This window comes from Lampetra planeri, chromosome 31, assembly GCF_965212315.1.
Source record: "Lampetra planeri chromosome 31, kcLamPlan1.2.h2, whole genome shotgun sequence".
Classification (NCBI taxonomy): Eukaryota; Metazoa; Chordata; class Hyperoartia; order Petromyzontiformes; family Petromyzontidae; genus Lampetra; species Lampetra planeri.
The window spans coordinates 1,441,908-1,513,996 of record NC_136137.1 but is presented as its reverse complement, the minus strand read 5'-3'; the positions used below and the strand labels follow the sequence as shown (position 1 = coordinate 1,513,996).

The 72,089-nt window shown below is 47.0% G+C and overlaps 2 protein-coding genes across 2 annotated transcripts; both read left to right on the top strand.

The window, feature by feature from the left end:
- Positions 1 to 15,209: 15,209 nt before the first annotated feature.
- Positions 15,210 to 24,848, top strand: ZNF830 (zinc finger protein 830). Its single transcript, XM_078608927.1, has 10 exons — positions 15,210 to 15,512; positions 16,760 to 16,859; positions 17,438 to 17,513; positions 18,189 to 18,231; positions 18,414 to 18,625; positions 20,177 to 20,273; positions 21,528 to 21,591; positions 22,895 to 22,975; positions 23,624 to 23,700; positions 24,520 to 24,848. The coding sequence occupies exons 1-10, from the start codon at positions 15,262 to 15,264 to the stop codon at positions 24,686 to 24,688; spliced, it is 1,170 nt and encodes a 389-aa protein (XP_078465053.1). The 5' UTR covers positions 15,210 to 15,261; the 3' UTR covers positions 24,689 to 24,848.
- An 8,402-nt stretch (positions 24,849 to 33,250) lies between these two features.
- LOC144729060 (uncharacterized) lies at positions 33,251 to 69,663 on the top strand. Its single transcript, XM_078608925.1, has 9 exons — positions 33,251 to 33,356; positions 44,820 to 45,248; positions 49,137 to 49,347; positions 52,595 to 52,823; positions 54,515 to 54,562; positions 55,237 to 55,337; positions 56,853 to 57,830; positions 60,549 to 60,701; positions 67,046 to 69,663. The coding sequence occupies exons 2-9, from the start codon at positions 44,827 to 44,829 to the stop codon at positions 67,070 to 67,072; spliced, it is 2,169 nt and encodes a 722-aa protein (XP_078465051.1). The 5' UTR covers positions 33,251 to 33,356; positions 44,820 to 44,826; the 3' UTR covers positions 67,073 to 69,663.
- Positions 69,664 to 72,089: the final 2,426 nt, after the last annotated feature.

Below are 72,089 nucleotides of genomic sequence, written 5' to 3'. Positions count from 1 at the left end.
GGCGCGCAGACGCCTGAGCCCGGACCGCGGCTCCCGGCGGCAACCCAAACAACTCGCGGCTAAGTGGCCGTGTTCTTGAGCAGTGGTAGTTCACCTTGACTGCAGCCTTGCACCCCTTCTGGTTCTCGATCGTAATTTTTCTAAATAATGTTAATGAACGCAATGTGTTTGATTAAACACAGTAGTTGTGCTGAACGTGGCCGTGCCTAATTTGTGTTTCGATGATTTACCTTCTAAAAACATCTGGCCATGTGTCGCACCCCCAGAAAGGGCATCTCGCACGCCCAGGAGGTGCAGCGTGCACCGCAAAGTAAAGAACCACTGCTCCAGAGAGTTTGTTGGGAGAGCGGTCTACTTCAGTCTCTCACTCGAGACCGTTGAACAACGTGCCATGTGTGCGGTGCATTCACCCGGCACACTTAAAGAGAAGGCTCGCAATCAATGTGTGGTCATGACAATCCCATTGGCAATTCAATTGAACGTGAATCTTATATGACCCTAAAAATTCACCTACATTTGCGAATTCCTCGAACCACCAATTGTGCTTTCATTTCATAACATTTCCAGAGTTATTTACATTTGCTCATTAAAAAAAACATGTTTTATTGTTTATAAAGGCGATCCTCTCAAAATCGGCCCTTTCACCTCCCCACTTACATCATCATCTAAGATATTCTATAACATTCACATTTGTCGACAGCTTTAATTATTCATTTTGTTTAGTTTGTTTGCATCGTGTATTGAACAGGGGAAAGGGGGGTGAAGTTGGTAAAGGGCATTCAAAACAAGAGGCCCCACAAAACGACTCGATCTCATGAAGATAAACCACCTAACAACGAGCGTAGTCATCACACATCCCCCAGAGCTCTCGGATGTGGCTTCAGGTTGCACCGCATGTTACGTTCCATTATGTCCGACGTTTCGCTGCACCTGTTGGGATCGAAACGTCGGACATCGTGCCGAACGACATGCGGCACAACCCGAAAACGCATCGGAGAGGGACGCTGCCACGTGACCATCTTATTACAAACGGCTGTTTCTCCTTCAGACAAATTTACAGAACAAATGAAAGAGATAAACTTAACCTGAACCAGAGCTTTTAAATTAGTGGGCTTACTTCAAACATTGTAACTGGTTAATGTCTAAAGTAAACTTTTATTGCCATCTTAATCCTCCTATCTTGCTCCAGCAATTTTTTTTATTTTGCTTTGAAAAACCCGGTGAGGAATACGATTTGATCACCAATCCGAGGCGCCGGCCAAACAGCGGTGTGGTCAAATGCGTCCGATGCACAAATGACATTGAATGTGGTACGTCGACGTATCGAAATACACGTGTTAAAGCAATACGATATCTAGTGAGCAGCTATACGTACGCGCACCGGAGGCTCTGCTATCCACAGTGGTTCGGGCGGGTGAACACGTTGTGAATTGTGCTGGGCTGCGGGTGTACGTGCGCGTGTGGGGAGAGGGGTTGGTTGTGCTTGTGCAGTGGTTTCGCACACTGCGCTCCGAGCCTGCGTTGGATTCCTGGCCATGGTTAACATCGGTGGCAACTGGTATCTGAATCTGTTGGGGCCTTCCCTGAAGTTGAGTGGGTCTTACACGCGAGCAGCTCGTGGAATATGAAAACATCCGAATTGGAGAGAGGCGAATGCAAACTGGGCGTATCGCTGCCCGCACCGCCCCATCGTGGTTCACGTTAACGTGCGCTCGTTAAGAAACAGCACTTGCCCTTGCGGTGCGTGAGGCTGTTCGGGGGATCTTTGTGTCTGCGCGGGTCACGCGATCAGATTGAGCCGCAGCATTTAGGCAAAATAGCAGCGGCGATTGAGAGGGTGGTGAACTAGGGAATGCGGCTAACCCACCGTGCGGATATCAGAGTCTCCTGTAACACTGTCCCTTGTTTCTTTTTCTTGCAAATCCAATTGTCAAAAGAAAATCCCGAGAATCTCTCCGGAGAATTTTCACAAATTAACTTTTATTACCAGTGTTTTTTTTTTCTCAATTCTAACATTGTGACTTGTCTCCCTCTCTTGCTCCCAAATCACATTTTCCCCGTACCCTGACCCTACCCTTATGTGTCAGCACTCCCCTGAACCCTTGCCAAAAACACTATCCCTTGTCAACATTTGCCACCCCACACTTTCCTTTATTGTTTCTACTACAACTTTAATTTCGTGTTATTTGTATCATTTCATCCTTTTACCTTCAATTCCATTGTTATCGTCCCCCCCCCCCCCCTTTGCCCACTGTGCCCCCTCTGCCGTGCTCCCTGTGCCCCCTGCCCGCTGGTTCTGTCCGCAGTGTAGACATGTCTAAAGCCCCCGATCCGTCTGTGACGTTCTCAGCGGGCTTTGATTCGGCCGCCACCTCCGTTAGCTCCGCCGGACTCCCCCTAGCCGCCATGCCGCTGGCGACCGTGCCCCTGCCTCCGATGCCCTTCTCCCCGGCAGCGATGCCCCCTTACCCTCCGTACCCGTGCCACATCCCCACCCTGCACCCGCTGAGCCTGCCGGGCCTCAAGCCGTTCCCCTTCGCCCCATCCTCGGCCGCTGCCGCTCACGCAGTGGCGGCGGGTTTTACCGTTGAGCGTGGCGGGCCCGAGAGCCATCACCACGTGGCCTACAGCCCACAATTCTCCCCGGCAGCCGAAGCGGCGTCGGGAATGCCCTCCTCGTCCGCCGCCCTGTGCGCCGCTCGGAAAGTTGAGCGGCCCAAGTTTTGCCCGTACTGAGACCGGACCCCGGGGCAGCAGCCAGAGTTACTGCCTTCACGGTGGTCGATGTTGTTGTTGTTTAAAAACAAGCAGAAAAACACACCACCCAAATGCCACCTTCGATCAAGAAATATTATTCGCGATATGTTTTGAGTGAAGAAAAAAACCCAGTGCAATCTAAATATCCATTTGTAAATACAGTGTTTTTCACTGATGCTGAACACATCTTGCATGTGGCCTTAATGAGGCCTGTTTGTTTTGCAAAATATATTAAGGAACAACATTTTTGAAATGTCTCACATTTCTCTGGCTACGCGTACCCATTCGATGTGGTTCGATCGAATTATAAAGAAAAACATTCCGACAGATTTGCAATTTAAAAAACAAATGACTACCCGACGAAGACTTAGAAACTCTGGTGTCCACGTAGGTCTCGTGGTCGCGTCGCTTCTCTTGACGCTCACACTTTTCTTGGCATCAACAAACCCAAGTTGTCTGCCCACCCGCGGACATCCCATGGGCACAGCGTATTGCTGCACACTCCTCTTTCTCAGATCACGTTGACGATCTGTACTCTACCAGATCACCATCCTATGCAAACTAAAGAAATCCTACAGTATTTACAGTGGTTATAGAGAATATGCAATGCGACACGTTTACTGAAAACTGTGAAAAAAACATGTTTATGGTAATTTGGCCCGTTATCTGAGAGGGTTGTGATGATTGCAAATATTCATTGAAAGAGATTTAAACATTCAGTTAAAAACGCTACGATTAGAACGTACTTACAAAAAACACGTGTTATTTATGTTTAACTTCTTTCGCACCGTACGTAGCCATATGTTGCATTAATTAATCTCTTATAGTCATAAAAGCTTCATAAAAAAAATATCGTGCTTATACATATTGGCTGATGACATACATTTTCCTCTTTCAGTTTTACACATTTAATGTTAGTGTTGACCTCAAGAAAAGTGTCAGCATCTCTCATGAACCTCATTCAAACCCAATTGTTTTATCGGCTGCGAATCGCCGCACCTTCGATTTCATAACCCCACATAGGACAAGATCATCGCGTAAAACTCAACACACCTCGTGTGGCAGACTGGGTCACAGCGAGGCACTTTACAAGTGACAACGACGATATGAACCATGGGGGTTGTTGATATCGGAGCAAGGTGTTGCAGCCCATGCTCGCGATGGAGGGCAAAGTGATGTGGCTTCACTTGGCACACTCTTGTCCCACGTGGTCAATGCCCTCGCGGTGCGCGCAATCCCAACGTGTGATGTTTCAGTCGCTGCGAAACTCAATACGCAGTGTCGATGTTCAGCGTCAGTCAGATAACCGATCTGCCTGCCGGAGATGGTGCACATTGAGACGCTTCTCTGAGCAAAATAACAAAACAAAAATTCGCGGTCAAAAGAGCAGATGATGCAACGAGAGAGGTCCAGGTTAGTGCGTTGAATAAGCATTAAATATTAAAATTCTCCAATTACATGAATGCTAAATAAATAATAACAATTAAAATAAGTCCATAATTTGAAAAGGGAAAAAAGTATTAGGTGCATTTTTTATTGTGACGTGGGTTAAATATATCTTAAATCAGTAAGTAATAACATTGAGTGTTTTTCGTTTATTGTTGAAAATTCTGATCATCCACACGTTTAATTGCTTTGTTATACATTAATGAACTGCAGCTACTGATTTCGTTTCTGTTAAGCTGGATGGTTGTAAAGCCTGAGGCTGTTAGCATAATTCAGATCACGTCAAATTGTAAACAATTATACAAGCTTACTAAAATGTTACAAAATAAAATTGTGTTTTTAAGTACATTACTTAATTATTGTTTTTTCATACTATTAATATACAATACTTTCATTGTCAAGTTTTGTAAAAGCAACTTTTAATCAATGTGACGGCTTTCTCAGCTAATGAAACAGAATAATACATGTTAAATACAAACGTATAATATTTTGGTAAATTACGGTCCGGAGATAAAATACAAATTAGATTTCATTAATGCAGTAACAAGTCTGGAAAAAAATCACTTCAGCAAAGTTAATTTCTCAAAAATACAGTAAATAAGTAACACAAATAATTGAGTACACTAACGATCAAAAGTAGTGCTTGTTAAATAGCGACTTATTGAACTATCCACTGCAGTGGTGGATAGTAAATCTGAACTACTGTAAGCGGTGATGGAAAATATTGCTGCTGCTGCTGCATGAATCCCGAGTGTCTTGTCTGCTGCCTTTAGCTAAAGGTGAGGGCGCCAATGCCCACAAATCCAGAACTGAGAGTGTGTGGGCACAAGTGACTTCTTTGCAGCCTCGCGCTACGGGCGAAAGGGGCAATGCGTGCTGCGTATTGCAAGAGCGATGATTTCAAAATCGCAGCACAAGGCTGGCAAACTCGTCCGACACCTACCCAACAAATTACGGCTCGCCAGCCACACTCGTAAGGTGCGTTCTGCCGACACTCGCGAGTATTCACCGATGCAAGGTTGTTGCAAGGTTGTTGCAAGGTTGTTGCAAGGTTGTTGCAAGGTTGTTGCAAGGTTGTTGCAAGGTTGTTGCAAGGTTGTTGCAAGGTTGTTGCAAGGTTGCATCGTCCGCGTGTCACGCCGGTGTGCTTCACGTACGGCCGGCCACACGTTCGGTCGTGACTCCTCGCTGGCTTCAGTAGTTGAAACAAAGCGTCTTTTGTCGTCGCTCTCGGAATGTACGAGTCTCTTCCCACTTCCCCCCCACCACCACCACCACCGCACGCTTTAGCCCTGCTCGTTGAAACTGCTGGGTTGGGGTCACTTTCCCGAAGACTGGCAGCCTTTCATAAAGCCCCTTTGGCGAGCGAGTTGGCAGTGTGGATCGCGGCTTGAGCACTTGGCACATGCCCTCCCTCAAACTGCGTTACATCGAGATTCTGGAGAAAGTGTAAAATCCAGAGCGCTCATTACCTACTGATGTTAGCTATGCTTTCGTCTTGTGGACTTGTGTGATTATTTTGGGGGATTTCTGTGTAAAAGGCTGGCTCTTTTTGTTTTATTTTCAGTTGGTGGTCTAGACAAGGCTGATAGCATTTTCCATGCAATGTCGCGGTCACATGACATGCGCACACGGCATGCTGGGAAGGCGTGCCTGCCTGCTGTTTGTGAGCAGCAGCAGCAGCAGCAGCACACCTTTGCGTGTTATTTCTGTTTGTTTCCAGCCTGCACGATGCTGCTGTGATGATGATGATGAGTTTTCTCATCATTTACAGGCAGTGTTGGATGTGAATCGTTGTTTTTTTGCCAGAGGACTGTCCAATATGCGCTTATGTGACCCGTTTTTTTTATTTTAAACAAACGCTACGTCACATTCTCCTAAATAAATAGTTTTTAACGGAGAATGTTAAGTTGGCACAGGTTGTCAGACTTCAACGCACAACAAGTGACTTTAAAACGTTGTTCTTCGATGCGTTTGAAGTGCTACTTTGTGAAATGTGTGTGGGGATTTTTTTTGTTAGCGTTTGTGGAACTTGCAAGTGTCAGAAGACGAGGAAAAGCACCTTTCGTTTCGAGCAGTTAAGTGAAGCGTGCCATAGGTTTATGCGCGGACTGCCGCTCTAACAAAACATCTTGTCCAAGTTGAGCAAAGCCCTGTGGGAACGTTGAGGAATTTGGAATTCCTCGGCGGCAATAGGATACCACATCCCATAAGTCCTCCCGATGGGCTTAGGGTTCTGGGTTTTGATTTATTAAAGGATCCTATATATTCACAAAAATAAATCATGCAGGAGTTTTGTTTCACGAGGGTTTATGAAATATAGTTTTACATCTGTAGACAATCTTGACTTAAAGCTTTCGTGACTGCAGGAATTCATATTCGTTGGGTCTTTTTGGTAAAGTCATGTAGATAGGTTCACAAATAATCATAATAAAATAAAAATAAAACTACGACGTTTCGACCGCAACACAAGTGATCGTCATCAGGAGCCCCCCCCCCTTTTTCCTGATGACGATCACTTGTGTTGCGGTCGAAACGTCGTAGTTTTTATTTTATTGTTTTAACCTGTGACTTTACCGAAAGACCCAAAGAATATCTGCAGGAAATTTATATTACTTAAGTATCCTGCAAGAATTTGAGTGCATAATTCTATTTGATTCGATTTCCTTCAGCATTCCAACAAGGGTGTGATTTTTGTTTCACTTACCCAAATGGAAGTGGCTCAATCTGGGTTTACAATTGTTTAGTTCCAATCAGGTGCGGTGACTTTCAATTATGACTCGAAGCACAGGCCAATGCTGTCACCGCCTGCACAAAGGTAACTCTATCATGGGAAATTTGACAAACTCTAACACAGATCTCTTTGCCATTCCAACCCATTGCCTGGTTTTAATTGATGTCCAAAAATGATGACCGCAGCACGGGGCTTGTGAAGAAGTGATTGCTTCAGGTCGTGTGCGGAGGAGGGATGGAAAGGGACAATTTGTGTTTCCCTGCTGGAAAAAACAATCTATCATCCCTCCATCTGCCCACACGATTTGCGAATCAAAGTGCAGTGTTTATCGGTTCTAGAGGGAGAGGTTTTGTCACCGATAAGATTGGCCTCATGCTCTTAGCCTACACCCAAAAGTGTATTTCTCTGAGCATGTCACAGGGGTACAAACGTTTATCAGCCACTGGCTCAAACGTCTTCGTGAATTAGACGACAGACCCGTTGACAGTTGCGTGAAGGTGACCCCATCCTTGTGACTTGTGGTTCCCTTGGGCATGTTTTACCGTCGATACGTTTTTGGATACTGGGCATTTTCTTTGCATGATGTCACGTCGCTTTTCCCCCCACTTATTTTACGTTTCGCTCAGTGGTTGTGTAAATCGTGCTGCATGGCAAAGCCGCTCGTTTTCTAAAGTAATGCCCGCCGACAAAGTTCAGGTAGATTACTTTAAGGCGACCAGACATTTTATGCCTGATTAATTTGTATTTTTTCTTTCTCTTGTCTGTGCAATGCTAATTAGTAGAAGCTAATGTTGCTCATAATTGTCGATGCATGCTTGGTCAACCGTGTGTGCTGTGTATAGGGGTTTCTAAAAGCGACGGGGTGCATTTGACCGTCAGTGTACTTTTTATTTAAACGGCCGGAATTGTTGTCTCTGAATTCGTTTCACTCGCGCACGTGTGCACTTCCGAGCGCGACGCGGCCCCACGCAATCTCATTACAAACTGCGGGCAACGGCCCGCACCAGAAACAACGCTCAAACAAGCCGGGCCTCATTGGGTCACGATGAAGAACTCCCTTACAGGACGCGGTGTAGGAATTCATCCATCCTATTTTCTTTTGTTCGTGGTTCTCCCGACTGAGGAAGGTTGCAATTGATTTAAGGGGGGGAAAACCACGTGGCCTTTCCCAATGGAGCACGAGGAGAAACAAAATGCAGAATGACGATCCGAGAGAATTTTCACGGCAAAAAGTGTGAACGTCGTTGAGAACGCACGTGCATTTTTAGTCGGCATTGATATATTTGATCCACATGCAATTTGTTGGGATTGTTCACATGTGTGGTTGTAGTTTCACTAATTCAGTTTTTGTTCACGTAGCATCACACGTGGAATTTCACGTGTGATGCTTTGTAAGGGGGAGCATTGCAGTTTTTACAACTTAAAACAAGACATTTTCTTCTTCTGGCTTTGTTTCATTGTAATGAGATTTTGCTGTGGCATCAATTGCACGAGTGTCCCGATGAAATGCTTGCACGTGAGTGTGCGTGAGTTTGCGTGAGTGTGAGTGTGCGTGAGTGTACGTGAGTGTGTGTGCGCGTGTTTGCGTCTGTGTCTGTTAATTTGCGTCTGTGTCTGTTAATTTTCAGCTGAGGTTCTATGTGTCATCGGTTTTGAATATCGTGTCGTTGTGGCGTGTGCTTGCAGAGGTTCGTTTGTAGGAGGAGCTCATTAATTTCTGATGCTTTACTTCATTAGTTGTATGGCATCCTTTTGTCTAATCAGACCTCGCGGATTCCGATTATACAATTGATTAAATCCTACATTCATTTTCTGTGAAGCCTCGAATCCCAAGGCAAATCCAGCCAAAGCACCGATCCATATTTGGCAGTACAGTGGTGTGAAAATGCCATTTGGTTGTGCTGTAAATTAATATAACTTACAGTGTGATTTCCACTTTTTAAAGTAAATACTTGAATTAAAATGTCACCATTTCGTATTCATATACAACAGAATGTGACCATTTTGTCGAAAATAATGCATGAGGCTTCACAAAATGGTTCGTAATTGTTCCCTCAGCAGTTCTTAAGAGGTCAATGCTCATGTGTAAAGGTGAAAACCTTTCTGCTCAGACTCTTTGCCCAACTAGAACTGCTCACTGAATCCAGGATCCTTGAAGGAAAATATAAAAAAAAACAATTCAGTTGAATATGAAACCAACTCCACATGTTGAGTGCAAGTGTCACTCACCATTGTGACAATTTGGTAAATAATCCCACGACATCCAACATGTAAATCCTATCATTTATACTTTAAAAGGATGTACAACCTCACACTTAGAATGATGAAATATAAATCTGTGCTTTGATGGTGCCCTTTTAAGTACTGATTGCCACTTTGTGGGGAAGTCAACAGTGGCTGTCCTGTAGATACTCGCCCCTGCCATAGGAATGTGGAATTTCCACCACTGGCTCAGGGCTGTAAACAGGAGACGACCACCGCCTAAATGCTCATTTGAGCAACAACTCACTGCTAACAATCATGTCTCCTGATGAAAAATGTAAATAACTTGCTCCAGAAAGGCTTACATGAAATAAACATTCCTCCAGTATGTTGTCTTACATTTTATGAAACGCATAAAATGTTCCTAAGAAATTAACGTGGGCTCCACCTGCAACACAACCACTATAAGTGCAATATTAACATGGCCTCTGTGTTGCCGAGGTCAATGGGAGTAAGGTTCGTTATGGTATTGACATTTAGTCGCCTAGGTGCTTCTTGTCTGCATCATTGTCTATCGTGTTCTTTGCTTGGATACGACATACTATTTACTCTGCGCTAACTTGATTGTGTACAAAGCAGCGCCAATAGTCAAGCCAAGAATACACGGCAAAAATCAGGTGATACGGTTATTTGCACATTACTCAGAATAAAAAAATGAACACACGCGACGCAGTGAATGCAGAAAAAAACAATTACTGCAATATATTATTGCATCACAGAGTCTTTATTTTGTCCTACAAGGTTTTGCCGACATTCAGCAACTGTTATCCCCAGATTCTCATCCTAAATTCACCACAATGGACCCACGTTTAGAAAATTCAACCACGCTCTGTGATGTAACAAGGACACGGGATTGTGACCCTCACTTAAAACAAATAATCCTACGGGACATACTTTTGCAAATATATACGCCGTAGATTCCTGTAGGAAACTCAAATACCTCCTATATGAATCCTTTAAAGTTTATAACAACTAATTTGCACAAATTTTCTAGTTAGTTATTTTTAAGGAATAATGTAAAGGTCCCGTATGATTGTTTTTATTATGTTGTAGGCGCAGTTCCGCTGCTTTTGCTAATACAGTGAGATCCGTATACAAGATCCCAAATGGGTTGTTTAACAGATAGGTCAGTCGTTAAAGACTTAGCCTTCAAATACAAAATTAATTTCACAAGAATACTCTGCTCTGAAACCCAAATGTAGGCACGTGGGGCAGTGAGCGAGAAGTCGTGGATTATATTGCCAATGTGCTCAAATTTGGATAAATCTGAGGGCCAGGGAAGTTCCCGATTGATGTAAAATATCAAATGTGATGGATCTGCAGCCTTCTCGTGAGCCAAGACGAGATCGTATGTCTCTGCTCACTGTGGACAACTTAATTTCCCAGGATTTTATTTAATGACAGAGTAATGACAAAGGACATCGGCATATATGAAATGTTTCCATCATATTTTTATAAATGCAATTTAAACACCATTACGTGTGAATTGAGATAATTCTGGAATAAAAGGTAATTAATTTGTCATTATAAGCAAGCGCCTTATTATTCCACCAACACGAAATACGATTACCCAGGGCTTCTAATACGGATTTCACTGTAATTGCTTCTGTTATAATGTTTTCACCACTTACAAAAAATGTACTTCATGTTAGTTTGCTTATCTATAAGATTGTATACAATATTGAAATGGGGTGGAACAATGCATCGTTCGATTAATATCGATTCTTAAGCTCACAACACGTACTTTGCATAATGTATGTGTAATAATTAATTTGTTAATCGGTCTATGTGGTGCCGCAATTGCATTTTCCCTGCAGCCACTAGTGGTGCTATACCATTCACCATAATGTAAATCAATCACATAATTTTTCATCATTCCAAAAATTACTGGAGGGTGATAATTCCATTTGTGAAACTAAAGTAAATTGTTAAAGTTTATTCAAATGTACCTTAATATTATTTCTACGCGTTATACAATCTTATAGAATCTTATTGTGCAACAAAGAAATGTTATGGGATCATGCATTACGTTACCGTAACTCAAAACCCTAGGTTACCGTACATGATTCTCTAAGTATTTTCTGAATTAATGTAGATTTTTTGTAATGACTTCAGAGGCATTAGCTCTAAAATGTCCTTTTTTTGCAAAATTTAACCCACAAAGTGGAATTTCTCACGTACTTTTGCAGGTAAAACAAACTTTTCCTTGAAATAATTGAAACAAAACTGACTTTGGTGGTTGCTCCTATATATTTATGCAGGCCTGCTTAATTATTTTAGCTGTTTATTCTATGCCATTTTTACCATTACTTAAATGTTCCTCATACGCATTTGTCTCCTTGTTATGAATTGACGTGATGCAAGTGTTTTATCCCTAAACGCACCAGTATAATCTATAATCTTCGCCTAACCCTCGTTTACCCTGGATTCCGTAATAGTCCTGTAAATGTGAAATGGAATGAAACAATAATAACAATGATAAAAAAAATAACAAAGAAAATTCTCCGTTTTGTCTCTTTTCTCGGCATAAATTGTAACCCTGACACAGATTTGTCATAATCAGTATCAATAGCCATGTTCTGTCTACTGGCCGATGAAGAACCTCCCCGCATTGTCACCACCCTTCATGGTCTTGCCATGACACAACTCCTGCTCCTGAACCGATATCATCGCTGCATCTCCTGAGTCAGACATGTTCTCTCCTTTGACTGCCAATGCGAGACCAGTCTCGTCTATCTAATATTCACCCCTTCGAGCAGTCTGAGCTTCCCAAGTCCACTTATCCAATAGTCAACATGTTTTCCTCTTTCTAACTTAAAGTGCAATTCCCAAAATGCATCTCTCCGTGTGTTTTTGCATTACTTTTCCGTTTAACTCCACCTTGTCAGTCCCATTCATATTCTGTCCACTATCATGGCAGGCACTATGATTTTCATTGTCAAATTACATTTTCCAAAAGCACTACACCCTGCTCTTGCTTGTTTTATCATTTAGACCCCAATCTGGCTTTCCCGCGATTGTCCTTTTGAGGTAGCTAGCCTGAAAAACGTCTATCTGGGACATAAAAGTCTCGTTCTTTGTCCGTTACATGTGCTGTAGTTTTTCTTTGTTACGTCTCAGTTATTTCTACCATAGAGGTGGCAACCCTAGCTGCATTCAGTTTCAAAACCTTGGTCACAAAAATCCATAGCAAAAATATTCCCACTCCAGGTATATTCATTGAATGTTTTTTTTCCCATAATGCCCTACAGTGGAACAATTCACAATATCATTTGTTGGTGGAATTGCTGTTTTATTTCGGCAACTTACATCTGCTGCATATCCAAATATTTATGATGTTGTATCAACCAAATGTGATCTTTAACATCCTAAGCCATGATATGTCCACTGCCGAAAGTCTCCACAAGCTTTCACCATTTCTCACGCTTTTGCAATTCAACAATTAGAATCGCTCCATTTCCGAGGCCGTCGTACGGTCGTGTGCCCTCATTTGGCTGCTAGCCATCGAACAAAGATTGCCACCGCATCGCGCACTTTCAGATGCGTTTCTGCGGCCATCTGGAACGCTCTTCCGGTATTAGGAAGCCACGCACTTTTAAGTTTAAATTGAAAACTCATTTCTGTAGAACTGATTTTTGTGTTTAGTTTGTTGTTTTCCCCCCGCACCTCCAATTAGCACGGTTGGCGAAGTACGGTGCGAAAGAAGTTCAACAAAGTCTCAACTATTGGCCATCATCGCTTCTGGCGACGTGTCCATTTTCTTTGCCAGTGGCCACGTTTCCGAGCCGTGTCACAGCAGCAATATGCACCCATTGAAATGTTTCCTCTGCTGGCACATTGCTCATCTGCTTCCACTGACTATAAACATCAGCCACGTGGCCTTTAAAGGAAAAGGTGCACAATAGGTGACATTCCGGGCAATGGTTCTTCTTCATAGCACGTAAATAACGAATGCGTCGAAATGAATGAATTTATTTTCAGCGACTCCGTCCCACCGCGCACATCAACGCCGCGACCCGCCTGACGCGGATCGTTCTGTGGTTGTGTCGTGTCCAAGGGGCCGTCCATTAACGACGTCACGCACCTAGGGGGTGGGGGGGGTCAGACATTTGTGACGATGTGTGACGAGGGGGGGGGGGTTGAGAAATGTGACGTCAAATCAAAATGCGTAAATAAATATAGACAACACGTTCTACTTAATTAGACGTTTTAATAAATGTTTTCTCCTACAACATCAGAGTGCAGCAGCACATTAAATACGCACTACAATGACAATAGTTTAAAGCGATTTGAAGCATGGTTTTTATATTTTTTGGGGCGGGGGGGGGGGCAGAGCTTTGTGACGTCATATTTGAGGGGGGGGGGGGTCTGACTTTTTGTGACGCCGTGTGACGAGGGTGGGGGGGTCAAAAATCGTCCAAAATCGCGTGACGTCATTTATGGACGGCCCCCGAAGCGCAGCAGCGAGGACGAACGCGCAGAATAAACGAAACTTTGATGAGCGCATCGCGTGGAGCTCGTCTCGAGGGGCAGGTCGTCGTGGGGCTTATGGGACCCCCCCCCCCCCCCCGAGGTTCACTTGACGCCTACGGCATCACAAACGTGTTGAATCAGCAGCAACATGGGCATGGCTTCCATCTGTCGTGTGGCTTGCGGAAGAGCTTCACAGCTCATCGGATTCTTCCTCGGAGGCTCGACGGAGATTGTGATTGGTCAGCGTGGCGAGACCTCTGAACCTTCGGCTCAGCCAATCAGCGGCGCGGGGCATCTCTTCCCCCCCCCCCCCCAAGTCGTCGTCATCGGACGGAGAGACGCGGCAGCCATCTTTGTCAGGGACGTGCACTCACTTCTCTGGCTTTCGCGACCGATGTCATCCACAATTCTAGTTGTTTTGTGGGTTAGATCGTTTAAATATAGGGGTCGTTAAACCGGCAGCCACTACTCGACACAGCCAATTAGTCGCCAGGTGTGTCACACCGGTGGTGCTGTACTAGTGACGAATTATATTATTGGATTTTTCGCTAAAGTCACGTAGAAGGGAAATAATAACAATAAAAAATTAGTGACGAATTGGCCACGTTCTGTTAACGTGACAACCCTTACTCGTTGGCTGTGTCGGGTGGTGGTGGGTTTAACGACACATGTTTTACGCGATCTAACCCAGAAAAACACCTCTATAATGGTCTGGTACACGTGGTGTAATGCTGGTAGGGACCACCTGGTTCCACCAGCCCACAGGGGATTATTGTGTCCGTCCGTCGTGCATCCAAAAATGGGAGGGGTGGGGCTGGGAGAGGTGGGGGGTGGGAGGGGCTGGGTGGGGAGGGGCTGGTCACCCCGTGGTGCCCTTATAAAACTCAACGTTTAACCTACTCACGCCGGCTTGTGCCCGCCCTCACAGTCGGGCATATTTGCGGAATACACCGACCCTGCAGGCCATTGACCGAGCAACCCAACAACGTTCCTACCAGCTCCCTCCGCAGCAGGACAATGTGTTGTAGTTGCCGCATTCCTTCAACTTGCGTTGTGAGTGGTGCGAAGGGAACGTTGTCCAATCCGCATCACGTTCGTCAGTAACACACCCCGTGCCGCTAAAGGGTAACACCAACAACAACACGACACGTGCGACGTCGCTTGCAGCTGCCCCTCTTGGCAGCACACAGGCAGAGTGGATGAGGGCTCGTGGTAGTTTTATGTCTTTATAGTTTTTTTTTATGTTTTGATGTCAACATCGACGCGGGACCATGCCGGACGTCCGCGTTCTTCCAACTTTGTTGGCCAGCTGCGATTTTCTACATCATCATCATCACGGTGGCTATGAGATGTTAACTCCTTCGCCTGGTCTACAGGTCTGTGTCTCTCTCATCATCATCACAGTGGCTAGGAGCTGTTAACTCCCTCGCCTGGTATACAGGAGTTCGCGGGTTCTATACCGACCCTGACGCCTGCTGCTGTGTATTTAGAGTGTTGAGTGTTTTAAAGCCACGTTCTTTAATTAGGGATAGGGGGCGGGGCAGACCCCGTCTAAATTCGCGTGACGTCATCGCCCGTCCCTGAGCAAGATGGCGGCGGCGGCGTCGTCGTCGTCACCGCGCGAGCGCCGAGGGCGCAGCGAGGAGGCGACGCGAGCGACGATGGCGCCTCCGGTGAAGACGAAGAAGGCGGCGGCGGCGGCGAAGACGACGGGGACGAAGCAGCCGATGAAGCAGCCGGTGAAGCAGGAGGACCTGAGGCGACTCATGCGGGAAAAGCAGCGGGAGAAGCAGCGCTCGGCGGCCGCCGTCACCAAGCGCATCGACTCCCCGCTCGCCAGATATCCTCCGCCTGTCGTTGTTGTCTTCACGGCGACGTTGAGGGCAGGACGTGGTCACCACTCCGCCTGTTGTTGTTGACTGTCTTGGCCATACTTTACCGCGCTGGTGCTAAGGGGCTGTTGGGAGGGTTGGAGGCAGTGATCGGTCAAGGTGACCACCGAGTCACGACAAAGATAGCACTGAATATAACACCGCCAGGAACCTCGTAATAGTCGTAATACAACGTGGATCGCCCTGGCAGCCGTGCGCATCGCGTACGACATGAAACGCGAAGTGTCACCACCGCAGGCGGTCGACTGCGCTGTGGCTTTATCCGCATTCTAAACACGCGTGACCATCGTATGTTAACTACATGTTTACTAATTTCACATGACACACAGGCGGGCAGGACATCACGTAGATGCATGACAGTACAGTTTATATGCCTTTAACGAGCTCACCGGACTATTGGCTTAATAACATTGCCATGGAAAGGCAATGAAACGTCTGCTGGACTGAAACACATTTGTATGTGGAGACAGAACAGAGTTATGCTTATATATATTTTGCATTATGAGTTTGCAAATATGAAACAATGCATCACTGCCATTTGAACTTCATTTGCCAGTAGCAAAATATGATAATTGGTTTTTTTACCGTTTTATCTGACAACAAAACTGACACCTTTTTTTTACAAGGAGTCATGTTTGCATTGACCACAATACCTGCAGTCGGAATGCAAACAAAAAACATAACTCTGATAATGTATGCACTGTCCTTGAAATTGATTGGTCCAATGGTGTAAATGCTTACCCCGAGCTCTCATACTCTGATGGTGCATTGTCATTGAGTTGTGCGCCTTTTGGCGTCATCTGGTCCAACCCATGTGAGACTAGGCTCTAAGGCAAGCTGTCTCGGGTGTGGACCAATCAATCTCAAGGACAGTGCATACATTATCAGAGTTGTGTTTTTTGTTTGCATTACGACTGGAGATATTGTGGTCTATGCAAACATGACTCCTTGTAAAAAAGGTGTCAGTTTTGTTGCCAGATAAAAGGGTAAAAAACCAATTATTATAATGCATCACTGTATTACGAAGGTAGCTGTGCGTTAAGAATGATGCACTATTGAAATGTTTCATAACAGGAAGTGATGTGCATGAACAAAGTGTAGGTCTCTGTATCCGTGTGCATACAGCGCATGGTTTTGCTGCGATGTTCTGTGTTGAGTCGATGAAATGTGATTCCTTGACGTGGACGCTAATCACGTACAACAGCCTGGGCCACCTTTACTGCGTCGTTTGCAACATTCCAATCAAGAGCGAGCTACTCTGGCAGACGCACATTTTGGGAAAGTTGCACAAGGAGGTGAGGAGTCCATTGATCATCTCTTTGGTTTATCGTTAGCTTCATGTCACTTGGAGGTGCCAATCTTCGACTGTTTGTATTGTTTATTTGCATTAAAAAAGAAGCGAAAGACTGTGCAAATAAAAAAAGGCGTGCAGGCGAGGTTGTGGAAACCCAAGAGGGCTTCTATGAAAACCACGACAAAAAAATAACAATGGAAATACAAAACTGAGTGATCAATCAGTTAAATAAAGCATAATAATTACAATTAAACATGTTAAACTCATTGTTCAGTAAACATACGCGTGCAAAGATGAAACCATAACTGTTTTCACAGATCAGTGCCAGATTAAACATCCACGTACATGCGTCGGACTATTTGTTGACTAAGGTGATGTAAAGTGTAGAGGTTTTTTCTGTTGACTTTTTGAAAAGTAAGGCGTTGTTGACCAGTATAGGAAATTAATGGTTTGCTCTTACAAGACCTTTATAATGCAGATATAATTTGATGTACCGGGTGATCTTGGCACACATAAAATATCGCTTTGTGTTATCACAAGTGTTCTATTTGAGTGGTGACATTTCTGGCACTCGTTTAGAACATTGCCGATGCAAAGAAGAATTCAACGACACCTACAGTCGCCCAGCTCCCACAGAAAAGGAAGCATCCCAGTGGTAAGGAATACTTTACAACGAATGTTTTATTACTCATTCACAACCCTCACATAGTTCTACTACAATATATGGCTGCCTGAAGTAAACTTGCATTTACAAATGATGTGCAACACGTGTGCCCCAAATTTGAATGCTCTACTCTTAGCCGGGCGGTGGTGGCGCATGCTTGCTGTGATCCAGCACTGGAGGCGAGGGTTGGTGGTTCACACGAATGTTGTGAAACTACCTCCCCGCGAGTGTCGAGGTGCCATCATCCCTGGCTTGCCGCAAGGCAGTACAGCAAAATACTTGAACATCTGTTCCGCCTGTGTGGGATATAGTGTTCCCTCCACGCATGCGTGGCTTATCTCCCAATGTGTTCTGATTTCCTCCCACGTATAAGTGTTCATTCATTAGCCGATAAATAATGTATAGAGGACCACAGTGTTTGGACAATTGTTGGTGCCGGCTTATCGAATGGCATCCATCCTGTTGGTCTGTGGTACCTCGTGCTCTCCAAATTATTCTTCGTCTTCCAAGAGTGAATTCATACTGTGCACATTACATGTTGAAATTATTATTCATGTGATGCAGTGTATAATTTGTTGTACCAAATGGCTTATTGGCTGCTGCTAGATGTGTCGCGCTGGCTTCCAGTATGTTCAACTTGAATTGTTATTTTCTTGTTTCTTTTAGTCAATGATAATGTTGGTCAGACTTCTTCTTCACAAGCTGCTGGGTATGTTCCAAAAGTAGAATTTTGTGTTGTTGTTGTTTTTGAAATTACCTGCAAATATGAAATCACATTTGAAATGCGCATTTGTTACATTTAATTGCAATTCAAGCAATTCCTACTTTAATTTAAAAAAGGTTTCTCATTGATACAAATTCACGTGTTTAGATTACCAATTTTGCTTTCAGGCTTTCGGGAAAATCTTTTGACAAGTCAGCGGCAGCTCCACCACTGTCAAAGAAGTCTTCGCTCATAGGAGGGTATGATGATGAAGACGATGATGATGACGATGATGACGACGACGATGATGAAGATGCAGTCAAAGAAGAATGCAAAGGGGAGGAAGATGGCAAACCCACCAGCAACAACACAAACTCTGCAGCCAGCAGCCTTCCAGGTGGTAAGTACCGTATTCCATCACACATTTAAATAGTACACGTACAGCCCGTTGTTAATATACTGTTGGATGAGGCCCTTCTCATACCATGCTTCCAGTTGTAGCTGTTTGATACTGGTAGGAACCTCCTGGTTACACCAGCCCATAGTGGATTATTGTGTCCGTCCGTCGTGCAGGGAGGGGCTGGGAGGGAGGGTGGGGAGGGGAGGGTGGGGATGGGCTGGGTGGCGAGGGAAAGGTTGGGGAGGGGCTAAGTGGGGAGGGTGGGACTAGGTGGGGGGTGGGAGGGGTGGGGAGGGGCTGGTCACCCCGTGGTGCCCTTATAAAACTCAACGTTTAACCTACTCACGCTGGCTTGTGCCCGCCCTCAGTCGGCCGTATTTGCAGAATACACCACGCCGCCGTTGACCCTGGCCATTGACCGCGCAACCCAACGTTCCTACCAGCTCCCTCCGCAGGAATGTGTTTGTAGTTTATACTTCCACATGGTCGTCAGTGTGGGTTGCTGAAGACGGAGGAGTAGAAGTCTGGGGGAGCATTCAATTGCTGTACAGTAATAGATTTTGCAACACTGCCCTCTGCTACTCACAGCATACGTTTAAATTATAGTAATAACATGTACGAAACTAAAACTACACTTTATATATATATAAATGACTAAAACTAAACTATTTTATGAGGTCAGGCCCACTGAGCTATACAGCACTTTTTCAGAAGCAACCTGGCCACAAATGATAGCTCAACGAAGTGGCTTATCATGTGGACATTTATAGCAGCCAAATACTCTAAACGCATGTTTCTAAATTTGGAGGGAAAAACGGGAGGACCCAGAGAAAAATCCTCGTGACCACAAGCATCACGGTCGGGATCGAACCCATGGCCTCCTGTATACCACCGTGGCCTAACAGTGTTTCTCTTGCAAGTAGCTCCTTAACTGAGTAAATTCAAAACAGTAAAACAATGTAAATGGAATTTTAAACAGCCTTTCCCACAACAGACATGCCCTTAACCGTAATCACTATGCACCGTGTAAGGTTTAGTAGCGCCCTAGTTTGGCATACTGGAGTTGTTTTAGAACAGAAGGTGTTGGCATGTGCAATGTGTGTTGTTTTTTATTTGAAGACTTAATTATATTTTTTGCCTTTATATTTTATAAGACTTGGAGCAGCAGTGACCATGTGCTGTGACACATTTTGATGGACATTCTTTGCATAATACAGCAGGGGAAACTAGAAATCGTTGAACAACCATGTTTACGAGGTTAAATTACACAGACTTTGAATGTATTACAGCTTAAATCCTGTTGACTTTGCATTCTTCATTAAATAGTATTTAATGAATGTAATATTTAATGCTTACATGCACAAGTACTTACCAGTTATTGTCCATTGAAAAACAAACAATAGCACAAAGGCTTGCTTAAAAATAATTGTGCTGACCGCAATGATTCTTATCTTGAAAAAAATCAGGCGATTCTCACTAAATGATGTCATTTTATGGCGTTTTTGTTGTTAAAATCTGCACGTTTTTCCTCCCATTGAATAACTTTTACAGGTTCGTTTCACTCTGGCGCTGCTGCACCACCACCTCCTGTGTCCCACTCGGGAACAATCACCAAGGCCGGAGAAATGGAGGTGAAGGCAGAGAAGCCGTAAGTTTCCACACGGCACTTTGTGATTAATTTTAAAGGGTGTTGAGCGTTGTTAGATTGAAAGCTTATTAATTTATGTTAATTTTCATCTATCTTCTCGTTTAAAAAATCTAAACATGCATTCTGTTTAAAATTTTAGCGATAACCTGGGAATGTTTGGGTTAAGAGTTTTAAGCCAAGCTTTTGGCAGTCGGCTACCAAACATCTGTTCGTTTGTATTCAAATGGTGTAAATGACAACTTCAAAACAACCACTGCAACATCATTCTTAAACGAAACACATATCCCAGAGTGCTTTAACAACGATATGCATCTCATTAACGATGTGATAGTGATACATTTCTCATGGAATGATATTGGCCACGCGTTCTAAATGCCTCCCGTTGAAATTCTGCAACACAGCAACAACACTGGTAAACAACCCTGGTAAACAACGCTGGTAAACAACGCTGGTGAGAAACAACTTTACAAACGAGCAGCGAACGATGTTCTTATCAACTTCGTATACAGTGCAGTTGATTAATGATTTAAGTGGTTGCACTTGACCAAAAATGCATTTATTTTGGTCACTGGTTTCTATAAAATTCTCACCCAGGTGGTAATTTTCAACCCAGCAAAGGGCTAATTGCAAAAGTGTTAATGTTTTTCTTGGCATTACCGCTAAACATCAGTTATACTTGGCAACAACTGATACAGATTTTGCGTAGTAAAATTCTGCATTCCTACACTGAAATGCAATATTTAACAAACTTCCAGCGTGGACAATTCTTGCAGCAATCGTTCTTGGATTATTTTTCGAGGCTTGTTGCCCATGTAACAAATACCAGAGAAGGCTGGAGAATGTCTTGTGCCGCTGGGACATGCATTAATGTTTAGTGTTTCTAATCAGTTAACAACCGCGTGGTTGAGAATTATTTTGTTGACCTTTCTTGCTTAGGCAGTGGGGAATGTAGCGGTGTCAATCGCTTGGGGTTTTAAAGGCAAGAAAGAGATGAAGCTAGAAAAAACTGAACCTTAATACAATTAGTTTGAACTACAGAATTTTAAGTCTGACTTAATGTAGTAATAAAGGTCAATTACAGTAAAAATATTCTACTTATTAAAAGTATTTCTGTTGCATGTTGCAACTGCAAAGTAAGTGCTGCGGAAAACGGGGGCAGGGCTGCTTTGTAATAATTAAATGTAATTTTTAGTGCAGAGGAAATTGCGCGTGAATTGTTCATTTAACTTACCCTCCATTGCTTACGCGGCTTAGGAAAGAAAATACCGTTGAAGCATTACCAGAAGGGTTTTTTGATGATCCAGTGATGGATGCGAAGGTAAGTGCTGGAACATTTAATAAGCACATATACATTTCAGAGTAATGCTTGAATATGTAATGGTGCTTATGCATATTATGGCCGCTGTATTCTGGAAGTATCCCCGTGATTTGTAGGCAATGTAGGCTATTGAACGGTATTGTTTTTCTCATGAACCCGAGTGAAATTCAATGACCACTGCATCTGGTATCCATGAGAGGACACCAAAAATAAGGATTGAATCTCAGAACTTTGTAGCTGCCAAGGGCAAGAGGTAATGGGCTCCACATGTGGATGAGACTGGTCATCCAGCAGTAGATGGACAAGCGACTCATTTGCATGCATAGTTTACACACACTTAAGCCAACTCAAGCAAATGTTGGATGTTACGTTCATGTTAATCTTTTGTACAGCTATGTGTAGATTCCATTTGATGTGTCACCATGACCCTCTTGCTTTGTGCGGTGTTCACAGCCCTCAATTTTTTGTTTCTCTTTTCAGAATAATAAATTACATTCCCGGTACATACTATTGAATGTACTTATGCTGTACTGTTGGTAAAGTGCTGTTTTCAGAAGTTGTATGTAACTCCTATAAATACCTGCTTCGTTTTGTTAAGTCTGTTGCGGGCCTTGCACTGTTTTCATAGTTCCGTCCACTAACAGCAGGGGAGAGGAGGGCTTGTGAGATGGGGGGGGTGAAACAGAATTCTGCACCCCCATGACTAATTGGATTCCTCCACAGTTTCATTGCTAACATATGGCCCTGTGTACACTTTTGGAATGCTGCACAGGTGTGGGCATTAGACACGGATCATTTTAATTGTTTTGGAGGTTGCTTTATTTTGCTGTGTCTTATAGGTCCACCTTTAGTTTGTTGAATCACACTAAGTTACATGTACATTTTTGGGAAGTCGGTATGTAACATAGCCAGAATTGATGTGTAAGCAAAATTCCAAGACCCCATCCATGCAAAGAACAGTATAGTTTGTTCGTGAGTATGGCAAAGGCAACACTCCACTGCCATTACTCTCCATGTGTGTGTCAACAGCCATAAAGCAATGGGAAAATGCACTGACGTGCGGCGGGCTTGTGTTCATGCTTTCCTAAACACTTTAAAACATGTTTATGATAAAATAATCAATGTCTTATCACAAGGGTCCGTGTTTTGCTTTTTACATAAACGGATACGATTGTTCGCGTTGTGTGTCGCAGTTTGATAGAAGGCTGTGTCACTTGACATGGTCCCTTCTCCACGTCACTCTGCCGTTACTCCGCTTGCTTTGTGGCTGCCCCGGTGACGGTGCTTTGTTCGTGTCTTGCAGGTACGGAAGGTAAATCTCCCCAAAGAGCAGATGGAGAAGGAGTGGGAAGAATTCCAGAAAGAGATGAGGCAGCAGACCATGGTGGGGACTGCACCGCATGGTGTTACCAAGTGCCTGTTTGTGCACACTTATGTCTATATGTGTGTCCTTCATGCGGCTAACAATGGTAGTGCTCATGTTGACGGTGTATGTTTTGTTTATGTACGTGTGCTTTTATATACAACTATAGTGTTGACATGAGTACTGTTGTTCCTATGTTCTTACAAGGATATCCTTTCCATCAAAATAAATGTTTACACTAAAAATGCAGGCACCTAATTCTTGGGAGCCAGGATTTCCGTCGTGCCCAAATTAGTGACGTGGATGATGCTGTTCACCGGATGCCCTGTGGGGTTCTTTGCTGAAGGGCTCTGGCCCCTCAAAGCATGCCATCGGAATTGTTGGTGCTGCCCTGGCTGCCTCGGCTGTACCTGGGGCTCGTTGTTAGTTCTGGGCCGCGGTTGTTTGTTCCCAGGCTGTGCCGTGGTGTTGCTCTCTCCTCTCTCCCATGTTTCCCTTCCCTGAGCCCCTCTTTTTGCCCTTCCATAAAAATGTAATTTTTTGTTCTTCCATTTTTATCAAGTGTTTTTAAATGAGATTGCATTTAGACGCTATAGAAATGCCGTGTTAAGATTTCCCGGCTGCTCACGTGAGCGACATCACCATGCGGCGACTGCTGTGCGCCCACAGGTGTCGGAGGCGCTGCAGGCGGAGGATGACGAGGAGGTCCGAGTGGAGCGGCAGATTAAGGAGATAGACGAGCAGATGTGAGTGCAAGCAAGCGCATGTTACGAACATCCAGGGTGCCTGTGTGTCTCGGCAATCGGGCTGGTGTGGCACTTACTAGGAAAAGGAGACATCATCATCCCCCCTTTTAAAATTGGCAACTACCTCGCCTGGTATTATACAGGAAGTTGTGGGTTTGATCCCGACCGTGACATCCTCTGTATATTTCGAGTTTGTATGTTCTCCCCATAGTCGTGTGTATTTTTCTCAGGGTTCTCAAGTTTTTATCGCCACATTGAGAAACATGCATTTCGAGTATTTGGCTGGTTTAACAAAAATTCCCTGTGATAAGCCACTATTGAGTTATCATTTGTGGCCAAGTCGTTTGTGAAAAAGAGCTACAGCGCTCAGTGGGCCTTACCTGGTAAAATAAAAATATTTTAAGAGTTTATTGTTAATAGTAACTTAAAGCTTTTGTGACTGCAGGAATTCATATTCTTTGGGTCTTTCGCGAAAGCCACGTAGATCTAAAAAATAATACAAAATAATAATAATATCACGACGTTTCGATCACAACACAAGCAATCGTCATCAGGTGAAAAAATATAGCGGGAGAGCTGCTGAGGCTTTACCGAAAGACCCAAAGAATATAGTTTTAATAGTAACAATGGCAAAGTTAAGCTTTCAAACTTTTCTAAATGACATTTGAAGAGGCAGTTATCAATGTCTATTGTGTATTTCTCACACCTTCCACCGTGGACATTGTGACCTGTAGTTGTGGTGGCTTGCTTGTGAGCTGCACCGCTGTAGAGTCCGACGATGTCTCCCCCTGCCCCTGTGCCCGCCGCTTTGTGCGCCAGCGAGTGCTACCGTCGCGTCGAGATGCTGCTCGACAAGCGCCACTCGCTCAAAGAGAAGCTCAAGGACACGCTGGCGGACCGGGACAATGCAGACGAAGAGGACGATGATGACGAGGAGCTACGGAACTTCTTGTCTGGTGATTGGAGGGCTAAAGGCACGTGGCTGTGATGTCCATGTGCAATTGCTGTACAATATTTCTGAGTTTGTGATATGATCTGTGTAAAGGACAGTTGCTCACCTGGTGTGTAGTATGGTTCATCTAAGAGATTACTTGCCCTTTTGATCATGTGTTTGTAACCATGTAAATAATAAAGTTGAAGAAATGGAATTTTGTAATCATCTTCTTGGTGCAAGTTTTTTTTTTCTTCCTTCATCGGTTTGCTTTGTGAGCGCTTATTTGTACTGTTGTAATTATTGTTGTAGTTCATGATATACCGATTATAATCACCCAGGAATGTCTGTCCTTAACGCTCGTGATGTCACTCCACATCGACCAGCCCCCCTTATTAATCATGCACAGGTGACGTCCTCCAAATGGACACCCCCCCCACCCCTCATCATGAGCGGGTGACGTCACTCAATATGGAGTACTGCCCCCCCTCCCTCATCACTAATCATTAGCAGGTTATGTCCTCCAAATGGATCCCTCCCTCAATAATCATGAGCAGGTGACGTCACTCCACATCATTCAGCCTCCCTCATTAATTATCATTATAAGGTAACTTCCTCCAATGGGCACCCCCCCCCCCCCCTTCATAATAATTAGCAGCTGACGTCACTCCACATGGGGGGCCAAGGTGCCTCCTACCCCCTCCTCGGCGTCAACTCACAACCCTCACTACAAAGGCAGAACCCTCACGTCATGCGATCTCCGTAACGCTGTTGAGATATCAAAGTAAAAAGGACGTCGTGATGAACAAGGGATTATAACCTTTAAATTAAATAGGTCTGTGTCACCGCCAAAGTGCACACGCATTGATGCAATGAATATATCACGTCGCGGTCTGCTTTTCACTTGCAAGTTTCAGATTTACTGCAATACACCTGTCCTTGGACAACGGGCAAAAGGCGAGTCACTTAATACTTGTGGATCGCAACCCTGTGCTGATCAGCTAACATTCGGCCAACCTTGCTCCGCTCCAGGGGTAAGACCTGGGCCAAAGTATGCGGCATGGCGATGCTCTGCAGTGGCCCATGGCCAGGACACGAATGACGCTGGCTATAAATAGCGTGCGTGCTGGGCGGTGCTGTGAACTCTCGCAGGAAGACTTGCTGCTCGTCGACTTTCATGTATTTATTTTTGTTCGTCCCATTTCGTTCACACTAACAGGATAACCGTTACTGGCGTAATTCCGTTTCGGAAGGGTAAGACTGATTATATCGTTAAAGAGACGTTACTTGGCAGAGCTGAGCCAGGTGTTTATATGTGCCTGCATGTGCGTTTTGTCAATATTTGTGTTCATATTTTTTGGGTCTTTCGGTAAAGTCACGTAGATAGGTTCAAAGAAAATAGCAAAAAACTATTACGTTTTGATCGCAACACAAGCGGTCGTCATCTGGAATTTATTATTTTTTTTCGAACCTATCTACGCTACTTTACCGAAACACCCAAAGAATATGAATTCCTGCAGACGCGAAAGCTTTTAAGTCAAGATTTAACATGTGTGTTATCAGTTCTTCAACTCAAAGATTAATTCACAAGGGTTTGTCTCATCTGCCCAATTGTGAAATACATTTCTGTTGTTTAAAGCCAAGTGCCATTGATCGCCAGAGACTGTGTACGTTCGTTACAGTACACATAACTTTATTGTTGGATCCATGAGCTTATGAGTAAATTTTAGAAAGGTATCTGGGCATGCTGCAACACGAGCTTGCCACGCATAGGAGTTGTGACAGGGCTGATGCCACCTGTTGAGACAATATGGCAAATGATGGCCTATGACATTGCATTCTAGATACATGCCAGCAGATCTTTACGGGAAGCATTTCCAGAGCAAATGTGTTTTTAATATAAAACTGAACGTGGAAACTTTATAGCCCTTTTTTTTTATCAAGGCCTCCCTACACCCTTTTGGCCATTGGTGGTTGCCCGTTGTACTTTACAGCGTAGGTCACTGCAGGTTTGTGCTGTGCTTAGAACCAAGCCCGGTTTGGATGTCACTCGCCATTGTTGTTATCAGTGACCAGAAATTGAAGTTGGGTCACCAGGTTCACAGCGCAGTGTGCAGAAAAAACACCGTGCCACCGCTTCCCCCAAATGAAAATGTATGCATCTTTAATCTAATGCGTGCATAATTATCTGGCGCGTTGAGCATAGATGGTTTAATCGTTGACGCAGGTTGCACGATTGATCGTAGTCGGCATGAGCTTTCAATTGATCGTAGTCGGCATGAGCTTTCATATGAACGCGTGGTGGTTATTATAAACGACCGCAGAGTGCCCCAACTCAGGTCAACAGAACCTTACTGTTTGTAAATGTTTTTTGAATGAATTCCCTCGCGGGCCCGAGAAATTCCACTCCTACCGGTATTCATGCGTGTGTTTTTATATGGAAATCCATACAAAAACATTATCTGAGGCACTTATCTTATTTGCATGATCCATCATATACAAGGGCTTTCTTTAGACACTCCTGTTTTCCTCATAATGAAAACAAGAATACTCAGAAACCCTAAAAAAATATTTGTCTTAACATCCCAAACAGAACGAAATATGAAAATACTGAAAAAGAAAATACTGTCTTCAATATATTTTGAGTTACATTCAAATTGTGCTCTTGCTGTCATGTCGCGACACAGAAGTTTCAAATTGGAATTCTCGGAGGATACCGCTGAAAGATGGCATTACAGAACTGCCTAAGAGGCCACTTAAGTCGATTGCTTTATCCATATTAGGGACCCACCTTTAATTTCCTGCGAATATTTCCCATTGCATGTCTAACTGACTTGGAATAGGCCAAATTAAGTGGAAAACTGCATTGGATGCGATGTTTTTTTGGTGTGCAGTCATTGGGGAGCAGGCTGAGACGATTAACCTGCTACAGTTGAGAACCCGCTTTCATCAGCCGGCTGCTCAGATTCAAACGGAGGCCCTCTGCAGTGGCAGCTCAGAGCTCCAACTCCCTGAGCCACCTTGGAAATCGGTGTCTTGAAGACTCGGTGAGGCTTTCCTCAACTTAAGGTTTCGGAATGCAAATCCGACCGCCCTACGTGTAACTGCCCGTCGGTGACACGTTGGAATTCAGGCTCGGTGCTCCCAGCCTCCCAGTGTTGACGCGTTTCCATGTGAACTCCGCGAAATGTGCCACGTTGCAGGGTCAGGACACATGCGTGGGGAATGCGGTGCACGCGATCTCCTGGCCAAGCCGGGCAACGGTTGTGCATTAACGTAGACGCTAACAATCGACAAAGTCATCGTTATTCTAGAGTTCTAGACGTTGCCGGCTAGAATCCACGAACGAACGAACGAAGAGAAGAATAAAACGTGGATTGAATGAAAGAGTCAATTGAGTGAAAAAGATGACTGGAGAGCAGACATGGGCAGCTGTTGCTGGCGAAGTCAAATTTTCCACGCGTTGCAGGGACAGGAATGTGCGACTCCACACAACGAGGCTATTCACATCATCGCTTCCACTTCACGCCTGGGTCCTGGGACAAACTGCACGTGGACACTCGTGGCAAGACACCCCTGGTGAAGGGAGAGGGCTGTGGCCAAAAATGTCCGATTATTTTATCATCCAGGTTTCCCTCACTTCATGCGGGGTTCGGTTCGTGAGATTTCATGTCTGTGTGGTTAACCTCTTTTACCCAAAATTATCTCAATGTGGTTTGATTTGACTCATGTGCCTGTGTGGTCGGACGTGGAACAACATTGTGGTGTGAACTGTACGCTCCTGTGTGCGCTACTTGACAGGCATCTGTCTTACGAAGTGCATTGTGGGTTGGGTGACAGCTACCCGATTTTGTTTTGTGTCCTTTTTAAAGTGACGGAAACCTGTATGCTGTGATCAGCCACTGTAGGAGGGCCTTCCCACGCCACCCAGGTCGTGGGAGTTATTTGACTGTACTTCCCACAGGACGGCACGGTTTGATGAACTCAGGGAGCATAGAAGAACCGCACAACAATGGATTATTCTGCACTGTCCTTTGCTGCGGCTGTGCACTGCTTAGCCCTCTAGCCAATAACAACTTTTATCCCACTTAAGCATGGTGCAGGCCCAATCCTGCCTAGCGTCTGAGATTTGAAGTGGTTGGGTATACTTCAGGTGATTTGAAAAATATGATATGTATGCTTTAATATCTATTGCAAAAACAGTTGTATTATATAAGCTTTTATTAAGGAGTGGAAATCACGTTTTTGTATTCATGCGGAACACATTTTCCTCCGACAGTGGAATGCAGTGATTTCATGCCACTCTTCCCCCACTCCAGGGTTCACTGGATAGTTTGTTTTGAACATCGAGTTCCTTTAATAATGTTTAGTTTAAATCGATGTGTGCTAATTTTAGCAGTTGTAAAAACAGATAACATTGTAAATATGTTAGCAGGAATATTGGATTTTTTTACACACAGTGCTTGTGACTGTTTGCCGCTGGGGGAGTTTTATCAGGTGAAGCTGATGGGACGCAGGAAGGAGAGAGTGTTATTTGGGGTTAAGCAAGGCTGGCCTGCGCAAGTGAGGGCCGAAATAATAATGTTGACAGCAGGACATGCTCCATAAGGAATTGGGGCGGCGTTTTTTCGTTTGACAATGGAAATCTCTTCCTATAAATCTCTGCAGTGTGTTGAGAGAGTGTGGCTTGACATTTCAAATTTTCCGGTTTGTCCGGAACGTGCTTTGTGTCATGGAATAGATGTCCAATTTGTTTAATGTACGATTAGCTGAAAATAATAATATATAGCGCTGCTTTGGAAAAAGCCTAATCCCTGGGCTATGCGGGCAGCAGAAGTCACACACGGCCACGACAAAAAAAACAAGCTGATCCACAACCAAGTATGTGGGATGTCCGGTCAAAATGCTGATCTTAGGAATGACCGTTCCAACTCTAATCCAACACCAACGCAGGCGTAAGCTGCTAGAAATGGTAGAATAATATGAATCCTTTTTATACTCCCGAAAGCATCAACTGAGTCAAGAATAATTTTCAGGAGGTGCTTGCTATGGATGTTTGGTTATGTATATTTAGAGCAGTGTTCTTCACCAATTTTCAGAGGAGGGGTCACTTTCGCCGATAAGACATCATCAGTGTGAGGGCCGCCACACACATGAAACCATTGGGGTTTGACAGCAGCACGATTATGGGGGGTGTTTTCAAATGTGTCTCTTATCCGGGGCCCACACGTCAGGGGCCACACTAAAGGCCACCAGGGGCAGCCGGTGGCCCGCGGGCCTCGCAATGAACGCTGATTTAGAGGATTTCTATGTGTGGTAGGAACTAAACTATTACAACTTTTTTTAAAATTACGAGGTCAGGTCCACTGAGCTATACTGTATATCTCTTTTTTCAGAATCTCGGTGGTGCCAACTCAGTACTTTGACCCGTGAGCCACACAGCCACCTCAAGATGGTGAGAATCAGAGTAATTGCCCTTCACATTTGAGGCTGCCAAATTCTTTGACTAAGACGGTATGTCACACCCTCTAGACAGAAGAGCCCAGGGCACCTCAATTTTTCAGAGTTGTAGCCCGAAAAAGGGCAAACATTTTGAAAGTATTTTTTATTTCTATATCACATTCCACACCAGCTCTTTATACATATATATATAAAAAAGCCCAATTGTGCTCAAATTTTCACAGTCTGGCAGGCCCGGTTCACAGTGAACACTGGACACATGGCCACGGTCACCATGGTCTTGTGCTCATTAAATGCCATGAGTACGTAAATAACGGCGTTGCTGCACCACGCAGCAACGCCTCTGGCCGGCCGCGAGAGTTACACTGGGTTCCCAGATGCCCCGCTGGACTTGAGCCAGGCTGACACCAGCAGCAATGCAGACTCCATGGAGGCATTGGGACCACGCCCCGGCCTATAACAGTGCTTCTAATTGTATGGCAGGCATGTGGCCGGCGCAGCACTATGCTAAAACAAACACGCGATCGCTTAAATGATGGCAGCGACAACGCACGTAACATGCTGAATTGGTGATATTGTTTTCTAAAGTCACGTTGAGTTATATTTAAAAAAAGTGACTTTACAGTTGACGGATATTAAACTAAATGTATTTACTGTGTAAAGTCCAGGGGCAAAGGCGCAAGCTACTGCTGTGGGAAAGGCCTCCACTGGAAGGAACGATTGTGAAGCCCTCCTAGGAGGTGTTTGGCCTACGCTTCCATGCTGGTCACACGTTTTGGAGGTGGGACTACCCACAGTTTACCCCAACGCATTTGAACTGTCAATCGGCGATCTGGTGCACTCATTTATGCTGCTGGATGGACAGACGCAAAGGGATTGTTAAGACGTTCCCCTGGATTGGAAGCCCAGTGTGTCCGTTCACACCACGGCGGCATGCAAAGTAAGGAGCAGATTTCGATGTAAACCTTTCGTGACTGCAGGGATTCATCTTCTTGGTTCTTTCGGTAAAGTCACGTAGAAGGGAAATAAAATAATAAAAATAAAACAATAAAATTATTCTCACGACGTTTCGGCCACAACGCAAGCATCCGTCCTCAGGTGAAGAACAGGTCTGTCGGAAAGACAGTGTCTGAAATTATTTTATTATTTCCCTTCTACGTGACTTTACCGAAAGAACCAAGAAGATATAGAGCAGATGTGTAGTTTTATATATTGACATACTTCACACTTTACCAAACATGAAAGTTTTGAACTTCATATACCAGACGAAATAAGTTTAGGCTCTTTTTTTCTGACATCGGTCGGAACTTTAAAAACGCCCTCCGAAGCGAATGTTTTTCGAGTAACTCTGAGAGACATAGATGGAAAGTTTCTTGCGAAAAATCGCGCGGGTGTGAGACATCGCAGCGGCGAATGTGGTCGGGGAGGGGCGTTGGGCAGCGCGCTTCACAAAAAAACAGCTCCGCTGCTTTCAAAAACATTGCTGGCCAGACGCATGCTGTTGAGAGCCATGTGAGACCCACCCCAGCCTTAAGGATGCTGCTGCCTTAGCAGCACCAGCAGCAAGTGAAGCCCAAAAACGGCACGTGCGTTTCAAGTTTTCATTCATTATCGCCAGCGGCCTTGGGCAAATCGGGCTCGTGTGCATGACCTTGGATGGATTGTTGATTCGCAATACTGTGAGCTGGTGGTGCCTTTTTGAAGGCCTTCATCCAGCAGTGGATGTATCATGGGTGGCCGTGATGATGATGAACCAAAGCTTTCGTGACTGCAGGGATTCATCTTCTTGGTTCTTTCGGTAAAGTCACGTAGAAGGGAAATAATGAAATAATAAAAATTAAACATAATAAAATAATTCTCACCATTTATTTTATTATGTTGTATTTTTATTATTTTATTATTTCCCTTCTGCGTGACTTTACCGAAAGAACCAAGAAGATGATGAACCAGGCCAGATGTTTGTGTGTTTACACTTCTTGATCCGCATTTGCAATGGCTCACCGTGTCACTCTTTACACCATTTATCACAAGCGCTGTTTGCGAGTGTACATTGTTAACAGCGTATTGATGTGGGCCACATAAATGTGGTCTGGCTTTTCAAGGCTGAAGCACCATCGCATGCCGCAAATATGCGAGGCAAATACATTGTTGCAGGGTCAGTGAAGCAAATAAAACAATTACTACCATATGCGTTATTGTGATGCTAAACATGGGAGGCATTGCTGTTGAACAAACTTATATTTCGAAAAAAAAAACAGCCAGCCGAAACAGCTATTCTTTATTTCCTAACCGTTTTTGTATCAATGTTGTCTAACAAATAATTCGGTGGAAAATTAGAATGGTTAACGGAGAAGCTATGGAGGGCCCAACATGATTGTTTGCTTTAAAGTGACAAATGGCGTAAACAATGTGCATTCTTGAGCTGCGATAATGACGGTTTTGATCGTGAATGTTAGCGGTGGTTATTTTAATTTATATATGCAACAAATCAGTAGTCCTACGTGACAAAAACAGGCTGATTTAGTGTAACAAATTAAAATTAAAAATATTACATGAGACGCAAAATAACAAAATCTGCCTAAACCGATTTATTTGTCGAATACATTTTTTTCGGTCAGAGCTGGTACATGAATATGTTCTTCTGTTAACACGCCTAAGAGGACGTCTGCACGTAGTCACGATGAAATGAAACATTTGTAAGTCAATAATAATATCACGCACGGCTAGCAATTTAACAATATTATTCTTATCAATAGTAATACCTTTCATCTGCTTTGTACAAAAAAATCTCATCTGACCTGTCACAGAATATTACTTCTCAGGCTTTGACGCATCGAAGAAGCTTGTTTTTTTCTACGCCAAAGTCTTTTCAACTTAAGAGAATTACTACGACTATTCAAAGCACAAATCGGTGAGAGACGGTGACAGCTTCGCGAGGTTTTCATCCAGCAGTGGATTGCCCCCGGCTGCTGATAATAATGATGACGAATACGGGCTTGCGTTGTCGATGTTTTTGTTGTTGTTTACGCCACGGACTCGCACACGTGGCTCTGCGGAGACCAACTCGTGGTAAAAGCCCCTTTGAGGATAATCTCGTGGAGAAGGGGGAGTCCTTAAGGCTCGGCGTGAGTGTGACGTACGCACTGTAACGCACCATATCAGCGCCGTGCCGGTCCATGCTGCCATCCACAGCCCGCGTGGTTGTCTGCCAGCGCTCCCCACAAGCCCCACGGCGGACATCTGAACGGCGCGCAGCCCTTTAAAGGTACGCCGATACATCCTCCGTGGGCTGTTAACGCACGAGCCTTGCGTGAAGTTGTTTTTTTTGTTTTATTAACCACATAGTAGGGGCTTTTTTGTAATCGTATTACATGATAGTGACAAATTTCGATTTAAAGCTTCTTTCGTGACTGCAGGGATTCATCTTCTTGGTTCTTTCGGTAAAGTCACGTAGAATGGAAATAATAAAATAATAAAAATAAAACATACGTGACTTTACCGAAAGAACCAAGAAGATGATAGTGACAGTTCACGTAGTTTGATGGTCAGCAAGCAGGGTTTAGGTGTGGAAACTGCCCGTGTAGCTGGTTGGGTATGCTTGTGGAAGTTGTGTGTGGTTGTATTCGTTTTTGGGAACGTGCACAACATTTGTTGTGTGGATTCTCTAGCGGTGCTGAATAACGGGGGGGTGGATTTGTTCACGAGGATACGTTTAAAGAAGAAGTTTAAAAGTAGCTGTGCATCGTTTGAGTAAAGGTTTTAGCGGGACCCAACGCAGGCGTCACCACATGGACTGTCTACACATGAGTGTTATAATCAGTACAGGCCATATGCAATAACGGGTACATATAAACCATTTTACAATTTAAACGCACTAATTCCGGGCAGGTTAAAGTATTCCGAGTGGACGTAATATTGGCACGCATTTTTTTTTTCGATACCGATAAGCAATGATCGTCAACTTTAAATAAAGTCCCGTTAGACTTGATTTTCGGGAATATTCCAGCCAAACCTCCACATTTGAATTTTAGCAGCTGATTTCACTTCTTAACACGGTCGTAATCTGTGTTAGACAGGTGGCTTCGGCAGCCAAAGTTCTCTTCAGACCCTCAGTACGTGTACAGGCGTTTTAAAAATAAATGCATTCCCTACAACCAAAGTTTTTGAAGAGACATAGCGCGTTTATTTTATCAGTGACAGATGTACATCCTCTGACATTGCCGTGAAAGGAGAAATACATGAAGGTAAATTGTGATATGATGCTAATAATGTAACTGGTATGGATAATAATAGTAATGATGGTGGTTGTGGTGGTGGTGAGTTGATAATTGTGGTGATGGTGATTGTGGTAAATTATAGTGATGGAGGTTGTGGGTACATTGAGTTAATGATGATTGTGATGGTAGTGGTATGGGATGGTGATGATTATCACGGTGGTAATGGTGATGGTTTTGATGGTGATAATGGTTGTTAATGATGGTATTTGTGGTTGTGATGGTGTTGTTTTTTTCGTCTCGTGGATGGAAACTCGCTGTTGGCGTTACTGAGTCATAAGACAAACGCCATTCATAACGCTGCACCTTTAAAGCATTGACTCCAGAATTTCCGTAAATATTTTCCGCCTGTGTCATGTAATGAAAAACACATTTATGCACACTGCACTGTACTGTATTTTAAAATCCTCGGCATCACCGCTGTCATAAGCGTAACATTTAAAAAATATTATTCGTCCTAAGTTGTATTAATTTGTCAATACACTGCTGATTTCGCTACGATTGAACGCTTATAGGAGACAACTTGGTGTGAAATATGTTGGAACGCTGCCACTAATGCTGTTTGGTTTTTTTTATCTTGGGAGGGCCTTGTTGGCATGCCGTGTGCAAGTGAAGTTCTTCTCTGATCGCTCATCCAAATATAAATGCCTCTGCAGTTCGTCAGGCCGAAAGTCACGACAGATACCGTTGGGGGCCTGTGGCTCACTCGCATCGCCCAATGCCGCGCGTCACCTCTGCATTTAATAAATTGCTATTCTGTGGCCAAGCTGTGGCTGCCAGGTTCACGTAACAGGGCCTGCAGTTAACTCCATACATTTCCTAAAGTTTGCAGTGTTAAATGGCCAAGTACGAGCGGTAGAACGAGCGGCTCGCATTCAGGAAGGTTGTGAGTTCAAATCCTGGTTGGGTGTTGACGCAGCCCATCATCCCACCACAGTCGATAAATGTAGTACTGCTTTGTGAAACATTAGATGGTGGATGTCCTACGGAGAGACTCTCGCCCGTGCCAAAGGAATGAGAAATTTACACAACTGGCTGAAAGGCTGTAAACGGAAGATGAGCAACACCTCGATGCACGTTTGGGCAGTAAATCGTTGTGACCTGCAATGCAAATCACCGTGAACGTATGGTTTAAACTCTCCCCGTCGGGCATGGCCCCGTCTCGGCAGAGCAGTTGGAGCGCCACGGTGGCTGTGAGATGTTAACTACCTCGCCTGGTGTGCAGGAGGTCGTGGATTCGTTCCCGACCCTGACGCCTGCTGCTGTGTATTTGGATTTTGCGTGTTTTTCTCCGGGTCCCCGGAGTTTCCACTCCACATTTAAAACCAACACGCGTTTAGAGTTGTTTGGCCGCTATACATTTCCACATAAGCCAGGTCGCTTCTGAAAATTTAAAACATTTGTTAATAGTTAGCAATAGTTGGTTCTCGACTGCTGGCCACCCCCGTTTGAGTCTATTTTATTTGCCAGTCCATCGTTTGGTGGCTTGGCGAGCGAGCGAGCCACGTTGAGATCTTTAAAGCGGCACGCTCACCAGATCTGCTCCGTACAGTGCATGCGTGAGCGCATGCTGCTGCTGCTGTTGCTGTGTGAAGATGTCCTCCTGTAAGCCTGCCACAGCAGTCTCTCAGCCCCCCCCCCACCACCCCAATAATGTGGACCATTGAACAAATATGTATCGCTGAGCAAGTGTTTCCAAATCCAAGGTTTCTTGAATCCATGTATTGTATTCGGGTATGATGATGCAGTCATGCTCCAACAAGGTTAGATTATTAATTGTAGTCAATGCTGTGGAAACCTTGAATCCACGTTTCTTCCATCTGGTTACATTTTCTTAGATTTGTTTTATTATAAGTAGAACTTAAACGTTAAGTGCATAAAGAGTTTATTTTAGTGAACCTTAGTTGTCCAGGTTTTGTTTTATTGATGCATTTCTTATACCGCTGCAAAGAATCATTGCATTGGTGTCTGGTTTTCTAAATCTGGCTGATTGCGAGATCGTTATTTCTCCTTTAACATCTGTTTAGAAAATGTAGAGCCCTCTTGTGAAATCTGTAGGTTAAACTTGTAACTTTGACTTGCATTTCCCTCACTTGTGAAATCGCAAAAGCGATCTGTCCACTCAATGGGCTCTCACAAGGATTTACAACATTGTAAACTTTAATATTCATGACAACGAAAGTCTGAACAACTCTGCTCACGTGCCAAGAGAATTCACGATCAGTGCATCTGCCCATACCAGTGTGCAAATGAAATTTTGTAAAATGTTGGATGCTTCACGGGCAAATTTCGATTTAAAGCTTTCGTGACTGCAGGGATTCATCTTCTTGGTTCTTTCGGTAAAGTCTGTCTCCCCGACAGACCTGGTTTTCACCTGAGGACGGCTGCTTGCGTTGCGGCCGAAACGTCGTGAGAATAATTTTATTATGTTTTATTTTTATTATTTTATTACTTCCCTTCTACGTGACTTTACCGAAAGAACCAAGAACATGCTTCACAGCCCTTTAAGAGCAGTGACCTCCGTTTTGCAAAACCCGTGTGTGTGTGTGTGGAGTTGTAGAGTCAGCGAGTGTTCACGTTGTGCGAGTGTTGCCTTCATAGCGGGCGGTGCGTGACATTTTGCAGCGACACAATACCACTCCTCGCGTTGTCCTCACCAAGAGAGAGAGAGTGTTACCACTGCTCGCTTCGTTGGTGATGGAGTGTATTGTGTGTGGCTCTCGCTGGCTCGGCCAAACGGATTTCTGAACTAATTGGGGAAAAATGCGCGGAAATCCTTCGGCAGGGCTGGCTGGAAATACAATACAACATAGTACAATACAACATAGTACAATACAATATAGTACAATACAACATAATACAATATAGTACAATACAACATAGTACAATACAACATAGTACAATACAATATAGTACAATACATTATAGTACAATACAATATAGTACAATACAATATAGTCCAATACAACATAGTACAATACAATATAGTACAATACAACATAGTACAATACAACATAGTACAATACAATATAGTACAATACAACATAGTACAATACAACATAGTACAATACAATATAGTACAATACATTATAGTACAATACAATATAGTACAATACAACATAGTACAATACAACATAGTACAATACAATATAGTACAATACAATATAGTACAATACATTATAGTACAATACAACATAGTACAATACAATATAGTACAATACAACATAGTACAATACAATATAGTACAATACAAAATAGTACAATACAACATAGTACACTACAATATAGTACAATACAACATAGTACAATACAACATAGTACAATACAACATAGTACAATACATTATAGTACAATACAATATAGTACAATACAACATAGTACAATACAACATAGTACAATACATTATAGTACAATACAACATAGTGCAATACAATATAGTACAATACAACATAATACAATACAACATAGTACAATACATTATAGTACAATACAACATAGTACAATACAACATAGTACAATACAACATAGTACAATACAACATAGTACAATACAACATAGTACAATACAATATAGTACAATACAACATAATACAATACAACATAGTACAATACAATATAGTACAATACAACATAGTACAATACAATATAGTACAATACAATATAGTACAATACAACATAGTACAATACAACATAGTACAATACAACATAGTACAATACAATATAGTACAATACAATATAGTACAATACATTATAGTACAATACAACATAGTACAATACAACATAGTACAATACAATATAGTACAATACAACATAATACAATACAACATAGTACAATACAACATAGTACAATACATTATAGTACAATACAACATAGTACAATACAACATAGTACAATACAATATAGTACAATACAACATAGTACAATACAATATAGTGCAATACAACATAGTATAATACAACATAGTACAACACATTAAAGTACAATACAATATAGTACAATACAACATAGTACAATACAATATAGTACAATACAACATAGTACAATACAATATAGTACAATACATGTAATAAGAATGCAACGGCCATCGGACTAGTCAACAAATTGCAGCTGTCTGCAGACCTCTCTTCACGTTCCCTGAGCAGTGTCGGAGTGTTTGCAGCGCCGCGTTACGACACGGTGACACCGGCTCGCGACGGTGTCGATTGATGCCTGAACCGATCCTGGTCCTTCACTGAACAGCATGGGGAAGTATGGCTTAGCAACCCCCATGCCCAGTCCAGCACGAGGAAGCTTTCATCCAGCAGTGGATCGAGAGAGGGCTTGTGAAGTATTTGGACTTTAACAATGGGCTTGACCTTGACAATGGGAAGTTTCTGTTCATGGCTCAGCGTCACCGACAGAGACGGCGATTTCCCAATGTTAGTTTGAGCAGAGAAAACTTCTGAATTTAAGGGTATCTTAAACAAAAAATACTCCGGCCTCATTAATTTGTGTCTGAATTCCCCTTACCGTAAACTTTCACTTTTGAATCAATTGTTAAACTCAACCGGCGCTAAAACGAGTGGACATTTAACAAAAAATTGGCTCGCAGTAAAGCAACTTGCTGCTTTAAAAAAAAAACCAAGACGAAATGTAGCGGAAGCCAGACTTCTGAGAAAAGCCAGCCGAGCGGGCTTCTCATTGTCTCTGTCACTGGCTCGGATTCAAAGGCGGCCTGTGAAGAGGCAGCGTTGCTTTGTGGTCGGTGGAGGCTGAGATGAGACGAACGCAGGGGGCAGTGGGCATTAATTCTAGATTTGAAGCTTTCGTGACTGCAAGGATTCATATTCTTAGGTTTTTTCGGTAAAGTCACGTAGGTAAAACAGCCCGGCTGCGAAGAGACGGGCAGGTGGAGAGGGGGCCCACATCCCACTCCGTGCACCAGGGCCCATGCCACACACACACACTACGCCACTGCTTTTTGTTTTATTTTTATGAATCTTGGTGCCATCCCTGTCAAGCTCTTTCTAACGGTGCAATTCATCCAGTGTGGTGTCTCTCATGAGTATTCAAGTCACAGTCCCGGTGGCTGTGAGAGATCCAGGCTATGGCAATACAGCAGTGGATTCCTGAGTCTATCTGTGTGTTTAATGGAATTGGGCAATGCATTGCATTGCAGGGCCATCCAGAAAATGAGTATTCGGACTCAATCATGCTCTCGTGGGTGAATAGAAGTATTTATTTAAAAAATATTTAATTAAAAAAAAAATCTCTGCTCGAATGAGAAGTGGGGCAGCATTAAACACCACCGGTGAGCCAGTGGGGACCCGTCTCCTCAGAGACTGTTGACCTCCCAAAACAGTGACACTCATCTTATTGGTGCCGTAGGGATGATGGTGCATGTCAACCCCCACAAAATGGGATTTTGAACTCGCAAAAAAATGTACTGCTCTAACAGAAGCATCTTTTACGCGGATCGGTAATCTTTGTTCACAACAATCTCGCAGTCGTACCACTGCATTGTTATTATCACATGACTGACATAACATCCTCATGCCGTCAGATTCTCAACTTTTGAGATTTGCTTTTCCTCCTTCCTTGGAATTGCCGAGCAGACTGACAGCTGCTTATGAGATTATTTCACCACCTGCTTATAATACCCCGGCCGGTCAGAGGCGCCGCTCAAGCATTTAAACCACGTGCTCGAGAAGATCACTGCAGCCTCTGTCGGCCAGGGCACGAAGCTGTTGGCACCGTCACTCTCCCCCCTCTCCTTCCCCTCTCTCCCCTCTCTCATCTCTATATTACCTTGCCATCTCTCTCATCTGCCCCCCCCCCCCTATCCACCTCCTCTCTCCTTGATTTCTCTTCTCCCTATTTCTCTCTCCCTCTTCTCTTTATCTCATTCCATCCTCCCTCTGCTCTCTCTTATCACTCTCTCTATACCCCCTCTCCATCATCTCCCCCCCTCCTCTCTCCCTAACTCTTTTCATTCTATCATTATCTCTCTTCCCTTAACCACAACCACTCTCTCTCTCCCCTCTCTCTTTTTCCTTTCATCTCCCTCTCTCTTCCCCTCTCCCTCCCAGGGACCATATCGCTGTTAATATTCATCGGACACAATCTGTGTGTCCCAAGCGTGTGTTTATTCGAGTGATATCACGGGCTGCGGGGAAGACAACTTTAACCGCGTGCCCTTCCATGCACCGGCAGGGTCTTCGCAAACAGGCCAGAGAGATTCATATCGCCCCGGATCGTACAACTCTGAAATATTATCCGTCCGAAATTACGGCCGTCCTTGGGGACTGTAAAACACAAAAAAAAGAGCCACGGAATGGAAAAAAAATCTAGGCGTTGAAATTTTTGTGCGGAATTCCATTTATTTATTTTCCTACCCGTTGTTTTGTTTAGAGGATCGTAACGAAAAGAATAATATTCCATCGGGCTGCTTTGGCAGGGACTCAAAATCCACAAACAGGCAGTTCCCCGGACGCCCAACTATTGTGTGCGGGCAGTGACGGGATCATAGACGTGAGTTACTCCTCTCGATGGGTGCAGGAATGTCCATTCCTCTCCTCCCTCCCTCCGTCTCTCGCGAGCCTTCCCTGGAATCTCTCTGGTGCCACATTTCACAGGGTGTGGCCTGGGCAATACTTTTTTTGTCATCTACAGTCAAGAGCTCCACATGCATTTGCATCTGCCGGGAAAAAAAAAAGTCCTGTTGCAAAACCTCACGCTTACTGCATATCTGTGTAACATTTGTAGCATCGTGTTACAGATTGATTGCAGATTACTGCCTGGGGTGTGGCAGTCGAGTGATGGTTAGCGAACTGCACTTTGAACCTGGAAAGCTGAGTTCAATTCCTGGCCATGGATAGCATCGGTGTCGAGTGATTTCCGAACTGTTACTAGTCCCCCATTCACCAGCCCGCACAGTGCAGAATGGGGAAGTATGGTCAAACAACACCCAGAACTTACACAGCATGGGGTGGTGCTCATCCAGCAGTTGATTGACATAGTGGCTGTAAATGATGATCATTATTAGGCATTCGGAAAATTATGCAGTGATGTATTTAATTTTCCAAACGGGTCTCTGCTGGAAACATAGTACTGTATTACGACTACTCTCACGGGGTATGAGAGTTCTGCCTGTGACTATATAAGCCCTTGATTCTTCACCTGGTTAAACAAAATAGGCCTGCAGCTCTCTGCGAATCGCGCTGCAAAATTCAAGAATCTGTCTGCCTGTGTCGTGTGTGAGATGTCCCACTGTCTGACCACCGTCTTGAGATGCAGCTGCACTCATGGCACTACGCGTGCTGGAATGTTCGACTGCCCGTGACCAAATCGTCTGCAATGCGCCCAATCTCATCGGATCTCAGAACCCAAGCGGGGTTCGAGCCTGGAGAGCGCTTGGAAGTGTGGCCACTGAGCGGGCCTTGATGGCAGGCAGCAGGAGGCAACGTAGGAAATTCACACAATCGTTGTAGTGTTCTTCTATGCGCCCATATCCCTAACTGACCAGGGTGGTGAAGTATGGTCAATTAACGTCCACGACCCCCACGGTATGACGAAAGGTCCTGGACTTTTGGGAGCTGAGTGAGCTGCAGTGTGAGCTTGAGTCAGAGTGGGTGCTACGATCACGACGACTCGAGTCAAAATCCCGCTCATGGCCAACACTAGCGATTATCTGGACTGGTTAAGCCTCCTGTAGGTTGACTCAGCCTCAAATGACGTGCGTAAACATCGCCACTGGGGAGACAAAGACGGTCACTTCGTGTGCCGTGCCGGCCTTCGTAGGCGCTCGCTAGCAGCGCGACGGGGATCTTTGTGTTCGTGAGTCGGCGTGCGGCATTCCGCACACTCTAAGCGTGGGTGTGCAGGTGGAATCTGGTCGTTGGGTCAGTGAATGCGCCTGCCCTGTACACGTGCGTGCCATCTGACTGTTCTGTGCGTTGTGTCGCACCCTGTTCTGTCCACACGTTCTCGATGAAGGTTGGTACGAGACACGCGCCGCTTGCATTCCGCTCCCTCTCCGCGGACTCTTGAGTTTCACCGGCTCGCGTTGCTGCACCCCCTACAGCACATACTCCTCTTTGTCGTCAGTCATGCTCACTCCACTGCTGGGTGAAGGCCTCCCCACATCATCATCATCATCCCTACGCCTCTAACTATCTCTGTGCTCCATCCCCGTGGTGGTCTTCCTGTTGGGTGTTGACACGTGCAACTGTTACCGCTGTCGGCTCTGCCGGTCTCTCGCCAGTCCCGTCCGACAACCATCACCCCTCTCGTAGCCATCGTGTGCAGCATGGCCAAGCGCGCTTTTACTCTCGCTAACAGCACGTGCACTCACGTTTGGCATTTACATTTGTTCTCTGAAACCTGCATTCCTTCTCCCTGTCTCTAAGTAGAATTCCAAGTGTTGCATGCCTCCATGCGTTTTCAGTTGTTGTTGTTGTTGCGTTATTTGTGTCAGCCTCCGTGTTTACTGATCGACGTCACAGCTGGCAAGACGCATCGATTGAAAAGTGTCCACTTCAAGGCGCATTGGTGTTTGTGGCTTTTCCTTAACCAAACTACAATTTGTTTTACCAATAAAGCTTACTAGTATCAAGTACGGTAACAAACAAAGAACATAAACGCATGCCTATTCCTGAAATCACTAATACTTTCCACCATGTGTTCGTCATCGGAAGTCTTTAATTAATTATCGATAGCAACAGTAGCGCTCAGACCATATGCACCGGAAGCTTAGGTACGTCCCGAGGCAGCGATGAACAATGAGTCTCGGATAGCGGCTCTTCCTGGGGAGGGAGCGAGCGCTCACCCTTTGATCAATCTCGGCCGGGTTCCTCAAGGTCAACGTCTCTAATAGCAACACAACTTTTAGTCTGAAGTTGTGTTGCCTAAGGTTGTGTTCATATTGGGTCAACTTGGCGAGAATGTTCGTGAACACTTCCCCCACCCGGTCAGAGACGGGCGGACACAGTTGACGCATCAACACCCGCGTTGCATCGCGTTTGGGATCAATCGGACGCAGTGTCACCAAGTTATTCGGTTGAAAAAAAATTGGTGTTGAAAGTCAACACGGTCGGTCCCTATGCACGTCAATGGAGGCATCTGTCACGTGGGTTTTGGTGTTCGTCTTGTCTCCGTGTGTTTACACTATGAGACCTCCTTTACTAGTGGCAAAATATAGTATTAGGTTTTTACCCTTTCAACTTCAAGGACAGTGCATATCATTATCATCATCATCAGAGTTGTTTCTTTTTGTTTGCATTTTGACTGCTTGTGTTGTGGTTATTGCAAACATGATCCCTTGTATAAAGGTGTCAGTTTTTGTACCAGTTGAAAGGGTAAAAACCTATTACTTGTCTCCGTGTGTTTCATTTTGCTGCTCTACAGAATCGCGTTTCTTCACGGCGGTCAAATCTTGACTTTCATTCGTCGCACCCGAAGCCATTCGCTCTTACGACGTAGTTCTATCCTATCCAGTTCTCTCCCTGCCACGAGGGACGTCTGCTGTCAATCCCCTGGTCTCATCCAGTGGGACTTTTCATGAAAAGCCATGGGGTGCGTTTGGTTGATTTTTGTTGCGTGGTGGATGGGAGGTGGGGGGGGGCGAGGATTTGACTCGCCGTACAGCACACTGTACTCCTTATTCCCATCTGATCTGAATCATCTGCTGAGCGCAGTCCAAGGGGAAAGCGAGCGCCGCTGTTTGTGCCAAAGTTTACAGAGTTTTTCGACGTAATTCTTTCCAGCGCGTCGCCGTTTTTTATAGCAGCGCCCGGCGCTTTGAACGCCTTGCTGCAGAATCGTACGCGGGCAGCAACCGAGACGCACAGAGTTACAATCACGGTGCGAGTGTGTGCGAGTGTGTGCTCATCGTTGGTAATCTCGACCAGAGGCAAGTAAGTGTGGCCGAGTCTCCAGACTCTTCTTTGCAGGAGGACTCTGCTTGCGATGTTGTTTTTATGTTTTGGTGGCTTTGCACATGGGACGACGTGAGGAACACCCGGAGAAAACGACGTCGTGCAAGAGGGCTGGTCTCCTCTTGTTCGACTTATTTCAGGCAGTCGCTGTATTATATATATAGCAGAGGCCGTGACCTAAAACCTGAACTTATTGTGTATTTTTAAGTTTAAGGTACTGTACTGGTATTGCTAATAACGACCGTGGTAAAGTATATACAGCCTGCGGTATGTATGTTGAGCGTAGGCCAACCGTGCTAATCGGAGGTGCATGGTGCATAGCTTTACACTTTACCAGATTGTCTCGACGGTGATAGATAACACGTGTTAGAAATGTCTTAACCCCTCCTGACCCGAACGCGACTAATGTTTTTTGAACGCATCGCTGAGTTGCAGCATTTTTTTACGGGCCGACGTGCGCCGTCGGTTTCACGACTAAGACAGCCGCCGCCTCCACCGAAGGTTCTCACTCTCCGAACGGGTTCCCCTGTCGTGTGTCAGGCGCAGGATGAAGAACCGGGCTCCTCCGCCCCCTCCGGGCGTTGCTCCCCTTCGGTCGCCTCGGTCCCCCGAGGCTGAGCCCGCCTCGGCGGACAGGGCCGGAGCGATTCCATCGGACAAGGCGGTGGCGGTGGCGGCGGCGGTGCTGTCTTCGGAGAAGAGCGATTCCCCGCCGGCCATCAAGGCGGCAAGCGGGAAGCCGCCCGCCGAGAAGGGCGCGACGCTGCCCGCCACGAAAGCGGGATCTCCGCCGCTGGAACGGGGCGGAACTCTGTCGCTTGCCAAGGGAGGAACGCTGCCTTCGCGGGGGAAGGCGGCCGCCCCCAAGCCCCCGCTGGTGGCGAGGGGCCAGAATGTGTCGTGCTGCGAGGTGGAGTTCTCCGTCATCCTGCCCTCGGGACAGCTGCACAGCGCCACGTCTGAGAAGCGGTGGGGAGCACCGTGACCCCGCGCACTTTGACCCTGCACTCCGTGACCCCACACACCTTGACCCCCACACACCTTGACCCCACACACCGTGACCCCGCACACCTTGACCCCACACACCTTGACCCCACACACCTTGACCCCACACACCGTGATCCCGCACACCTTGACCCCACACACCTTGACCCCACACACCTTGACCCTGTATATCGTGACCCTGCACTCCGTGACCTCACACACCTTAACCCTGCACACCTTGACCCCGTATATCGCGACCCTGCACACCTTGACCCCGTATATCACGACCCTGCACACTATGACCTCATTTTGACCCCAAGCACCCTGAACCTGTACTCCACGACCCTTTACACCCTGACCCTGCTGACTTTCGCGCACGTGCACCTTGAACCCTGTGCGCTCTCACCTCGTGCACCGAAGGTGCATTCCACAGGGAGAGAAGGGATATTTGATGTCTAACGGGGACCCTGGCCACGCGTCTCGCCTGCCCAGTCCGCATTAGACGCTTGTTCTTCGCACACGGTGTCAACGCTGGCGTTGGAATTGCCTTTTGCGTGTTAGATACGACATCGGGCGGAGTGAGAATTCCCAGCTCAGCCACAGGGGAGCTGTTATTTAGTGTCTCGAGTTGAGTACATTGAGTGGACAGGCGTGGAAGGTGTCATGAATGACAAGGGAATTATGTCAAACCAGGGCTTAAATTCAGCCAGGTCTGTTTGGGTCAATGACCCAGAAAATGTGTCCGCACACGGCACACCGCATCCAGTCCACATCTCACTATGGCTGTGGCTACTAGTCATGTGCCACCCACTTCAGTTTATCACCAATCCTGAACATGTTCAGTGAGAAATGAAGCCCTGGGTAAAGTCCCATGGTTATTCTCTCGCAGTTAATTCATGTAATCTTGCTACTTAGCCATTATTATGGGCTGTGGGTAGCAGCGGGCAGTGCAGAAAAATGAATTGTTGTACCGTACTTCTACGCTCCCTTGTCTACGCTCCCTGCCTCAACCAGCCCGCACTGCCGGCCTATGTGTAGGATTTTTGATATGATGAGGTAATTATTTGGTATATTCCAGCTTCCTCCTGCAGGGACACTGTAGAACTCGTTAAAGAAGTGGCCAATAATTCCAACAAAGAACCCTCACGGAAAAGTTTCCAGAGACTAAGTGAGGCTTTTGCTGGGTAAATAAAGCCCTTCCATTATGTTATATTCACCCATTGAGGTCTGCGCCTGATCGTTTACTGGGTGATTGGCTCAACCTAATGTCTGGCACGAGTTGTGCGCAGAGGCATTCTTGATAGTCTGTGAAACATCGCGCTTTCCGTCGTGATAGGACCGAACAAACAATTTTAATGAACAAGTGAGACACTGCGCAACTGTGCGCAGAAAAAATAAATATCGATTTCATTGGCAGAACTCAAAACCGCTTGCATGGCCTCGCACCGCAGAGGTCGAAGGCGTTTTGGTGCAAGGTCACCATTGCTCGAGGCTATTTCAAGCCCAGGATTTCTCGTCCCACATAGCAGTTGCATGACTCTCGTCTCAGACTGTTTTGGAAAAAAAAAAATCATATCCGTGGTGGCCGGTCAATGGCTCTTGTCACTCAGACAATAATGGACGCAAAACGCCCGCCACTGTAGTACCCATGTGGCTGTGCGCTTCATTTGCCGAGTGCTGAAATTGTATACATAAATAGCGGATATTTGACGCTGCCAAATCGCTCTTCATAGAGCATGGAGATCAACGTTTGTGTGGTGGTGGTGATGAGAGAAGCAAATTGCATTCGTGGCACGAGTGGAGCCGTGGGCATCATCTTCCACGGAGCTTCCCCAGCATCGCTGCTAATGCTGTTCTGTTTCTTCCTCCAGTTCCTTGGCCTTCTGAGCCATTGGGCCACGTGACCGTTTCCTTCACCAATACCTCCTTCCCGCGGTCTCTCTCCACTTCTCTCGGTCCGTCACTGCGAATTTCAACTGAGCGAGCTCCCATCCCCATCCAGTGTTTGATGTTTGACGTCCGGTCAGACCACGGCCGATCTCTTCCCTGAGCACCTTCAAGTGTTCCCTCCGTTGCTGTCCTTTCCAGCCGGTCACCATTCATCCTTGTCACGTGCATGAAATATTGCGGGATGCTGTGGCTGCAGGAAATGTGCAGCTCATTTCTTTGCCTGTGATTTAACTCAAATAACACATTTAGAGAACGCACGCACGTTAAAGACGTCCGGTTAAAGGCATCGTTCTGACTGTTAACCCTTACTCGTTCCGAGATGTCTGCAAGTTGCAGGGTGGGTCCCGTTCGCCGCTGAATCTCGGAACGCTCCAGCGCTCAGCGTTCATTTGATTGAGAGAGACATAGCGCCGTTGTTTTTAAAGACCTTGTACTCACCGCAGAGAACTGTAGCGACACGACCGCACTCTGTGATAGCTGCCGTCAAGCTGTGCCACACGCCCCTCCCTCATGGCCTTGTCAGAGCCTCAGGACGTCTTCGGACGTGGAGACGTACCAATAAAGTTATGTTATTTTATTTATGATGCTGATGCTGCTGCTGCTGATGCAGATGACAATGATGCTTGTTTTCACAGGAAAGCCTCATTGAGTCTCAAGGCGATTTATCCAGAGAGTCCTGTCAAGTTTTCGCAGTAGGGGGCGATGATGCTGCTGTGTGTGATCCCAACTGAGTAATTTGCAAGTATTGGGATGTTTGGCCAATACCAGTAATCATGTTATGTGTTTTTTTCTCTGTTGGAGAAAACTGGAGAACCCAGAGGAAACCTATGCAGAATAGACGGAGAACATACAAACAACACACAGAACATACAAACTCCACACACAGAACATACAAACCCCACACACAGAACATACAAACAACACACAGAACATACAAACAACACACAGAACATACAAACCCCACACACAGAACATACAAACTCCACACACAGAACATACAAACTCCACACAGAACATACAAACCCCACACAGAACATACAAACCCCACACACAGAACATATAAACCCCACACACAGAACATACAAACTCCACACACAGAACATACAAACTCCACACACAGAACATGCAAACTCCACACACAGAACATACAAACCCCACACACAGAACATACAAACTCCACACACAGAACATACAAACCCCACACACAGAACATACAAACCCCACACACAGAACATATAAACCCCACACACAGAACATACAAACTCCACACACAGAACATACAAACTCCACACACAGAACATGCAAACTCCACACAGAACATGCAAACTCCACACACAGAACATACAAACTCCACACACAGAACATACAAACTCCACACAGAACATACAAACCCCACACAGAACATACAAACCCCACACACAGAACATATAAACCCCACACACAGAACATACAAACTCCACACACAGAACATACAAACTCCACACAGAACATACAAACTCCACACACAGAACATACAAACCCCACACACAGAACATACAAACTCCACACACAGAACATACAAGCCCCACACACAGAACATACAAACTCCACACACAGAACATACAAACTCCACACACAGAACATACAAACTCCACACAAAACATACAAACCCCACACCGAAAGGCACCTGCGTCGGGAACCAAACCCAGGCCCTTCTAGCTGAGGGGCAACTATTACCCCGACGCCACCCTGCTGGGCAATGACAGTGATATAGCTATCCAAGATGATGTGACAGGCAATACCAAATGACAAAGAAACGAATGCTCATTGGCTAACATGAAGAAAACGGAATGCCCATAGACAGTAACGGACAATGCCGTGGGGCTTCGATTCATCCACGTGACCCTTCCCTGTGCATCGTCTGATGACGCTTGCTCCCACCAGCATCCCCATCATGGACGTGCTGGTGCGCCTGTGTGCGTGGTACCGTCTGAGCCCGGCGCGCCACGCGCTGGAGCTGTACTCGCGCGTGGACGGCCGCCTGCTGCCCTTCAAGCCCAACACGGCCATCGGCAGCCTCCCCGTGGGGGCCGTGCGGCTCATCGAGCGCGAGCCGCTGGACGCGCGCAGGGCCCACCGCTCCAACGCGCCCGAGGTGAGATCCTGGCCCCTCCCCCTCCACCCCTAGGTGAGCTCCCCCGCCCCCCCCCCCCGAGATGAGGCCCCCCGAGGTGAGCTCCTCCCCAAGAGCCTCATCGTTGGCCGTGGCGCCGTCGTCTGATGCGACCGCCCCAACATCACCACCACTCATCGGCAGTAGCAGCAGAAGCCTCAACATCATCAACAGCAGCATCACCAGCACTGTCATCCAGAGGTGTGGACTCGAGTCATGTGACTTGGACTCGAGTCAGACTCGAGTCATGAATTTGATGACTTGCGACTCGACTTGGACTTGCATAACAATGACTTTGTCCCACCTCTGAGATGTGGACTCGAGTCATGTGACTTGGACTCGAGTCAGACTCGAGTCATGAATTTGATGACTTGCGACTCGACTTGGACTTGCATAACAATGACTTTGTCCCACCTCTGCTGTCATCTGACACGACCGCCACGGAAACCATCAGCCGCAGCATTGTGGTCTTGAGCAGCAGCAGAAGCGTGATTATTATCACAAGCAGAATCATCAGCATTGACAGAAATAGCAATATCATCATCAGAGAATCATCATCAATAATGTCTCCACCTATCTTAAAAAGGGATAAATGTTCATGAAATGCCGTGGTGTCAGAAGTACACGGACAAACTTTGACTTTTTCATCCTCGCTGGGGTGACAGTGGTGGTGCATTCAGTTTTGGGTATTTGTCAAACCAGTAAGAAACTTTGCGGCTTGCGCGTGAACGTCATGGTATGGGGCGGCTTCCATCCAGCAGCGGAATGGATGGCCGCAAAGAAGTAACGGTAAATCCCGGACACTCGGCGTGGGATGACGGAGGCGCAAAAGAGTCACGCGTGTCGCGTTCCCTTGCGCGTCGCGCATTTCGGAGTCGGTAACAAATTGACAGCCCCTTCCGTTGCGCGGCACGCTGCCTGGCAAGAGTTGCACGTGGCGCAGAGGCGTGGGACAGCTTTTGCGGTTCCCCAGTTTAACGCCTAAACACACGTCGCAAAGCACGCACACAGAAAGCAGATGATAAATAGATGGCGCACTCTGCTGAGCTCTGGAACGCGGCTCTGGCAGGACATTGCGTTACAGAGCTGGATCGAAGCATTTGTCATCTCGTTTTTCTCCTGGATGTTTTTTTTTTCTCTCTCTAAATATTGCCTGCATCTTTAAGCGTTTGTCTATGCAAGGGAGCAGACGATTATGGATGGATCAGATTAATCGATTACACCCCGTCTTGGAGGAGGCACGAAATAATTCCCGTTGTGAACGATTGGTTTGCAAAGTCAAAATCAGTCAAAGAGTCTCTCTGCTCGGGTGATAAGCGGCCCTCATCTACATCACTGAGCCAGTGGTGTAAATTCCACATTCCCATAGCAGGAGCTCTTGTCTGTGTCGGATATTCTCCAGCATTACGTGAAAAAAAAATTGTAGACTAAATTCTTTTTTAATTGGCAGGAAAAATTCATTTTCCATCTTTATTGGCTGCCACCGGTTTACTGACTAAATAGAGCAGTTTAGGACCATTTCATTATAACATTTCAAAATATTACTCGATGAGCTAAACCAACTACAAACGAGTTCATTCTTGATGAATGTGCTTGCAGCACTTTCTATTTTAGTTTAAGTCGATGCAGTTAATTTTGTTAATGACGGCATCCCAAATGGTCCCAGTTTGCTGACCACTGGAGCCTCATTTATGGGCCTATAAATACCGCTATGAACGCTGGGTCACTGTGAGTGAATTCCATCACGCGGTGACTCACGTGGCTAATAACACACACACACACAAGAGTAACACACATACACGAGTAACAAACACAAAGTTCCCCCATGTAGCCTCCACAGGTTGTTGTGAAGAGTGCCGTTAGCGAGCAAATAATATGCGAGCACTGCTCAGGGTGGTGTGGCCAGGATCACCTCTGTCTCCCCAGCGCTGATGTTTACACGCCACACCAGAGAGACTCGTTTAAAGCTGAGTCGACCTAGGGGACGCCAAGGACGGATTAGCCACGAGCAGAAGTGCGCTAACCACTATGCTACCGTTCCCTTCGTAAGAACACACGCACATTCATTCACGCGCACGTCAAAGACGCGATCTGAGCACATTCCTGGTTTTCTTGGCAAGAAAACAAAAGAACCCCGCTCTCCGACCCCGGCAGCGAGTACCCGTTATCAACCAGGCATTTAAAGCGCTGTTTTAAATGCCATAAGTAAAAGAGCATGCTGGCGCTTTGAGATACGACGTCCTGTGCGTCCCGTGGCTGTAGATTAAGCAGGAGCGTCACGAGCAGGAAATATATCCCTCTGCTCCGGGCTGTACCGTCCAGAGATATGTGGCCGTGTTAACTTGATGGCTTGTGAAGGTGAAACGTTTAGCGCTGCTGTGTGGATTTATCTTCCAGTCTGGGTCAAACAGAGTCTCTACCTGGACGGCGCAACACTGAGCCAAATGACTTGGCACCGATGTTTCGTCCTGATGAACAAAAACCTCGTGGCTGTAAAAACAAAACCAGACGAGGCCTCTACCAGTCTGTGGAAGTCAACAGCTGTTCTTGATGTTCACTTCCACCGCTACAGATGAGCACTGTCCCACAGCAATTTCAAGAATGGTGATAATTTTGACACTCTAACTCGTAACACCGTAACTTGTAACACGGTAACTTGTGCTACCTCCAACAGTTTTCCTCCCCAGATGCGTTCCACAATGTCGGCCTCTCAGCCGTGGTGCAGGAAGCCCAGCGGCTCATGGACTATCGTTGTAGTTTCCTCGGGAGCAAGACGCACTCCTCCGGCTCTCCGGCATTGTTACGTCGTGTTGCTTGGGACGATGTTGCCCCACGTCTCGCTCCACGTGCCGGGGGTTGCTTCAGGAACTGAATTCAGCAGGCGACACAACCCGAGAAACACGCCGCGTAGCTCGAGAGCACGAATGGTGGCTGCCTACACAGAGCTCGAACACACCACACACCCTTGTCTGTTTACCCGTCCATTTATTAACACCCATGGATACCACAACAGCGGTTGCCTTATTATGTGTATCAACCCACCCCTGCCATAGGAATGTGGAACTTCCACCACTGTCTCGGGGCTGTAAACGGGTGATGAGCACAGCCGTAGTGCCCATACGAGACCTAGAAACAAACTTTGATCATTTTGTCACACCTAAATAAAAATGGCACGTTGCATCATGTTGTAATTTGGTTTGTGATTGCGCGCATGCGTGCGTGCGGACAGCCGACGGTGCGGCTGGTGGTGAACCTCTCGCGCACGCAGAAGGAGTTCCTGCGCGTGAGCCGGCGCGTGCCGCTGCGCGTGCTGCTGCCGGCCATCGCGGCCAAGAGCGGCCTGGAGCCGCGCTCACTGCTGCTGTTCCGTGACGCGACGCAGGCCGAGCGCGTCGACCTCGCGTGCTCCCTCGCCGAGCTCGGCATCCGCGAGCTCTATGTCGTCGACACCAGCAAGGGTGAGAGAGGCACGCGCCCCTTGACCCCCTGACCTCCGCCGCCGCCACGACCTCCTCCTATCGCGGTGTTATCGGGAGGCTGCGATTCGAGCTCGTGGGTCGTAATCCCAATTATTCAGTCAACGGTTTGCTCGCCCGATTTGAGGGCTCGTCCGATTACGCGAGCAATCGGAGGGCACGGCGTTCGCTGGGAAGAAAGCCTCTCGCCTCTGTGCTGCTGGACGGGAGGTGACGGACGGGGCTTTGGTGGCCGTGGCTCGTCGAGAGGGTTTCCAGACTTCGGGAGGTAGGATGTGGGGAGCGGCCACCATTTTAAAAGAAGCCAGATTAATCTACCATAAAAAAAGTAGTTGATTTAACTTTTAATTCAGTTAGTCTACCGAATCGACGAATGTTCCCAAAATAAACACAAATCTTGGATTTCTATCGACATCCATGAGTTTCATCATCGATTAAAAATATTTGTTTCTGAACTCTTTTGAGCGTGGCATTGAGCGTGGCAGTGTGTTGTTGGATAGCTCCTGCCTGGATCACCAGCCAAACCAAGTAATATTTGTGAAATGGACCCTGCAGATGAGATACAGAAGAGTACAATACTAGTCGAGGTTTTGTCATTTGGCCAAAAGACACATTGCCCGATGTACGTAATTGTAATGTTATTCAGTGATAAAACAGACACACGCGGCTTAAATATTTATGTATTTTGTAATAATATTTTTTCTTTATTTGTTTACTTGGGAAAGGAAAGGCACACCGAGTCCCAAGCTTCTCTTCATTGGGTATATTTGGCCGGCTCCGTGTTCCAGGATTTATTTTGAGTGTGGGAGTAAACCAGAGTGCCCGGAGAATTCTCAACGCCAAGCTGCACGCGCACGGGTCACCACACTCGGGGAAGGTTTTCCTGCGCTCGTTTTTGTGAAATTTTTTTTTGTAATATTGATGTAATGCTTGTTTATCCGTACTTATTTACACTTCTTATTTACACCCCACTCTCGCCTACCCCTCCCCCATTCAAACAAGCGCTCATCTCTGCACGTTGGTATCTTTGAGTTCTTCATTGAAATTCCAGATTTCTATGGCAGGATCCATCCTCTCCATAGCGAGGTCGACAGTAATCCATTTATCCGCGTGGTGCAATAGTTTACACACCCGCGCTACGAACCTGCCCACCTGAGTTCGAGTCCTGGCCATGGCATCACCAACCCATGGTGACGTATGGTCAAACAATCCCCTTGTACCGACATGGCGTGGGGAAGGCCTCCATCCAGCAGTGAATTGACAAGGGCGCTGTACGTTGCGTTCATTTACCCCGTTATTTTGATCAAACCCAGGAAGGATGTGTGACTGATTGGGAACCCTTCCGAGAATCGAACTCGTGGTTATTTCCTTGTGAGTGAAGTACAAGTTACAGTCAAACGCACCGATATCTGTTGCACGTCCATCATGAACGGCCACACTTTTTGAAATACTCTTTACCTGTATTTTAAGTTCTCATACGCAGCATATGTTAAAACTGTGATAACTATGACACCGCCTGGCCAGATATCGCTGTTCGGCCGGTCACAGTGTGGTCGATGATTGATGAACGACGACACGGGTGACAAGAGGCCCTCCAGGATGTAAGAATTGACACCGGCATTGTCAGTGGCGTCAAGCTCTCTACTTCGTCTTCTTGTTCTGTGTGTTGACAGCGACTGCGCGATGCCATCCCATCGTGCACGGCTCCCACACCTACCCAGGTAGGGACCCCACCCACGCCTGAACCTCGCACTGCCGCGACGTCTCTAGCATCGGCCCACGCACCTTGGGTGCCGGGAACCAGACCGCGGAAAAGAGAGACGCGCAGAAACGTAGCGAGCCACGAAGAGAGACGAACAAGGAACATTGGTGAAGAAAAATAGACAGACAGGAACATTGCCACAGAGAGAGAAGGGAATCGAGGTAGACAAAGATAGACGCAGAAACATAGAGGCATACAAATAATAAATACACAAGACGCAGAACATTTTACACAAACAGTAACAAAGCGATACAGCGGGACAGGTATGGAAAAGGACACAATTAGAGATAGACAGATACAGAATGAGAGAAACGCAAATACACATAGATACACACAGAGGTAGAGACACACAGAGAGAGAAAGAAACAGAGATATACACAAGACAGAAAGAGACACGCAGCGACACGCATAAATATAGAGACACGCAGGGGAGAGACAGACACATAGGGGGAGACATAGTGAGGGGGACAAACATAATCACAGAGACAAGAGACACACGCAGATTGAGTTCACCGTAACTTGCAACCCCGGCTGACATTCCCTCGGGGCTGCCCAGGGTACCGCGTGTACCAACCGGGCCCTGTCAGCGAAAACAACGATCCTCTCACCAGTGGCCATGCGTTTGTTGGACAGGGGCCCGCAGACAACCACCGCCCCCTCCTGGAGTCACAGAGCATGCTGGGAAGGAAAACGCGGGCATCTTCAGCTGCCTTCGGCCCCGAAAGAAAAAAATGGTGAGTCTATCACACGTTGCTGATTTGTTTTCCATTTTATGAAATACTGAGAGTGTTATGAACAAATGTGCAGCGGCTAGCGCGACCCGAGTTCGATTTCCGCTCACGGCAACCACCAGTGGCGATTATCTGAAACGGTTCCAGGCCTCCCCTAGGTCGACTCAGCCTCAAATCAGTACCTGGTGCGATGTGTAAACATCGCCACTGGGGAGACAAAGGCGGCCAGGCGTGGTGCTGACTACCCACCCCATCGTATGCCGTGCTGGTGTTCATAGGTACTCGCTAACTGCACTTGCCCTAACAGCCTGTTAAGGCTATATCGGGGATCTGTGTCTTAGTTACGAACAATTCTCATACTAATTGTATGTAATTGCCTAATTTGGCTGTGATTGTTCTCTACATTATCAGTAAGTGATCTGAAATGATAATAATTGGCGCGTTAAACGCTTGTACACCAATGCAACAATTACATTTGTTGGGTTATGTCGGGTGGGACATAAATGTGGCCCAAGAAAAAAATCAATTATGAATCCTAACATTGGCTGCGAAAAAACCTTGCGCACGAGGAGCATTACGGGGCAGAGCGGAGACGCAGTGGCACACCGCACGATGAACCCCGACAACCTTGGTTCGATTCCCAGCCAGGGCTCACATCAGCGACGAGTGACATCGTAACCGGTCCTTGGCCTCCGCTAATTCACCAACTCAAATTGACCGGCGTGGTGAAGTATGTTCAGACAGCCTCCGTGATTGGCAAGGCGTGGATGCGCTCTCATCCAGCAGTGGTTTTACAGAGTGCTGTAGATTCTAGAGCAGCGTTATCCATTGCAAGGCCACTGGTAGCCCCTGGTGGTCTTTAGTGCAGCCCCCCCGACAATACGGAACACGTGACAACACACCCTTGCCGGCGGCGTGGCGGCTCTCATACTGACGACGTCTTATCGGCAAAGTGTCCCTCCCTCCTGTGAACATGAGTGAAGAACGCTGCTCTAGAGGCTCGTGCTTACGAGGGTTCGCTTCTGTCCGGATGACTTGTCACAGTTCGTGGAGGTCGAGGTTCAAGTCACTAAGAAGTTACGTTTTTGTCACTAGTTTCTACAGGAGCTCTTGCAGCTCAATTGCATCGTGTAAAAAAACAACTACACGCAATATGTAAACCAATTACATGCAACGTATGCCAATCAATAATACCACAATCGATTCTTGCGAGCACGATTACATGCCTGCTCCGTGAGGTCAATCCCTTGAGTTCTCTCCTGGTTAAGCAAAATCGACTTGACTTTAAGCAACGAATCATTAACTCAGATACTGGACACCTCACAGATTCCACTCTAACATCCATTTCCGAATCGAATCTTGAAATCCGCGGGACTCACAGCAAAGGTGAACCTGCGACATTTCACCGGTGGCATCGGCAGCGCCGTGCAGCCACGTTCCGCGAGATCGCGGCCTCGCCCCGACGGAACTTGCTTCGCCCCGCGTCTTTGACGTCGTCGCCGCCGCTACCGCCCGCAGGTTCACCACTCGGTGCCGGCGTCTCCAGCCCCGGTCCTCGCCGCCGCCGCGGCCCCCAGGAGACGATCGCTCGAGTCGGACGCCCCCAAGAAGCGGCGCGCGCCGGCGCCGCCCCTGGTCGCCGCCACGCTGCCTCGCGCCGCCTCCTCCGCTCGGCCACGCGCGGCGCCGGCCCGGCCCGAGCGGCCGCGCAGCCGCTCCCTCCCGGGGGCCGACTCGGTGGCGCCCGAGGCGAGCGGCGACGGCGGCGCCGACGGCGGCGGCGCCAAGAAGAAAAAGAGGGCGGCCCCGCAGCCCCAGGGGCAGCCAAAGGAGCGGCCGCAGGTGCTGCCTCAGGTGCAGGTGCTGCCTCAGGTGCAGGTGCAGCCACAGGAGCAGCCTCAGGTGCAGCCAAAAGTTCATGAGCAGCCTCAGGTTCAGGTGCAGGTGCAGCCAAAGGAGCAGCCTCAGGTGCAGCCAAAAGTTCATGAGCAGCCTCAGGTGCAGGTGCTGCCAACGGTGCAGCCAAAGGGGCAGCCACAGCCACAGGGCCAGCCTCAATCACAGGATCAACGTCACGGGCAGCCGAAGGGGCGTGCTCACCCTCGGACGCAGCTGGTGATCGTCAGCGGCTTGGAGGTGACGGTCATCAAGGACTCGCACCCGGAGAAGCGCGGCCGCTGCGACGGCGAGGCGTGCGGCGAGGCCGACGAGCGACGACGGTGCAAGGAGGGCGACCGCGGCGATGACGAACAAGCGCAGAAGACGGAGTGCGGCCACGGCGAGCGCGCGGCGGGCGGCGGAGGAGATGACGACGCCGGTCCGCAGGCGGACGGTGGTGCCGGGGCCGGAGGGGATGCGGCGCCAGTGAGGGTGGTACCGGTGAGGGTCGTGCCGAGTTCACCGGAGAAAGGGGCCGGCCACACGGTGACCTGGGCGGACGTGAAGGTGGCGGAGGCCGTTGCGGCGTTGCCGTACATCGACAGCTGCTACGAGCAGGTTCGTGTGGCGACAACAACGTCGCTTTCTCTCTCATCGCCAATCAGCCATGATCGATCCGCCGGTGGATGTAGCCCCCCCCTCCCCATGGTGTGTCAGTCAGGGGGGCTGTTTGGTCATACTTCCTCATTCTGGACTATTGGTTGGTGGAGGCTAACAGCCAGTTCAGACGTCGCTCGCCACCGATGTCAGCCGTGGCCAGGAATTGTATTTCAGTTGCTGGATTCATAGCGCGGCGCGCAGACCACCCGCTCCACCCTGCACACTCTGCAGACACTGACCGCCTCATCACTGACTTCTGATGTATTTAATTGAATAGAAAAACCAACGTGTGGTTTATTTTATAGCGTTTTATTTTCGGGGTCCAACGATTACAAAGGAGAGGTTCAAAGTGGAAGGAAGGGAGCTCCGAGATTTACACAAATTCCGACGGAGAAGCAAGTAAATCTGAGACAGCGTCTGTGATACTACTCCACTCCACTCCACGATTCTCTACAATGCCCGAGCAAGCCAGGGAGGCCCACGGGTGTGAATTGACAGGAAGTGACATCCCAAACCAACAACAGCTCTCAATTTGTAACAGTTGTGCGTCTAAAAGTCTGGTGATTTAAGATTGATATACGTGTGTATGTGATTGTACACGTTAGGCTATTCGAAAGAACAAGACAGAGCAAAAAAGACGAAACATGCGAGAAAAATAACACGAACAAGGTAGCACCGAAAAAAACATGAGAATAGCATTTTATAAATGGAATTGTGACCCAAAATCTTGACAATTTATCACCTTGCCGAGGCGGTGAGTCGATAAATGTCGCATTTTTTCCTGGGCTTCACTCCGCACGGCCTTTGGCTGCTGTGATCAGGATGGTGTCGGTGAGAGGCAAGGGGGGTCTGGACGATGTTTGGGTGATGTCCGCTCTCTCCCCTTTTAAACCGTCCAAGAAGTGAAAAACGTGAATTCATTAAACACTGCCACACGGCTCCCACCAGCAGGTGGAGGCACAAGCTCGTGTGTGGGACGACTGCTCGCGTTCAAGAGTCTCAAGTTTTTAGAACATGCAGCGGCAAGGCTTGGACCAATTTAACCCCAGAGATTTGAGGAATGATTGTTATTTGGGTCCACGATTCAAGGGTGGGTTGGCATCTAGCAGCTTATCCCTACAGATAGTTGATGAATCATCGCAATATGGGTTCACGATTCGTTTAAAAGATGGGTTATTGTTTTGTTTGTATTATTTAGATCGTGTGTTTTTACATAATAGCGCTGTAGTACGTTAGCGTTAAATTCGCATGCGATTTTCATTTATTGTAACCGATTCTTTGACGGCAATATTATGCACGTATTGTGACCACCAGAATTAATGACTCTACAACACATTACATTCCGTTTGAAAGGACGTGTGATTATCATGCTATACTATACAGAGTTTTACTGGCTGTGTGCGTGCCTGCATGGCCTTCACGTCTGGAGCGAGGGAGTTTAATTTAAAATAATTATCTCATACGGATGTATTCACGTTTGAATTTACTGTACAGTACTTCAGCCAAATCTCACAATTCTCGCACACTCCATGCAACGCGTGTACCCAGAACGGAAAAGTCGTGGTTTTTTGTTGTTAAATCGATTGATGGAGCCTCATCGTTCACAGAGGTGCAATGCAGTGCTGCATGCAGCCAGAGTGAGGCGCACCTTAGCAAGACGACAATCAGCTGTTGAGTAAGGGCCTTATACGGGTAGGAACCTCTGGTTACACCAGCCCACAGAGGATTATTGTGTCCGTCCGTCGTGCAGGGAGGGGCTGGGTGGGGAGGGAGGGGTTGGGTGGGGAGGGGCTGGGTGGGGAGGGGCTGGGTGGGGAGGGGAGGGGAGGGAGGGGCTGGGTGGGAAGGGTGGGTAGGGGCTGGGTGGGGAGGATGGGGAGGGGCTGGTCACCCCGTGGTGCCCTTATAAAACTCAACGTTTAACCTACTCACGCCACCGTTGACCCTGGCCATTGACCGAGCAACCCAACGTTCCTACCAGCTCCCTCCGCAGGAATGTGTTAGTTGTGTTTAAATACGTGTACACACAAAACAATATATCCTCTGAAACAAGATCTCAAAATATTTCTAAAGGGCATTAAAAAAAATCGCAAGTGCGTTGCAGTAGATTTTTCGCGTTTAGCGCAGCCCATCATCTTCTTTACTCAGTCAATAAAATCCGTAACCATTTGGTGAAATATCAACAGGAGTTGTGCTGAACAATATTATCCATTGTGAAACTGGCTCGCATCGTGTGACTGTGGCATTCACAGCTTAGATCACCCGCGGCAATGAGCACTGCTGCACATTTTTATTTTATTTTCTGTCTCTCTGCCCCCTGTCTTTTTGTCAATCTAACTAACTCCCCGTCTTTTTATCTTTCTGCCTGTCCTGCCTGACTACTCGTGGTCTATCTTAGTATGTGCGACTGTTCATCTGCCTGTCTGCCTGTCTGCCTCTATGTGTGCTTGTCTCTCTCTCTCTCTGTTCACCTGTCTGTTTGTCTGTCTATCTGCCTGCCTGTCTGTCTCTGCGACTCTCTGTCTGTCGGTTAACTCACCTGCCTTCCTATTTGTTTACCTTCTCTCGCCGCCTCTCAGTTTTGCCAGTCTCTCTCTCTCCCCCCCCCCTGCCCCTGCCTCTCTGTTTGCCTGTGTCTGCCTGCTGTCGTGTTCACCTGTGCGCTCTCCGCTGCAGGAGGAGCTGAGCGAGGCTTTCCCCAGCATCTCGGCTCACGGCCCGGCCCTGGAGGACGGCGAGACGGGAGGGGGGCGGCGGGCGGCGGGGGCACCCGCGGGGCCAGCAGCGTCCCCCTCCTCGCCACCCAGCGAGGGCCGGCCCCCACGCCCGGTGAGGACACGGGTCAATTCCGCACACCCCCCTCACTGCCTCCCTCCCTCCACCGTTTTATAGTTCATTTGTTAAAGGGGGGGGGGGGGGGCTATTGCACAAAATTGTCTCACCGTGCTGGACAACCAAATGATATAACTGAATTATCGTGTGCTGCGGATTGTATGTCGCACAGTTATTCCTGTATTATAAAGCGAGAGTTGGGGGTGCATTGTAGAATCCGATTGCTGTGTTTGTATAATTGTATTTATACTGGTCACACGCTGTTTGGGGTATGTCTTAGTTGGCGGAGTATCTAATGATCTGGAAAAGATGGTAAAATTATTTTTAAAATAATATTTTTTGTTAATTATTTTAAATTCACCACTATATCCCAATAGCGCTATCGACTTCACGCTGTTGAGACGAACACATTCCAGCTAGCAGTGCATCACCCTGTGTCAGAGAACGGCTCCGCTGCAGTCGGCTTCTCTCGCCACGCTGGTGTCACGCCGTTGTACATGCCGTGTAGTGGTCATCGCATGTCCATGAAACAATTTTATATGATGGGGTTTTATGTGCAGCGATTAGCAAGTAGATTGAGACCATGGGCTGACTACACTTGAGAACGCAGTATAGTCCACTGGTGACTGGGACTCCGACTCAATCCCAGGCTCTCAGTGGTGCTGGTTCACTGCACCGAACCCGAACCCACAGGGTGGCCTCTCATTAAAAAGAACCGTTGTGTTCAAAGTCTAAGTGATTGCGCTCGAAATTAGTTTGAGACTCACCTCCGATTTACAGCCCTGAGTCAGTCGTGGAGATCCCGCGTCCTGACTGTGGAGACTAGTCTGCTCTTAATTAGCAGCAGAAGCACGAAGGACTGAGTTTGATCTCCAATGTGTATTCACAACCTTCCGATTGTGTCCGTGCTCTACCCACTTCCCAACGCGGCCAGCACTCGTCTCGATATGTCACGCGCACCAACCGCAAGGCCTAACCTGTGCGTCATGACGACCAGCATTTATCGCCGGTGAATGTTCGGTGAAAGCGAACGGCGATCGGTTTAATATGTCGCGGTGAAAGTGGGCGAATATCGATTCGCCGGGGTCCACGTGCGGCCGCGATTTCGGCCGTCTCCTCCTCCGCGCAGCGGCTGCTTTAGCGCCGCTCTGCTAAGCGCGGGCCGGCTGGGGCCGGTTGGGGCCGGCTGTGGCTGGCTGGGGCTGGCTGGGGCTGGCTGGGGCCGGCTGGGGCCGGCTGGGGCCGGTTGGGGCCCTCGCGACGTCGCGAGGGCCGTGCGGGCCGCGGAAGGAGCGACGGGGCGAAGGGTTTTGCTGCGGGCGGTCAATGGGTAACGATTAGCTCCTCGGATTTTGAAGGTTGGTGAAGTGGGGTCAACAATTCCTGCCGATTGTCCCCCATTGCACCTCTGCACGCTCTCGAGCTCGGGGTGCATTTCACGCGGCTGCTTCTGCGAGAGCGGTTGCGTCAGACGGGAGCGTCCAGTTGGGCAGGTGCGTGGGATGGCTCTCGACGTGCTCATCAGAACACGCCCACCACGTGCAAATAATAATTGCGCCGCTACATCGCCGGCTCCCACACACGTGCGCACGCGCGCGCATTCTCAGAATCCCATTGTGACCTCCGACCTGAAGCACTGACGCATGCATTCTGATTTGTGTGTTATGGCACGCAATGTCTTTTGGGAAAGGAGTTCCAATTCGGCCTGATTGATGTTCATATCAGGAACGGAGAGACACGTTTAGGTTTGTTTGTAATGTCTAAGCAGACGATGAGCCACGGTCAGTTAATTCAGTCGTTTAAAATTTGCTTCAAGATTTGTTTTTCACCGTCATCGTCATCATCATTTATTATTCATACCGTGCCTCCCTTACGGCGCATCTCAAGGCGTCTAAACAAAGTGGTGTTTGAGATAATTACTCGGCAAGGAAGCGATTGCAGACCAAATACAATGTTTAAAAACTCCACAGTGTAGACAATCTAATAATCCTACTAATCTTTTATAATGCACCGTTGACATCCAGATGTCTCAAAGTACTGTAGATAAAAAGTATATACACTTACAAGTACAGATACAATTATATCGAAACAGTGAAAGCTGATAATAATGATAATAATAATAAGCATGCCAATCAAATAAAGAACAAACAAAAAACAAAAAAATTATCACGCTCACAGCGGAGGTAAAATCCCCACGGCAAACGAGAAAAATCAAACTTGAAGAGCTGAACTGTGCGTCGGTTCATTCTTTGTAGGATCACCGTTGGTAATGTTGGTGATGTTTTTTGGTGACTCACACGACGGCGCAATTTACGATGGGATTCTCTTGTGAATGTGGCTCAAGAAGAACGCGGTTGGTCATTTCGCGTCACCTGCTGTGGCACATTGGCGAGGAATGTGGACGCTGGCAGCAACGAGGGAACAAAAAACCGAACGGTGCGCAAATACGCGCGGGAGGGGTGCACACTTGGAATCGCGTCTGAGAGTTAGTGGGACACATTGGTCAGAACAATACACAAGCCTGGCACATCGCGGCTACTGTGAGGGAACGTGCGTGCGTTTGCGTAGGGCACATCGCAGGAAGGGACGGTGGGCGGTGGTCGAGACTAATTACAGAGCGGCAGCCAACGGAGGGAACGTCCACCCTGCAGGAGCCGCCCTTATCCCTCACGGTCCATCGGTGTAATCATCCATCTCGTGTGCAGGAGCTCGACGGATTCTAACATCGATGGGCCACGAGTTGTCGTTGCGGTTCGCTTTGGGAATGCCTTTGTCTGGCAGTGGCTCGATCGCGATTTTGATGATAAGAACGGATGATGCTATTTTCTAAAAAAGATCCACAAGGCATTTGCGGAATGGGAACGCGAGCGTGCCGATCAAGTTTCACGTCGTCGTCCGCTTCGGCACAACATCGTAGATCCCCCTGTCCACAGTGAGCCATGCGAACGTCGCATTCTGCGATCCCGGCGATGTGCAGCGTGTATAGCGTCTCCATTAGCGGCCGCCGGGTGCTCTCTCGCGGCTGCGCTGAGGCACATTAGTTCAACGTCCTGACCGCCCTTAAGTCTAGTGTTACCGGTTGACAAATCAACATCGTCCGTTTGGCAAGTGGTGCACAATACGAACAGCGATGATGAAAGTCATGCAAGTAATGCCCTTAGTTCTATCCAGGAAAGCCTCAATGAGTCACAAAACTGATTTTCAGGAGGGATATTTGAGGATGTTCAACCAGTTCCATGTATGCGTGTTTGGCGTGTGAGAAGAAATCAGAGTAACAGGATTAATCTTATGCAGTGGTTGGTGCACAGTGCTCTCGGCCTGGTTACTCCAGTTTGATTGCCAAATATTTGCCAGAATTCAGATCCTAATAAACATGGAATAATAAATGCCCATGAAAACCTATTAATGTTTCTAATCACGATCTTGCCTCCAGTTCATCCTACTTACATCTCTGCCTCTTGTACAGATCTCTCTCTCATCCCACTTACATCTCTCACTTGGCATTTTTAAGATGAAGGAGAAGGCCCCTCCCCGAAGAAAATTACTTCTTCGGGCCCCCCCAATGGATCACAGTCATCTCTGCTGCTAATGCCATCGCTGCTGCTGCTGCTGCTTCTGCTGCCGCTGAGGAAGAACGCGCTGTGCCCCGTGGCACGTCAGCGCCGCCGAGGGCTCGCCAGATGGCTCGCGGAGATGCACCGATCGGGGCGCGTTACGCAAGTGGCAACAGAACCGAGAGTGTCACAGCGTCGTGCCCCCCCCATTGCTCCGTGCGCCCCCCCCCCCCGCGTCTATGAGCGATCGCCTTGCTCGTTAGCGACAGGGCGACAACAACTAACGAACCGGGGCCCCTGTAAAGAACTGCATTGTGGGTTTTTTTTGTATTAATGATGGTGTTCTTATTAGTAGTAACGTTATTATGTTTTATACCTAAGAGAACGTTTTCTTTTGCAAGTGTCGGCGGTCAATATGGCGCAAGTCTTTGTGAGCTTGCGAAATGTCAACAAAACTGGGACAAGAAGTATACTGATGTGATGATTATCATTCATTTTGCAGAGATTTAATGATACTAAGTTTTCTGAGGGTTCCTTTGGAAATCAAGCAACCTCTGTGCATATCATGACAAGATAGATTTTGTATGACACCAACATGTGTTATCAGTGGAACCATAACATTAAGCACAAATATAAAATAGGGAAATGGATTAAAAGCTCAAAAGTGCACAAAGAAGCATGTCGAGGTGCGTGTTTGGATTAAACTTCGAGACCAAAAAGAGCAACACGTGGATCACAGAACACACAGACTCAAGGTGAACGTCATATTGACCGTTAGGAATAGCACGTGAGTCTCCGCAGAACACATCTCTAGAAGGGGACGTGGGCCGGTGGAGCTGCGGCCAAAGGAGTGACCATACTCAAGTTTCAAGTTCATTTATTATGTATAGCCCTGTGAGCCATTCGGCTCTTGAATCGGGTGCAACCGCAACAAACAAAAAAACAAAAACATGAACAAGAAAACATCTGAAAGTGACTATGTGCAAACAGAAAATCCAAGAAAAGACAGCAAAATATTGCAGAAAAAGCACCGTACACCAACACTGTGTGCAAAAATCCCAGTGGGATGCAAGTCAAACAACAACAACCACAAGACAACTTAGATTAAGGCCATCAGTCTCACTCCGTACTACAATAAACAAACATGGCCAAACCAAAAAACTTTTCGAAATCACCAAAATAAAGCCATAAAAGCAATGAAACAGTGATCATAGGAACTATGACCGAATTTTCACAATAAACGACGTAAACAACATGTACCACCAAACTCATGCAGCCATAGCTGGATGCATGAGTCACTGCACGTACACTGTGGAGATGGAGCGATGGCATCAGCTCTCTCGTGCAGGAGCCAGATAGACCGTTTCATCTCAAGACCAAGACGCGTGGCCACGGCTTTGGGGAGACCTCCATCAAGCAGTGGATAGGTGATGGCGGTGATGGGAAATGGAATTCCACGGTGCCTCAATTGATTTTCTGAAAGCATGTGTGTTCAAACTACCACGAGGTCATGTTTGGTTTGTGGATAGTCCCACGTCAGTGCTGTTGTGACTGAAACCTACACTAGAACCGGACGATTCCACTTCTTGCCTTGTCACCACCTGTGCCGCAGGTAGATTGTGTGAACACGCGCACGTGCTCGTTGACTCGTGTTGCGTCATCTCCCCCTACCCTGTCTGCGCGCGTGGGGGGATGGGGGGTGACGCGGTGGTTTGCGCACCGCGCTACAAACCCGGTGACCTCTCCGTGTTCGATTCCCGGTCACGCACGGACGTAGACTCATCGGTGAAGCGGTGTCTAGACCCGTCCTGAGCCTCCTCAAGATTGACTCAGCCTTAAATGTCTACCTGTTGCAGCGTTTAAATATCAGCACTGGAGAAACAAAGGTGGCCAGGTGTGGCACTAGCAACATCGCGCATTGTGCTCTGCACCGCCCTTAATAGGTACTCAGCAACAGGATTTCCCCCCGTCGGTCTGCGTGGTTTCGCGAGGGATCTCGGTGCCCGTGTGTGTGCGTGTGTGAGAATTCGCGCACTTGAGCCGCGCGTCCAGTGTTTGTTGTTGGGTTTATCGGCACAACAGCGGCTTTGAGTCTCGCTGGGTTCATCACGAAGCCCACGCTCGACAGCGAGCACGAGTGGCTGAGTAATTTGCTGTTTTCTTTGTGAGTAAAATAACCACGTCGAGTGAGTACACGGACGATTTTCCAGGAATGAAATTAAATTATAATAACAACAACAACAACAGCCGCTTCCGATGTTCATCGCACTCGAGGGGCAGCGACGTGGCCGAGCGGTGACGCTTGTTGCAGGGGGTTGCGGTTCGAGCCCCCTGCGGCCGCCCTGGTCAATACGCCGGTGGGTGTATCGACCGGACAATGTTTACGTGCCGTCTGCTCCACAGCGGCCGTGAACGACATCTGCAGCGTCATTCGGAAAACGGGCTTCCCACGTTTGTCGGAGTCGCCCTCCAAATTTGTGAACGTATAAAATTCCTCTCTAATGGCTCAATTGGGTTAAACCGCAGGGCAACTTTGCCCCCTACTGTGAAACTACTGCGCGCGATAATTGTCTGTGAAACATCATCCACTTCGTCATAGCCTCGCCCCGCCCAGTGGATTATACGTGCCAAGAAATAAGACGCAAGTGCCTTACCTTGACGTACACAGTTGCAGCAGAGCGAGGGGGCAGAGAGGGCAATGAGAGAATGACATGGGCCAACACTTCAGTGTGCTGGTGATATTTCTATTACTCTGCGGCATCACCGTAATTGAGTGTTTCTCTGCAGGTCTTCGACATCAATCAAGCGAGCTGAAAATTGGCGATGGCGAGCATGGCGAGAGTGATGTTCCTGAAGGGAGAAGCCCCGGTGCCCGTGGACGGTTGCAGCCATCACTCTCTCCTCACCTTTTCCCCCATCTTTATTTCACATTAAGTCGTGACGTGACATTTCATTGCGATGATTAGCAGCGGGTTCCCGCATGCGACTGTCCTTTTCAGCCGCTGACAGCTTCATCGCATATAGACGCGTCCGTGCGTTTGGCGCGCACAAGCTCATTCACGTGTATATCTTTTCGTGAAGCTTTTCGTTGTTATTTTTTTTATTTAATGGGCATACAGCTACATAACCAAAGAAGCTTAAGCCATTTACTGAGCACAGTTGTGTAAATGATACTGTACGGTATCGTCAGGAATCGTCCCTGAGGCTCGCACTGCGGGCGTGTAGGTGTGTGGGGTTATGGTCTACGGGCCGCCCCCGCGTGTTTTCGGGTTGTCCGACGTTTCGACCCGGTGAGTCGCATCCTGCTGGGAGCTTGCCAATTCGGTATCCTAAAGAAGCTGCCGGCGCTGGGAGTCTAAACGGCGCATGTCCAGCCGAGCAGGGCACGGCACGAGCCGGTGCATGAGCCAGTCCGGCGGGTGACTATGAAAATATGAAATGGTGTGAGGATCCTGTGGAATTCCTTCAGGATTTCTATTTAGACATTTCGTATAGAACCCAACGTTGCTTTGGGTTTTTTTTAAGGGATATCTGATGTTTTATTCATTGATGATAATGACTGCAACTTTACATTTCTATATAGTTATATATATTAGTTTGCATGTAAGATTACATTTCTAGAGCAAACATAGGCATATCTTATGCTTCGAGCGGGTGCTGCAGTTAGAATACAAGGCCCGTCTAACATCAGTGGCGAGTGATCTCTGAACCGGTTCCGGGCCCTCCCCGTTCACCAACCCACAGTGACCAGCGTGGTGAAGTATGGTCAAACAACCCCCATGACCGACACAGCAAGTGGATTGGCACAAGGACTGAAAAGTATTTTTATATCATGATTACTCGGCATATCTTATAGAATTGCATCTGCTGTCCTTTTTAGCTTTGCTTTGGTTAAGAAATTGCAGTATAGACATTTTCATTTAGTCGATGCAGAACCCAAAAAAAAATGTAAGTATTGCCTGTGATCGCTGTACAAAAAGCGTACGGAATTTGTGTAAGTGGTCCCGGTGAATCCAGTTGACTCGACATTTACAACGCCCTACACGGCCGCGCGCGCGTGTGTGTGTGTGCTCCCCTGCTCGCTGGCAGCCTCAACAGAGCCCCTTTGATTCCCCTCCGTGACAAGGGCAGAGCTGGAATTTTATTGTAACCCCCCCCCCGCTCGCCACCCCGTGGAACAAAAGGCGTGGATTTTACATTTAAATGTCAGGCCACTTCCACCGCAGACGAGGCTCCAATGAGACGTCGCAACGCCTGAGCGTTTTTTTTTAACTTCTAATGATAATCTAACTTTTTTACGATCTCGTTTTCCCTCTAGCAAGGAATTGGAAAATATTTCTCAATTGTTTTTCATTTTCAAAACAAAAAGAGAAAACCAGATTTTTAACCCGACTCAAAAAATGCAATAAAGTTAAATGTGTGCGGGATGTGAAGATACATTATATGCAATACCGCAGGTTTTTGTTGTGCAAGAACCATGTCACGTTGTCCCGTGACAAAACATCCACAATTCTTGAAAATGTTTAACGTTAAACGGTGCTAAGGGTTTCTAATAATTTCCATTTGTAAACATGTAGACGGTCCTTTCGGCTTATGAAATCAATGAGGACAAATTGTAAAATGTCTGTAAATGTTTGCACACTCGCAAAGCTGTTTGCGCAATTGTGTCGTGGGAAGGAAGAAAAAAAAGACGACCTCAGTTTACGTAAAAAGTTACCAGGTAGATGTTTTTTTCAAGACAGCAACGGGGTGTTTCCAACTGGCCTGGCTGCTGATGACGTACCTAAAATAGACAAACCCCGTTTCTCAGGCGGGGGGGGCGAAGGGGCTGTTATTTTGGCTGCCCTCACCGAAAGGCCATGTGGGACAAGTGAAGAAAACGAACAATCCTTGGGAAGGCACATCCCGTACCCCGCGCGCTCGCGAAGGGAGCGGAGCCATGGCGCAGCGTGCCCCGGTTGGGCCACGTTGTGCAGACGCCGTGGCCAGAATTGCCACCCCACTCACCTGGTAACTTTGGGCATCGTTCCCACAGCGCTTGCTGGCAACAACCGTGTTATTCATGCCACGGCGCCTTCCAATAATGACAGGACGTGTGAAAGGAGAAGTGAAATGTTCGTTTTATTCAGAGATGAAACAAAAACAATTTGCAATTTCTTACCATATAGTTCAAGCGTTTTGTGTCTCCTTATGATCATCATCAAAACCCAGAGGAATGTGTGTAGGCTACAAACAAAATGTTAAGTTCGGAAAAGTTTATAGTGAAATACTGTATGCAGCGTGCTGAATATATACACCAATGGTGGCGTTATCTTGACATGCAGAGCATGCTGGGACTTCCTTTTCTGCACTTGCTGTCTGAAAAAAACCTTTTCGCACGATTATAATTGTCAACATGGTCACAATGTGTGAAGTAAGGCTGCTGTCTACTGCATTTATGCCCCTTTTCTCCCATCCATCCACACATTCACTTGCAAAGATTGGGCCCAAGTCAAACCTGGTTTTGTAATATTCATCCGCCCAACATCCCTCCACATGTGCCCTCATCCGTGCTCATCTCACGTTTACTCCACCGTTCTCAGGCACGTAAACCTGCAGTGAAAATACCGATCCTCTCTTCCTTTGCTTAGAAGCACAAGCCCCACTGACACCGATAATCCCCTACATGCATTGTAACAATCAGCCCGTTCCACGAAGTGGATCTACAGCCCTGGCGATTCGGGCTGACAGATGAACGGCAGGGCAGTTCACGCAAGTCTGTGCCCGATCACTGCGAATGAGCGTGAAGTGTTACGAGCGTGGGAGGTGCTCAGCCAGACTCGGGGGTGAATTTTCTGAAAGTTCCATAAGCGACGATGAACTGGCAGTCGCCGAATGAGCGGAGAGTTTCCAATGATGCAGGCGCCTGGCATGGGCGTGCCGCGTGGGTCTTGTGTACACAGCCAATCCTTGCCTGAACCCAACAACAGATCTCGGCAGGCAGGGCGTGCTCCCTTTTGGCGATGCAACCACGCCGATTGTTCCCCTCCCTCCGACTGCCACTCTTCCCCCGGGCTACGTCAGAGTGGGCTCGGTGGGGATTGTCTGTAGAAAGTCACCGTCCCTATAGAGGGCTGCTCTCGTGTTGGTGTATCCAGCACGTTGTGAAGCAACTGCAACAAGGCGATTGGGGTTTCGTCGCTGTTGTGCCGCACAGATTTCCGATGTGTTTTTGGGTTGTACCGCGCGTCGTTCGGCACGATATCCGGCGTTTCTCTGCGCATGCCGGGGCGATTCTTCAGCAACCCAATCGAAGAAGCTCCCCCAGCACGTTGTAAGTACATATTGTGGCTTGAACTTCTTTCACGCCGTACGTAGCCAACCGTGCTAACCGGAGGTGCGGGGGAAGGACAATAAATTAGACACAAAATGCCATTCTAAAGAAATTAAACGTTGAGTCAAACGTAGGACAACATTTCCGAACAAAACTCGATACAACCCAAAAGTTAGTTTGACCACACGTTCCATCCTACGTTCATGCAAGCACGAGGTATCGTGCTGCGCCATGCAGAGCAACGCTTACAGCAGCTACGCAGCTGGACACACACACACCTGTTACAGCTACACCTTCATTTCATTCCTGACCATTTGTAGGTTCAACACGGACCAAAGTCGACTTCACACTGACCATTTTGGTTGTCACTCCCGTTAATGTAGGCTTTGGTCCTACAGTATCACCCCCCCCCCGTCCCCACTTGAACCGCACTTGATACAGGAGGATGAGATGTCAAGGTCAGGCCCAGCTGCGCGTGTGTGTTCCCACACTTGATCAATCGGCAGACGGAAGGATGGCGCGGGGCGTGAGTGTTTGTCCTGCAGGCAAGGAGGTCCCTGGGCTTGACTCGCCTGCACACCAAGGATAAATCTGCCGTACGTACGAATGCCGCAGTTTCTTGAGCCCTGCTTCAAGATAAGGTCAAACGGGCACGCCTGATGACAGTGGTAAATGTTGCGATCTTCCAACTAAATGGCTTTTACCACGCCAGACCTGGATTTGTTATTTAAACATTGATGATCGTAACACCCCCGTGACCAGCAGATCACCTGGAAAGCGCCTGGCCCACGTGAGTGCTGCGAAACTGAGCAGAGTCGAGGCTTGACGTTGCTCGGATGGGCGACCACCTTCCAGAAAGAGGTCGTCAGAGGGCTTGTGCGGGGCAATGTGTTGTACTGCACCGACATGCTTCCGTGTCTACCCTCTCCACCTTCACCGACCCGCACTGAGCAGCGTGGTGAAATGCCGTCAAGTAGCCCTCGTGATGAGGACTGCCTCATCCAGCAGCGGATTGACGGAAGGGCTCAATGTGTATAACCACTTAACATCCACATATGATGGTGCAGAGTGTGACCATCAAGCACAAGCCCAGTTGCACGCGCGGTGAGTGGCTCCCCGGTCCCACAGTTCCTTGCTCCTCACAGATTGACGCTGATGAGTGTCGTGTGGATCTGTAGCAAGCAAGCGACATCAACAAGATCGAGGGCGATTGCCAATCACGCGCGGAGCGTGAATAATTGCATCGCGGCGTGGGCTGTAAAAGTCGGGACGAACGAGCGCTTCCCCTGTGGCTCCGAGGCATGCGCACAGCTGTTGCGCCAGAGTCATTTTAGGACATCGGATCTTGGGCAAAATAACATTCCTCCAAACGCAGAGATGAGCCCATTCGGCTCTTAAAATCCAGATCTCAATCCCCAGCGGCTCCCCGCCCCCCACCTCGCAACCCCGCATCTCCAGCCTTCCACGCCAACCAATCCGCTCAGTCAGAACATGCGGAGTGCACGCTGCGGTGGTCTT

What these genes read in the sequence shown, in the direction of transcription:
- LOC144729060 (XM_078608925.1), top strand. Translation starts at nt 44,827, where the DNA reads ATGAAGAACCGGGCTCCTCCGCCCCCTCCGGGCGTTGCTCCCCTTCGG. An exon ending in AGCGCCACGTCTGAGAAGCG is followed by an intron (nt 45,249 to 49,136) that starts GTGGGGAGCACC and finishes TGCTCCCACCAG; the next exon opens with CATCCCCATCATGGACGTGC. An exon ending in GGCCCCGAAAGAAAAAAATG is followed by an intron (nt 55,338 to 56,852) that starts GTGAGTCTATCA and finishes TACCGCCCGCAG; the next exon opens with GTTCACCACTCGGTGCCGGC.
- ZNF830 (XM_078608927.1), top strand. Translation starts at nt 15,262, where the DNA reads ATGGCGGCGGCGGCGTCGTCGTCGTCACCGCGCGAGCGCCGAGGGCGC. An exon ending in GAGGTGAAGGCAGAGAAGCC is followed by an intron (nt 20,274 to 21,527) that starts GTAAGTTTCCAC and finishes TACGCGGCTTAG; the next exon opens with GAAAGAAAATACCGTTGAAG. An exon ending in AGATGAGGCAGCAGACCATG is followed by an intron (nt 22,976 to 23,623) that starts GTGGGGACTGCA and finishes GTGCGCCCACAG; the next exon opens with GTGTCGGAGGCGCTGCAGGC.